The following is a 72,089-nucleotide window of genomic DNA, read 5'->3' on the forward strand; positions in this document are numbered from 1 at the left end:
AGATTTTAAATTTTAAAACTTTCCTTATTTGAATTAGGCCACATGTTTTAAAAGAAAGTTTAAAAGTTTTTAAAACTTTCCTTTTTTTAACCATCCTCATTGTTTAAGAAAAAAAAGAAGATAAGTTTTAAAATTTAAATTTTTCTATCACCATGTTAAAAACGGAAATTTTATAAGAGAAGTTTTAAATTTTAAAACATGGTTTTAATTTTTAGAACTTTCCTTTTTTAACTCCTACTTTCGGAAATTAGAAGAGAGCTTGTAAAATTTTATAAGAGGATTTCTTCTTGTAAAATTTTATAAAAAATTATTATATTTCTTTCCTCTTATAGGGGTCGACCAACCTTGCTTGGTGCCCAAGCAAGGTGGTCTGCCAAAAAGAAAAAAAAAATCATCATCCAAATTGATTTGGTGATTGATTCAATCAAGAGGAAAGAAAAGGAAAATAAAAAGGGAAAAAGGAAAAACTAGAGGAAGATTTTAATTTTTGTAAAAATTCTTCCCTTATTTGTCTTGGGCAAGTATTATAAAAGAAGGGGTGAGGAGGCTTCATGAGACACAATTCTTATTCTCTTGCTTGGAGGATCTCTTGGTGTGGCCGGCCCTCTCTCTTCTCCCTTTCCCTTTGCTCTCTTCTCCTTGGTGGTGGTGGTGGTCAGATTTTAGAGGAAGAGGAAGAAAGCTTTTGGTTGGTGTTTATCTTGGAGGATCGTCGCCCACACGACGTCCAAGGCGAGGTGAGGAACACGGCAGAAGATCTCGAGGTTATTAGTTTACAAAGAGAAGGTATAATTAGCAATTATTTTCTGCATCATGCTAGTTATTTCTTTTTATAAGAATTCCAAACACAAGAGGCATTAGATCTAGTATTTCAAATTTGTGTTTTCTTTGTTTTTGAATTTGTGATTCGAATGTTCTTTTTGGTTAGCCTAGAGTTATTTAAGGAAATTAAATATTAGCTTTCCTTAAAAGACTTTTCTAGGCGGTGGTGGTTGCTCCCATATCTAAGAAGGTCATGTGCCTCGCCATGCAGTCCTGAAAGCTAATTTTGGAAATTAATATTTAATGGAATTAATAACATAGGTAGATTTGAATCAATAGTGTTAAGTTGCACTTGCGATTCAAATCTAAACCATTAAGAACAGATAAGTTAAATTTATAATAAATGATGTTAAGGTCCGTATGCGATTCCTAATTTAACTTTTAAAGAACACAATAGGTTATTTAAGGAAAGGTTCGACACTTGTACAAAATTTTTGTACAGTGGAACCGGTACGTTTTCCTAAGACTAACCAACAATTGGTATCAGAGCTAGGGCTTGCCTGTGTGTGTTTTGGTTTTCAAATTAATTATGCACATGTCATACATAATTTAGGCAGGATAATAGTAGGATGTGCTAACTTTGTGGTTGCAGACTCCAACTATTATGACATTTAGATATTGTGTGTGATTGAACCCTTGGACATGTCAAGGACATTATTTTGTGTGCATGATTGTATGTATTAAATACAACAGGAGTTGTATTATTTTTAGAATTTTATTTTTGTTCGATCTAGAATACATGTACATTCCTTTATGGAATATAGGATCGATATATGTAAAATTCTATTTTTGTCACGGATCGGATGCTTGCAAGGCGTGGTACTTTTGGAGGACCAGAGGCGCAGCGGAATAAGAAGCAAGATAGATGCGACAACTCGACCCGATGGCGGTGGCTAAAAATGGCAGCAGCTAGAGTTGGAGCATACTGAAGACAGTGATGGAAAAGGCTATAATAGTTGGAAAATTAATTTCCAAATTTATTGCTTTTATTTACTGTGATGTTTATGTGCATGTGATGTATGCTAGCATAGGTTAAAATCCTTATTTTAAATAACTAAGTTGGAGAGGGATTTTAATAAATCTTATGACCTCTATTACTGGTTTGTAAGTGATGCAACAAGCTAGCGTGTTGGCTCTGAGTGCCTCCCTCCACAACGGATGGGTTTGTTGCGGATCACTAGATCAAACTTCCTTTATGGATGGTTATAGGAAATTATTTAGGAGCGTGTGATCTTCTCCAACTGAAGGGGCATAATCCTATTTAATAGACTTAGTATCAAATAATGGTATACGCTTAGACGCATTTAATAGTATCATCCCCAATGGAGTCACTGCTATTGTTTTCCGTGAGCAAAGTGAAACCAACTATTAGTTTTATTTGTCATAAAGTTAGGATGACAAGATAATAAAATTAATGGGTCACACCCTCCTCTTACAAATGTTGAATTTGTATACGTCCACACTAACGTGACATACAATATTCACGGTGATTTGAGGTGTTGGTTAATTTAAAATAGTATTGTTTGAGGAATCAATATTATTCTAAATTTAGAGGCTTGACCAAAGTTTATTTTTGTGATTCTTAGGATAACTTTCAACCCACTGGCCATTATACTGAAAGAGAACAAACTTACTGGTCCCAACTATATTGATTGGAAAAGGAACCTGGACATTGTTCTTACTGCTGAAAGCTATAAGTTTGTACTGACTGAGACTTGCCCTGATGCACCTGACGGTGACTCTACCCCAGAGGAGATTGAGTATCATAAGAAATGGGTAAAAGCTGATGAGATGGCGCGGTATTACATTTTGGCATCAATGTCAAATGTATTGCAACATCAACATCAAGATTTACCAACAGCTTATGATATAATGAACAATCTCAAAGAACTCTTTGGGCACCAGAGTCGGACTGCTAGGCAAGAGGCAATTAGAAAGTTAATGACAGCCACCATGTCTGAGGGAACACCCGTAAGGGATCATATCCTCAAAATGATGGCCTATCTGATCGAAATACAAGTTCTTGATGGAGAAATTGATGGGGAAACCCAAGTCGATATAATTCTCCAAATGCTACCCAGAAGTTTTGAGCAATTCCGCCTGAACTATAACATGAACAAAAGAGAGTATATGTTGGTGGAACTTCTAACATAACTACAGGCAGCAGAAGATATATTTTGTCAAAGTTCTCAGATTCACTATGCTGAAAATGGTTCTACTTCTAAGCCGAAAGGCAAGAAGAAGAAGAAACAGGTCTTTTCAGCAAAGAGAGTGAATAAACCTCAGGGACAAAAAGCTGGAATGAAGAAGCTGAAGGGTAAGTGCTTCATCTGCAAGCAGTCAGGACATTGAAAGGCGGACTGTCCTCATAGGAATCAGAACAATAAAGGTATATCTCATGCTCTAGTAATTGAAACATATTTAGCGGTGTTATCTACCAGTACCTGGTGTGTAGATACGGGAGCCACTGATCATGTCTGCAATTCTTTGCAGGGGTTCCAGGAAACCCGACGACTATTTGATGGAGAGATAACCGTCTACATGGGCAATGCTACTAAGGTGGCAGTTGTTGTAGTAGGAGACGTCTACTTATCTTTTGATAGGAATAGAAGTTTGATTTTAAGAAGTTGTCTTTATGTACTCAGTTTTAGAAAAAATTTAATTTCAGTTTCTAAACTGTATTTGGATGAATATTCTGTTTCCTTTAGCAACAATGTCATTATAAAGAGAAATAAGGTGATTATCTGTTCTGGTGCATTGGTTGACAATTTATATACTTTAAATCCAATTTCTCCCACAAAGCAAAATATGGAAATTAATAACACATCTTCTAACTCTAATAAGAGAAAAGACCTTCGGAAATGAACTAAACGTATCTTTGGCATCTAAGGTTTGGTCATATTAACTTAAGTATGATTTAAAGGCTTGTAGCCGATGGACTCTTGGGTTCATTAGAGTTGAAAAACTTTCCAACATATGAATCCTACTTGGAAGGTAAAATGACCAAGAGACCTTTTAAGGACAAGGGGTATGAGCCAAAGATGCGTTAGAACTGGTTCATTCTGATTTGTGTGGTCCTATGTCTATCCAGGAAAGAGGTGATTATGAATACTTTGTCTCCTTTATAGACGACTATTCAAGATACGGATACATTTACCTGATGCGCCGTAAGTCTGAATGTTTTGACAAGTTCAAAGAATATAGGGCTGATGTGGAGAAACGTCTTGGTAAAAGTATCAAGACACTACGGTCTGACCATGGTGGCGAATACCTCTTTGGAGAGTTTAGGAATTACTTATCAGAAGTTGGGATTCAATCCCAATTGTCTGCACTTGGTACATCCCAACAGAATGGTGTGGTAGAACGAAGGAATAGGACTCTTATGGAAATGGTTAGATCGATGATGAGTTATTCAGAATTACCAAATTCTCTGGAAACGGCAGTGTACATTCTAAATATGATACCTTCTAAAACAGTTCCTTCTACTCCCATGGAATTATGGAATGGGCGTAAGCCTAGTCTGAATCATATCTAGATATGGGGTAGTCCAGCACATGTGCTGAAGGGAGATACTGACAAGTTGGAATCACGCACATAAGTTTGTCTGTTTGTGGGATATCCTAAGGGAACGAAAGGTGGTTTATTTTATAATCCTAAAAATCAGAAGATCATTGTTAGCACCAATGCTCGATTTTTAGAAGAAGATTATGTAATGAACCATAAGCCCATGAGTGAAATAGTTCTAGAAGAAATAAGAGAGGGCACGTCTACTTTAATACCAACAGTACAAGATGAAGTATCATAAGAAACTGCAACACGTGTCACACATGATACACAATTAGAGACAGTGCCTCGTCGTAGTGGGAGGGTTGTAAGGCAACCTGAGAGATTCATGTTTTTGGGAGAGTCTTCGGACTTGATCCCGGGTAAACATGAACCTGATCCCCGTACATATGATGAAGCACTCCAAGATATAGATGCAGTATCTTGGCAAAAGGCAATGAATTCAGAAATAGAATCTATGTATTCTAATAAGGTCTGGGAGCTTGTAGAACCACCTGATGGTGTAAAAGCCGTTGGATGCAAGTGGATCTACAAAAGGAAAAGAGGGACAGACGGGAAGGTAGAAACCTTCAAAGCAAGGCTTGTAGCAAAAGGGTACACTCAGAAAGAGGGAATCGATTATGAGGAGACCTTTTCGCCGGTAGCCATGCTTAAGTCTATCCAGATACTCTTATCCATTGCTGCTCATATGGATTATAAGATTTGGCAATTGGATGTCAAGACAACATTCCTTAACGAAAGTCTTGAAGAAAACATCCATATGAAGCAACCAGAGGGATTCATTGAAAAAGGCAAAGAACATCTAGTGTGCAAGCTCAATCGGTCCATTTATGGACTGAAGCAAGCTTCAAGATCTTGGAACATCTGGTTTAATGAAGTAATCCAATCATATGGATTTATTCAGTGTCTGGATGAGTCTTGTGTAGACAAGAAGTGTAACGGAAACGTGGTGATATTTCTTGTACTATACGTAGATGATATTTTGTTAATTGGCAACAATGTCAAGGTATTATCGTACGTAAGGGTATGATTGTCCAAACAATTTGATATGAAGGACTTAGGAGAATGTGCACACATTCTTGGGATCAAAGTTATAAGGGATCGCAAGAAAAGAATGTTGTGTCTATCTCAAGCTTCATATATAGACACGATCCTTGCTCGTTTTAGCATGCAGAACTCCAAGAAAGGTTTCTTACCTTTTAGGCATGGAGTAGCCTTATCTAAAGAGATGTCTCCAAAGACATCAAAGGAGATGGAAGATATGAAGGTAGTTCCTTATGCTTCGGCTGTAGGAAGCCTTATGTATGCAATGCTGTGTATGAGAACTGATATCTGTTTTGTCGTGGGCATGGTTAGCAGATATCAGAGTAACCCTGGACAAGGACATTGGACTACTGTAAAGCATATATTGAAGTACCTAAAAAGGACTAGAGATTTTATGTTAGTCTACCAAGCAGATGATTTGCTCCCTGTGATTTACACGGATTCGGACTTCCAATCAGATAGGGACAATAGTAAGTCTACATCAGGCTATGTGTTTACTCTAGGAGGTGGATCCATTGCATGGAGGAGTGTTAAGTAGAAATGCGTCTTGGACTCAACCATGGAAGCTTAGTATGTGGCAGCCTCTGAGGCAGCCAAAGAAGCTATATAGCTCAGGAACTTCCTAATGGACTTAGATGTGATTCCTGGTTTGCCCAAAATCATCACAATTTATTGTGATAATAGCGGTACAGTTGCAAACTCGAAGGAACCACGAGCCCATAAGGCAAGTAAACATATAGAGCACAAGTACCACCTGATACGAGACATCGTCAAGAGAGGAGAAGTTATTGTCGCCAAGATTGCATCGGCAGATAACCTGGCAGATCCTTTCACTAAGGCTCTTCCAGCGAATGCTTTTGATCGGCATGTTGAGGGGATGTGAATCAGATGTATGACAACAGATATGGCAGCTTAGTCTTTTAGTATAAGTGGGAGATTGTTGGAGTGTATACTAAAAGCCTAGCTTTTGTAAACATTTATTTTTGAAATAAAAGAATCACATTGGTCAATATCTACATTTATTTGTTAAATATAATTGGTCAATTATTTTATATAAGTAGATAACATGGTGTGTGGTGTCACACTCAGAAGATCATGTTGTCGGTTCTTTATAAATTATAAGCAGTTGCTCACGACTAAGATAGAAAGGAACAAACCATCGAAATAGTTGTAGTGTAATTAAGTATTAGTTTATCTTGATTAATAAATTACACTGGTACACTGATAACCATGATTTTTTTGTATTATTTTGATTCATATATGCATGGTTTGATGTTGATTTCATAGGTTTAAATCATGGTTACATCACATTTTTGTGCATTGTCTTATTTTTGGACTTAATTGCAAATTATTATATTTTTGTGTTATTTGATGCTAATATTTGATTCTTATTTTGTAGGCATCAAAGGATCTTGGATTTGGATCTATTTGGACCAAATTTGTGCTCGAATCGGAGTTGAAACGAGAAGATCAAACCTTGGAGTTATTTGGACCGCTCATCTACAATCAAGCAGATTTGAGTCATCCATTGATGATCTGGCCCATCCAACCTAATGAAGAGGAGATCTCAGCCATAGATGAAGATCCAGAGGTTTTGATCCAGATCTGAGTTCATACAGCCATTGATCAAGCCCGAATTAATCTAGACTGTTCATCAAAGATTGGGAAGATCTGAACCATCCAGTGAATATCTGGTCGATCCGACCTAAGGGAGAGTAGATCCAAACCCTTGATGAAGATCAGTACCTTCGGATCAGAGTTTAGGCGATCTTTCACCGTTGATTTAGCCCCGATTCGCTCACAGCCGTCCGTTCAGATCTGGATCTAATTTAAAACACAAAAGCTACATTGCTTGAGCTTTGTCGATCTCCTCCGCTGTTCTTGGTGTCGCGCGTTCTTCTTCCGGTGGATTTCGACCCCGATTTCCCTCTCCGATCAATCTTTCAAGCTTCGACATCATTACAGAGCTTCAATGCATCGTCGTCCCGATCATCTGAAATCGTCGGAGGGTGTTCTCTCTGGTGTTATTCTTCTCCCGGCATCTCTTTGTTCACCTCAGATTTGAAGGTGTTCCTCCAAATCTGAGGCTCCGATTCCCATCAGCGACGTTCGGCGGTGGTCCTCCGACGTTACTGAGCTTCATCCGACGACCATCCGCAGTCCTCATCTTCCATCCAGATCCAGAGATCCGAGATTGCAGATTTCCAGCATTTTCGGCACTTGAGTGGGTTTAGGGTTGTTCTAGCTTACCGGAGGTGGTCCGCCGGTGTTCTTGAGCATTCCTTGAACTGAGACGTAACTGAGGTTCTTCATTGAGGTACAGAGTTGGGTGTTCTTGACTTTGGCATTCTTGTGTGACGACAAGAGTGTGAAGCTTGTATAGATTGGTTGTGAGTTGGTTCACTTAGGGTTAATTTCATTTTATACCTGTTTTGTAGCTTGATACAGATTTATCCGAGATTTATACTTATGGTTGTGAGGCAACGAGACGTGAACCGGGGTCTCTATTCGAAATAATAGTCAACGGGATACCACATGATCTGATAATCTCTCGGCAAAACAGATCTACCAATCGATCCAGGAAAACAGTCTTCTGGATCGCTAACGAGTGCGCGGATTTGGTTAATCGATCAACGATTACTCAAATCGCGTCATGGCCTCGTCGTGTCCTCGACAAACCTACCACAAAGTCCATAGTAATGTGTTCTCATTTCCACTCAGGATTAGGAATCTGCTGAAGTAAGCCGGCAGGTCTCTGGTGCTCGGCCTTCACTTGCTGACAGACAAGACATCTAGCTACAAAATCCACGATGTCTTCCTTCATGTCGTCCTTCATGTCGTTCCACCAATAGAAACACCTCAAATCTTGGTACATACGGGTACCGCCTGGGTGGACAGTAAATCATGAGCGATGAGCCTCCGGAAGTAACTCCTATAAGACTGGATGAGACTGAAGCATGCAAAATCTGCCTCGGTAGTGTATAACACCCTCCTCGTCTCGTGTGAACTCAGTCTGCTGCCCGGAAGCTATCTGGCTGTAAATAAACTGCAAATACTGATCAGCAGCCTATAGCTCTCGTATCCTCGTCCTGATCAACGACTGAGCAACCATGGTAACCAGAGTACCCTGCTCTGTCTGTCCTTACCCCTCAAGGTCTAAATCGGAGAAACCTTGAATCAAGTCTGTGACCACAACTCGGTGGCAAGCCAAAGTCCCTCTGGACTTCCTGCTAAGTGCATGGCAACCACATTAGCTCTCCCCGGGTGATAGCTAATGGTATAATCATAATCCTTCAGGAACTTCATCCATCTCCTCTGTCGGAGATTAAGTTCCTTCTAAGTAAACAGATTTTCGAGACTCTTATGGTCAGTGAGAATCTCAAATATAACGCCATATAAATAATGTCGCCAAATATTCATGGCAAAAATAATGGCGACTTGCTTCAGATCATGTACAGGGTATTTCTTCTCATGATCCTTCAACCAACGAGAAGCATAGGAGACTACCATATCGTGCTGCATCAGAACAACGCTCAAACCCTGAATAGATGCGTCGGTGTAGAGGACATATCCGTCCTCTCTAGAAGGTAAAACCAAAATCGGAGCCAACACTAGTCTCCGCTTCAGCTCCTAGAAGCTGGTCTTGTCATCCTCAGTCCAAGTGAACTTCACGCCTTTCCTGGTCAGGTGTGTAAGTAGCATAGCAATCCATGAGAAACCCTCAATGTATCTCCGGAAATATCGAGCCAAACAAAGGAAGTTGCGAGCCTCTTCTATAGACTCCGTCTACTCCCAACGGTAACGACCTTGATCTCCTGTGGAACCACGGTATACTCCTCCTGATGACCGTGTGTCTCAAACATCTCACAGAAGACAACCAAAATACACACTACTGATCTTCACATCTAGACGTTTCCATTGAAGCATCTCTAGAACTATGCAAAGATGAAGTGCGTAACTCACCGTGGATCCGAAATAGATCACAACACCGTCAACAAAGACAATGGAAACCGATCCAAACATCCTGGGAATACCAAAATCATCAAGTCTCTGAAAACCTCTAAGCCTTCCCAAACCCTAATGGTAAAATCATGACACATAATGTCCGTATCACAGACATTTCTAACCATAAGATCCCTGACAATAAGTCTGAAATATGATCACCAACGATATAAATCATTTAAGCATAGATCCTCCAGTGTAAGAAAATACCACATATGTGGGAGAAATGCTCTACCACAAGAAATCCTCAATATGTAGGAGTAATACTCCACTACAAATAATCCATAACATGTATCTGCAATAGATATGGGAGCAATGCTCCGCTACAAGCAATCCGAAATATGTATATGTGGGAGCTCCGCTCCACCACAAACGATCCATAAGTGTCCAAGGCACCTAACTATCCAACTAGAGGCTGCACGAGATTACTCAACCACATATCACTGTGGGCAGCCAAAGGTATAAACAACCTAGTAAACAAACCAAATCCATAGTCAACTCTATCATCATCCTAGTGGGTCACCCACTGATAAGAATATGGGTTAACAGGGTAATCCAACAATGACATAATGCAGACACTCCACATCCTGCATTCAACATAAGTAGAATTATCATGTTGCTACCAACAATACACCTGGCACACTTGCTCACACAACATATGTATGATCGACATAATCCTCTAATTTGTACACACCTCACATACTCACAACATAGGTATAATTCATCGTGATACCTCCAACAATGCATACCGAACCTGTGTACATATATCAACATAGGTATAATCAACAATACACCTCAACAACACTCACATGACATATATACAACTATGCCAAGAGTATAATCAACGTAATACTTCCAACAAATCATAATCGACACGAGTATACACTCAGAACAATCATATAATAAACAAGATACCTCAAATATTACACCGAACACATCTGCACATATCACAACTCAGATTAAATCGATAAGATACATCCAACAAAACACTCAAACATATGTGCACATTTCACAACATAGTTTTAATTGACAAAATACCTCCAATAATCAATCAGACATGTATGTCTAACCACCCGGGTATAATCTACTAGAAACCCACAATAATCATATGTATAAATGTGTACGACCCAAAAGACAAAGTCAAAATTCAAGAACATCAAGACACTCTCATTTTTATCCTCAAAAATCTCAGCCCACATAATATCAGATGAATCAGTCTCTACTCCCCATGAGAGTAAGTTAGCATTCAAAACCTCAATCATTATTTATCCACATAGTCCAATATCAGAGGAAACAAATATCAATTTTATCATCCTGTTAACTAACCACAACTAACCAGAATTATTAAAATCTCATAGACACACTCAACCGTAAACTCTCTAGCACCCGATTATAATCTGATCACCAACTATAATCATCAAACCTGTGAATATCATACATGACACTCACTATGTCACCATCAATGACAACTCAAATAATAGATCATCAAAATAGTTATCCACTAATAGATCATCAAAACAAATATCTAGTAATAGATCATCAGACAACCACATAACATTTACTCTCATAAATCATTAGAAATCAACACATCACAATATCTGATCTCACAATATTCCTCAACCTCAAATCATTCTCAACAATGATCAAACATGATAACTCCCCAAATGACCAATTTTCATCGTATCGGGTACCCTAATATCCAAAAGACAGGAGTATAAAAACTCTACTGGCTAAGTCAACAGGAATATGTAGGTATCATCCATTACCCAGCTAACAATAGCAGAGGCTGGTATGTGCCTCCATCTCCTACTAGTAGTAACAGAAGCTAAAACTACTGATGGTATGATATGAAAAATCTCCAGAGACTATAATCCTTGATCTCTATTAAGGTCAATCATGCTCAATGGCTAACCCATCACATGTAATATGTGTTACAACAACCAAACATGTACTAAATAAAGAATGCTAATACATGTCATAAACTATAAAATTAAACATCATACCTATATGCCGTCTGGAGATATTCCATCGCTGTCCAGTCCCCAACTTCTGACCTCAAAATTCCGAACATGAAAATCATCGGAAATCCATATAAATCCGAAACGGAAGTCCGAATTTAACCAAAACGAAAATCCGTACAAACCGAAATAGATATCTAATATCCAGAACACCAAAAGCAGATATCATAACCCGCTCTGATACCAATAAATTGGTATCAGATAAAGCTCGAAAATCTAACACACGGAAATCAAACAAGTATTGCCAACTTGGCGCTCTGATACCAAATAAATTGGTATCAGGTTATCCCAAATATCCAAAATACAAAAACAAAGATCGTAAAACCTAAGCTCTGATACCAAATAAATTGTCACGCCCCGGAGGAGTCCCTGTCTGAAGAAATTTCGGTAGCATCTCCCCTGTACGGCGGACAATCTGAACCTTTCTACAAACACTATATACCTCAGCCACATGCGGCTGGAATAATAACAAAAATAAAAATACAACACACAGACAACCACACAGTTTATATAAATTTCAGCCTCTAGCTGACACAACCACGTAGTTTAATAATAATCAAACTGAAACAGAAATAGGACTCAAAAACAACCCTACTCAACTACACTCGTAAAGCTCAAATCCGACAATAAGATCAACTCACCTCTTCTGTCGTCCGGGCAGGCAAGTAGTAAAACATATCCAAACACCAAAACCATCGACACGTACATTCATACCAGATCCATAGTATCAAAAATCCATAGTATCATAACCAGAATAAGTCGAACATAGACAAAACAATAAAACTAAAAGATCATCCAGCATTTTCGTGGTCTGCAGGGTACTAGCAACTGAAACTTTCTCCTAACAGCATCAACCTGAAAAATAACAACAATGGAGGCGGGGTGAATCCAACACTCAGCAGGTACAACTGATATACAAAGTAGGGAAATAACACCTAGCACTAATCATGCGTACAGTCTCCTGATATAAGAAAGATAAAAATGCAACTGAAGTAAACAGGAGAGAAACTGTACTAACCAGGACCTGGGTATAAGGACAAACAGTCCGAGTGGTATAGAAATCCTGTATGCATGTCAAACATTGGCATCCAAACAATATGCAGCATATAAATGCAGCAAACACAAACACAATCAATAAATGCATCATGCATATGATGCCAATGTCATGGTCACCCCTGACGTCAGTCAACCAACTCACAACAAAAGTGGGACCAAGTGGGTAGGGCTGTGACGACCGTGCACTCTGCATCACTACTCCTGATGAGTGACCGAGTGGACGGGATGTTGTCGGAGTACACACATACTCCTACCCCAAATCATAAATGGGGGAGCGCAATGCTCACATCTCCCGGTACACCATGACGGGGAGGGATCTCTGACGTGTTACCACGCTGCGTCACCCTACCCATGAGAGGACCAACGGGGCACCGAACAGAGCTCAACTGATGTGCTACCACGCTGCGTCACGCTACCCATGAGCGTCAACAACGGATGAAACTGGTGATGTGCTCGACAATAATGGAGTAATCTATCACACAGCATGCAATCATGCAAATGGTGCATGACACTAAGCATAGTAACATACTGAACCAGTCTATATACATATATGATGTGCATCATAGTCAATAAAACATATCGAGGGTACACAGATCAGATAAGGTATCACACCTAGGTCCTGAACATGGTGAAGCATGGTTATATCACTACCCCTAAGCATGTGTAATCAGGTAAGTAATAACATGAGATGTAAAACAAACAAACAACTAAACATGTAACAGGTATCGGGTAGTGACTAACCGAAACAATTAAGGAACATAATTGTTGCTATTTGTTAAGTTCACTACTATGCATATCAAAGACATAAAGTCAAAAGTACCCGCCTCCAATCGAAAAGTCCAAACTGGTCCAAATACGACATCGAGATACTCGTCTCGCGTCAAGGTCCTATGATATCAATATATACACTTTTATTTAGCTAAAATTCAAATGAATTGCTAAATAAAATCTTTAAAACTATTTAGGGCAAAACCCTAAATCACAAACATCAATCTACCTAATTCAACACGTATAATTTAGTTACTAACATATATCATATAACTAAATCAAACTCCTCATTCAATTAGGAAAAACCCTAAAATATTGATCAACCTTAACTGATCATCGATTAACTTATCCACATCAAGGCCTAAATCCACAAATGTTAAACAAGAACCTTACCTTTCACTGCTCTCTAGGTTTTGTCTGTATCGCCAACACCTGCAAGTATTCCAGCCAGCATAAGGATTCTAGTGAAGTTAAAATGATCACACAAGAGATCGAATCCACGCTTACCCCTAAGTGTCTACTGATGACTCTCAACAAACACAAACTTTCCGGCAGCCAGGACCAATGAACAGCAACACTCAGCTAGTGCTCACGGCAACCGGTGCTAGGGCTGAGGCTTCGTCGACAATGGCAGCAAATTTTCTGATGGCCGGGCTAGGTCAGGCAATGGCGGCGCTGGGTCGGCAGATTTAGGGCAAAGGAGCTTGGTCGGCTGCCTGCGCTCGGAAGAGGAGAAGGCTTGGTTCGAAGCTAGGGCACGATCAAGTGGAGGAGGTCGGCGCTGTGGTCGAAGACGGCGGCGTCGGCAGGCACAGTGGTGGTGGCAGCCGGCGCTAGGGCAGAAGGAAGGCCGGCGGTGTCTCGTCGGACTAGAGGAGGGGAGGGGAAATCGGGAGGCGGCGTTGGCGGAGATGCTAGGCTCGGCGTTGCTCGGCGTCGGGAGAAGGAAAGAAAGTGGCGTCGGCAGAAGAATGAAGAGAAAGAGAAGAAGTAGAAGGAGGAGATGAAACCGCCTCTGCGGTTAGGGCACAAGTGATTCGGGTGAGGAAGCGGCGCGCGCGGAGAAGAAGAAACGGCGAAGAAAAAGGAAGAAATAAGAAAAAGAAAAATAAAAGATAAGAAAATATAAAAATAAACATTTCCTCACTTAAATGGATAGCCCAAACAGGCTTTTCCCGGCCCCCGTTTTTATCCCTATTAACTCGTCCGTACGAGCTCCGAAAAATTTCCAAAAATTCCGGAAAATTTCCTTATTAATATTCGCCTATTTTCGGTATTTTACATGGTGACCAAGCAAGGGTCGGCCACATCCTCTTCTATAGGGGTCGGCCCTTTGCTTGGTGCCCAAGCATGTAGGGGCCGGCCACAATAATTCAAATAAGGAGGGGTGTTTTGAATTTTTAAAATCTTCTCTTTGTAGAAAACTACAAGTTTTAAAAGAGAGATTTTAAATTTTAAAACTTTCCTTATTTGAATTAGGCCACATGTTTTAAAAGAAAGTTTAAAAGTTTTTAAAACTTTTCTTTTTAACCATCCTCATGGTTTAAGAAAAAAAGGAAGATAAGTTTTAAAATTTAAATTTTCTATTACCATGTTAAAAAAGGAAATTTTATAAGAGAAGTTTTAAATTTTAAAACATGGTTTTAATTTTTAGAACTTTCCTTTTTTAACTCCTACTTTAGGAAATTAGAAGAGAGCTTGTAAAATTTTATAAGAGGATTTCTTCTAGTAAAATTTTATAAAAAAATATTATATTTCTTTCCTCTTATGGGGGCCGACCAACCTTGCTTGGTGCCCAAGCAAGGTGGTCGGCCAAAAAGAAAGAAAAATAAATCATCATCCAAATTGATTTGACGATTGATTCAATCAAGAGGAAAGAAAAGGAAAATAAAAAGAGAAAAGGAAAAACTATAGGAAGATTTTAATTTTTATAAAAATTCTTCCCTTATTTGCCTTGGGCAAGTATTATAAAGGAAGGGGTGAGGAGGCTTCATGAGACACAATTCTTATTCTCTTGCTTGGAGGATCTCTTGGTGTGCCTGACCCTCTCTGTTCTCCCTTTCCCTTTGCTCTCTTCTCCTTGGTGGTGGTGGTGGCCGGATTTTAGAGGAAGAGGAAGAAAACTTTTGGGTGGTGTTCATCTTGGAGGATCGTCGCCCACACGACGTCCAAGGCGAGGTGAGGAATATGGCAGAAGATCTCGAGGTCATTAGTTTATAAAGAGAAGGTATAATTAGCAATTGTTTTCCGCATCATGCTAGTTATTTCTTTTTGTAAGAATTCCAAACACAAGAGGCATTAGATCTAGTATTTCGAATTTGTGTTTTCTTTGTTTTCGAATTTGTGATTTGATTGTTCTTTTTGGTTAACCTAGAGTTATTTAAAGAAATTAAATATTAGCTTTTCTTAAAAGGCTTTGTCTAGGCGGTGGTGGTTGCTCCCATATCCAAGAAGGCACGTGCCTCGTCATACAGTCCTAGAAGACAATTTTGAAAATTAATATTTAATGGAATTAATAACATAGGTGGATTTGAATCAATAGTGTTAAGTTCCGCTTGCGATTCAAATCTAAACCATTAAGAACAGATAAGTTAAATTTGGAATCAATGATGTTAAGTTCCGTCTGTGATTCCTAATTTAACTTCTAAAGAACACAATAGGTTATTTAGGAAAAGGTTCGACACTTGTATAATTTTTTTGTACAGTGGAACCGGTATGTTTTCCTAGGACTAACCAATAGAGAAAGCTAATGTGGTTGTCGATGCACTTAGCCGGAAGTCCAGAGGGACTTTAGCATGTCACCGAGTTTTGGTCACGGACTTGATTAAGGGTTTCTTTGAGTTGGGCCTTGAGGAGCAGGGACAGACAGAGCAGGGTATTTTGGTTACCATGGTTGCTCAGTCGTCAATCAGGATGAGGATCTGAGAGGCCTAGGCCGGTGATCAGTGCTTACAGTTCATTGGAAGCCAGATAGCTTCCGAGCAGTAGATAGAGTTTACCCAAGATGATGAGGGTATTATTTATTTTTGAGGCAGGTTATGCGTACCTCAAGCTCACTCGATTATGGAGTTATTTCAGGAGGCTCATCGCTCCCGATTTGCTATCCACCCCAGCGGAACTTACATGTATCGAGATTTGAGACGTTTCGATTGGTGGAATGACATGAAGAAAGACATCACGGATTTTGTAGCTAGATGTCTAGTTTGTCAGCAGGTGAAGGCTAAGCACCATAGAACTGCCGGTTTATTTAAGAGAATTCTCATTCCAGAGTGGAAATAGGAGCATATCACTATGGGTTTTGTGGTGGGATTGCCTAGGACATGACGAGGCTATGGCATGATTTGTGTAATCGTTGATCAATTAACCAAATCAGCAGACTTCTTAGCGATCGAGAAGACTGATTCGCTGGATCGATTGGCAGAGCTGTATTGTCGGGAGATTATTAGATTGCATGGTGCTCCCTTGAGTATTATATCGGATAGAGACCCATGATTCACGTCCCAATTCTGGCAGAGTCTACAACAGGCCTTGGACACACAGCTTCGTTTCAGTACAGTATTCCATCCGCAGACAGATGGATAGTCAGAGTGGACCATCCAAACATTAGAGGACTTGCGTTGTAGATTTCAGAGGCAGCTGAGAGGACCACCTGCCATTAGTAGAGTTCACCTACAATAACAGTTAGCATTCGGCTATCCAGATGGCACCGTTTGAAGTGTTGTATGGTAGACCTTGTCGGATACCCACCCTCTGGGAGGAGGTTGGGGAGGCCTAGCTGCTAGGACCTCAGAGAGCTTAGCAGGAGGCAGAGTTGGTCCGTACTATCAGATCGAGGATGTCTGAGGCACAAGACCATCAGAAGAGTTATGCGGATCGGAGATGTAGACCCCTAGAGTTCTCTACCGGCGACCATGTATTTTTGAGAGTCTCACCCACGAAAGGGGTGAAGAGATTTGGTCTCCGAGGTAAGCTAGCTCCACGATACATTAGGCCTTTCCAGATCTTGGAGAGGATTGTAGTGGTAACTTATCGTCTGGCGCTACCACCGACTCTGGCAGGCGTTCACGATGTATTCCATGTGTCTATGCTAAGGAGATATGTATCTGACCTAGCATATATTCTGTCAGACATATCAGTTCCCATTCAGTCTGACGTTACCTACGAGAAGGTTCCGGTACGGATTCTGGACCACGAAGAGCGTTAGCTGCGGAAAAAGACTATTCGACTGGTTAAAGTTGGATGACAATATTATTCTGACGAGGAGGCTACCTGGGAGCTCGAGGATATGGTCCGAGCTCGATACCCCCACCTTTTTACTTGAGGTATGTGGGTTAGTTTTTCGTTCAGTATTTATACTGTTTATCTGTTGCTAGTACTTGCTGATGGTAAATAATAAAAATTTGGAGATCAAATTTTTATTAGTGGATGAGAATGTAAAATATGACAACAAAATAATAATTAATAATAAGATTTAATAGACGAATAACCTTAACAAAATTTTTAGAAATTTTTTGAGAATTATTTAGAGCTCGTATAAGGTATTTTGCGGGGATGCATTTATAGGCTTGGGAAATGCCTGTTTGGAATATCCACAAGTGGGATTTGATTGAGGAATTAACCTAGGATTTAATTAAAGATACCTAAGTTAATTTATTTTCTTTTTATTTTCCTTATTTCCTTTCATTTCTCTCCCTCACCATCTCATTCTTCCCCCAACCCGACGCCCCCTCTCCCTCTCGTTGCGCCGACCTCCTCTTCATCTCCCCCAACCCGACGCCTCGCGATGCCTTACCTCCCACGCATACAAAGCCATTGGCCAAGGGAAGCCTCACCCTCTCCCTTGCATCGTTGCCTCCCATTCTTCTCCAAATAGCGCTGACCGCTTTCCCCAGCCCTAGCCGCGGACACCAAGAACTCGTCGGGAGCCGAGGGCTCGATTCCATCTTTCTGGCAAAGCTCTCTTCGTAGATCCACCTCCCTCTTGATCCCGACGTCGTTGTTGTGCCGACACAAATTCTCCATCGCTGTGGCCTAGTTTTCGGGAGCCGAGTTTAACCTGGAAGGGTCGCCATCCTCCATTGCTTCGAGTCAGCGACCACCTTGGATCCCTTCATCACCAATCTCTACCATCGCTTGACCTAGGCTTGGTTGGAGAGAAACTGAGAACATTAAGAAAGGGTAAGTTGGATGGATTTGGATTCTCGATTTGTAGAGATCTGGGTTCCAGTGTTGGTATGGGATGTTATGCTAATTATGGGATGATTGTCTCTAGTTGTAGATTCATTGTAGCTTCAGCCATAAATTTTTGGCAGCGAGTACTTTTGGCTAGCAATTTCCAGTAGCTGATCTTCTTGGCGGTGCGTCAACAGGAGAAGGCCTGTAGTAGGGTAAGGGATCTTTGGTTTTGCATAAGAAAAGGCTTGGCATTAGATTTAGCATCAATCTAATTTCATCTTGCAGTTTGAGATTGGTGCTGGATTTCTTTCCTTGGCCTGACATGAAATTCTGGCTTGACCAGCACTATTCAGATAAGAAATCAGAGGTCGATAAGGGGCAAGTTGTTTGGTTTAGAGGTAGTGGATTGATGTTTGGGTTGATGCCTTGATGTGGATGTGTTAGTATGTGGGGTTGCGATTCTTTATGGATGCTTGGATTCCTTAGTTAATAATGGAATTAAATTTGGTTGGATTAATTATATGCACGTTGTTACATGACCTTGATTCACGACGAACCGCTTGACGTGGAGATAGTATTTTACACGTGCTATATTTGAGTCATGTTGTTACATGACCTTTGACTTATCTTTTTGATATTGTCATTCTGATATGCTTAGTGAGTTATAACTAGTAGTAATAGTTATACTTATATCTACTTGGTATGTCACTACTTGATACCGTAGTTTACCATATTGTTATCTGTTATGCATTTATACTTATGTCCTCTTGACTCTTGCATTGTGTACTTATGTAGTGATATACAATGTATTACTGGATACAGGTTTAGCTACTAGATATACTTAGCTTGTGTACCTAATTTTATTACCTGACATGTGTACCTAGGTTTATTTTTTGGCATGTGTACCTAGATCATTGTTTTGAACTTGGCTTCCTTTTTGATACACATTATGAGGAGGCTGGTATTTTTCAGGATTTACATGCTTAGTGTCATGCATCATCTTGCACGATTGCATGCTAAGCGATTGTCGGCTCTATTATTGTTGAGCACATTGCCAGTTACATGGATCTACACACACAACCATTCATGGGTTAATGGTATATCAGGCAGGGTGTGTTGCAACAGGTTACTCTGTCAGGGCTCCGCTAGTCCGCTCATAGGTAGTGTGATTGCAGCGTGGTAGGGGACAGAGATCTCTCCTCTTGACTATGACACAGGGAGATGAGAGCATTGAGCTCCCCCACTATGATTTGGGGTAGGAGGATAAGTGTACTCCGACAACATCCTATCCACTTAGCCACTCAGGAGTAGTGATGGCAGAGTGCATAGTTGTCATGACCCTACCCACTCGACCTCACCATAGTGTGTGAGATGGCTGACTGACGTTAGGGGTGACCATGTCATTTGCATAATATGCATGAATTGCATTTATTACTTGTGATTGCTGCATATTGGATGTTGCATTTTTTTTGCTGCATATGATTGATATGCATACAAGAGACATGAGGTATTTAGTCTGACGACCGTTATATCCGAATAGGAGGTCTTAGTGAGTACAACTTCTTTGCTTGTTCAGTTTTCGCATTTCCTATTTTTGATCAGGAGAGTGTACTCCATGATTATTACTAATAGCTATATCTTATTATGCATGTCAGCTTGATACCCGCTAAGTTCATTGAACTCACCCTGTTGCTTTATTTCTATTTCAGGTTGAGGTTGTCAGGAGGTTCCAGTCGCTAGTCCCCCACCTCGTGTAGATATGGTTTTCTACTTTCAGACTTTGTTTCCTTGTTTTGTGATCTACATGCATGTGATGTGTAGATCTCGTACTCGTGGATGTTATATCGAGTTTTGGTCTACTACCCTTGTGTTCCGCTACAATGGTTTTCCGTTGTGGGTTGTGTTTTCCTCGAGTAGTGGAGTAGGTTTGCGTGTTATGATTTGTTGTGTAGTCATCCGGAGGCTGATTTATTATAAACTGTGTGGATTATTTGTTTATATTATTGTATATGTTCTGGCTGTGTTGGTCGATGATTGTGAGGCCCTGTGGGCTATGTAGTCAAGTATTAGATTGTCACCCATACAAGGGAAATGCTATCAGAATTTCCTCTGGTAAAGACTCCCCCGGGGCGTGATGAATATTGGAATAATGTAATATTATCTTGGCATTAAGATAAAATAAAGTGATAATAGTATCTTTGTTTCTCAAAAAGGATATGTAAATAAAATATTGTAGGAATTTTGTATGGAAGATTGTCAATCTTGGCACCCTTGTTGAATGTGGAGTCAAGTTGTTTAGATTTAATGATGGTAAGAAAGTAAACCCAACATATATCAAAAGCTTGTTAGAAATTTGAGGTACTTGACATGTTCTAGACCTGATATTGTTTATGGAGTTGGACTTAATAGTCGTTATATGGAGTTCCCAACTCAATTTCATATGAAGGCTGCCAAAAGAATATTGAGGTATGTTAAGGGAACTTTGGATTATGGTTTAATTTATTCATTTTTCAAGAATTACAAGTTAGTTGGATATAGTGATAGTAATTGGGAAGGAGATATTGATGATAGCAAAAATACTTTTAGTTTTCTATTTTGCATTGGAGATACTACATTTACTTGGAGTTCAAAGAAGCAACTGATTGTGACGTTGTCAACTTGTGAAGTAGAATATGTAGCTATTGTTACTTGTGTTTGTCATGCTATATGGCTAAAAAAATTATTGAAGATAATGCATTTGCCACAAGAAGAAGATACTGAAAATTTTATTGATAATAAATTAGCTATTGTTTTGGGAAAGAATTCTATTTTTCATGACAAGAGCAAGTATAGAGATACAAGATATTATTTTATTAGAGAGAACATCATTAAAAATGAAGTTCAACTAAAGTATGTGAAGACATAAGATCAAATTGTTGATATTTTTATCAAAAACATTGAAGTTTGAAGATTTTGCAAGATTAAAAGCAAAGCTGGGAGTAACAAGAATTTAAGTTTAAAGGGATGTTGAAATAATAAACTTAATCTTTTATATATAAATGAATATTATTCATTAACTCGAGTATATTACCAGAGCATATCCTTAGCATCTAGAGTATATTCCTAACATTTAGTTATGAATAGAAGTGTCTATTTAAAAATCTATTTATATGTGTCTCTTAAAGAATTTCTTTATATGTATAATTATGTTCTTGTATTTGTCATTTGAATCAATGAAGAAGTTTAAAACAATTGTTATTGAGTTCTCCTTCATTCTCTTCCTCTCTATAGTTTCATCTTCTTTTGAGCATATCCGTCTTAGAAAATGACTGTGTTATTGTAGAATTATCCTCTGAATGCCCTCTTAAATTTTTTCCCTTCTAAGTATTCTGATTCTTGTTCTTAAATAGTTAGTTCCTTCATCTTTTCTCCCGTTACTTCCAACAATCATTACGTTTAAAATTAACGAATCTAAAAGTTTACGACATGCTCTTCATGTGAAATCACACAAAACAGAGAGATATCGACCTTAAAGATACGGCTCTGATTGAGTTTATATATGGCATGAGCTCACTGCACCCGAAATCTCTGACCGAAATGTCGAACCATGAATTGCAAAACTGAAGATTGATTAATCTTCTACCATATGTTTTTGTCTGTCTGAAGAGCAATCTAGTCAAGTTGGATTCACACATCTCAAACTTTTGAAACTTGTTTGTTTGATTGAGCAGACGCAGCAGCATCTGTTCTGTTTGCAAACATAGCAATGATTATTTTATTTTATTTTATTTTGCGAATTCTTGGTCGAGTAATGATACGCTGCGGGAATTAAAATCACGAAATGCTGCGGGAACGAGTCAGCCATTCCAACGTGGCTTAAAAAAAAGGCACGAACCCTTCTCATTCTTTCCACCTCATCTTGAATTTACTCTTTACTTTTGACTAAAACCCTAAACGAGATCCACTTCCCTCCCATTTCTCCTCCACGAAGCTGCGCCTCTCCTCCGAGTTTGGCTTCTCCGCCCTCTCCTCCGATTGCTCTTCCACGCAGAAGTTGCGCCACCTCCTCCTCCTATTTCTTTTCTGCGCCGCCCTCTCCTCCGACACAGAGACTACGCCGCCCTCTCCTCCTTTCTGTCCTCTGTGCCGCCCTCTCCTCCGACACAGAAGCGTCTGCGCCGCCCTCTCCTCCGACACAGAAGCGTCTGCGCCGCCCTCTCCTCCGACACAGAAGCGTCTGCGCCGCCCTCTCCTCCGATTGCAGGCTTCGTTTTTCCAGTGTCACCGCCCTCGTTTCCTAGGGTTTCCCCAACCCTAGGAAAGACTCGGCCAACCCGCGCCACAATCCATTTCCAAACGGTTTTGAGATCTCCTAGTGTTGATCTCCTCCTTGGAAGGACGTAAGTGATCCCAAATACTCACTACATCTTCTCTGTTTCACCCTTTTCGCCTTCTCTGTCTCAGCTAAGTTTGGTTTCTTTCAAAATATACCGTCCTCTTTGAAATTCTTGCAACATATTCTTCTTGCAGCATATCATTTCTTATAACTTATCATTTCTCTTCTTTGTGCACTGTATAAAAGTTTGTTAATAGCTATTTTATTTGAATTTAGGTTGTAAAATTGTTATGGAGCAAGAACTATTAATTGAGGGTGATTTCCAAGTGTTGGTTGATTCATCAAGCTCAAACGGAGTTGATACTCCACAAGTTGGGATGTGTTTTTCAGCTGAAGAAGAAGTTCGTGATTTTTACAAATCTTATGCCCAGAGTCTTGGTTTTGGTATTTCAAAGCTGGGTTCCAAAAAAGGAGATGATGGCCAGCTGAAGTATTTTTCGTTCGGATGCTCTAAAAATGGTAAGACTGCTCCTAGAGTGAAAAATTCTTTTTATCCTAGACCCTGTAGCAAAACGGATTGCAAAGCAAAGATTAATATTACAATTCAGAATGATGGATTATGTGTCATTACGAGTATTCAACTTGAACACAATCATGCATTAAGTCCAAGGAAGTCAAGACATTTTAGATGTAATAAAGTGTTAGATTCCCAAACTAAGAGGAAATTAGAGTTGAATGATCAAGCGGGAATAACTTTGAGTAAGAGTTTTCAATCATTTGTTGTTGAAGCTGGTGGCTATGAAAACTTATCGTTTGATGAGAGAAAGTGTAGAAATTATGTGGCTGAATCACGGAGATTAAGGCTTGGGAATGGTGATGCAGAAGCCTTGAATAATTACTTTTGTCGTATGCAAAGTAGAAATTCAAATTTCTTTTATGTGATTGACGTAGATGAAGATTCTCGCATAAGAAATATATTTTGGGCTGATGCAAGATCTAGGGCTGCATGTGATTCTTTTTCTGATGTCATTACATTTGATACTACATATCTTACCAATAGTTATGATATGCCATTTGCTCCGTTTGTTGGAGTAAATCATCATGGTGAATCCATATTACTTGGTTGTGGTTTGATATCTAAAGAAGATTCTGAAACTTTCATTTGGTTATTTAAATCATGGTTGACATGCATGAGAGGACGAGCTCCACAAGCTATTATTACAAATCAATGCAAAGCCATGGAAATTGCAATTGTTGAGGTATTTCCAGACTCTCATCATCGTTTATGTCTTTGGCATATTATGAAAAAACTTCCAGCCAAGTTTAGTAGTCATGCCAAATATAAGTTGATAAAGAAAAACTTGAAGAATATTGTTTACAATTCTATGACATCTGAAGAATGTGATAGCAACTGGAAAAAATTTATCGAAGAATTTAACTTGGAGAAAAATGATTGGTTGAATTCTTTATATGAAATTCGTCATAAGTGGATGCCTGTATATGTGAAAGATAAATTTTGGGCAGGAATGTCAACAAGTCAAAGAAGTGAAAGTATGAATGCATTTTTTGATGATTATGTTCATTCAAAAACAACTTTGAAGCAGTTTATTGAACAATATGACAATGCTTTGAAAAGCAAGATTGAAAAGGAAGATAATTCTGATTTTGCGTCTTTCAATTCAATCATTCCGGTTATCAGTGGCAATCCAATTGAAAAACAATTTCAAAGTGTTTACACTAACAAAATATTCAAGTTGTTTCAAGATGAATTGCGAGGTTTAATGTTTTGTAACACTACATTTGTAAAGCAAGAAGGATCAACACTCTTTTTTGAGGTGACAGAAACTATATATGGGAAAGAGGGAGCACCTCCAAAAAATGTTTCTTTTTGGGTACAATATAGTGAGTTACAATCTCAGATGAAGTGCTTGTGTCGTCTCTTTGAGTTTCGTGGAATTGTGTGTAGACATTTGATGTTAGTTATGGTGAAAAGAAATATCACTGTAATTCCAGAAAATTTTATATTGGAACGATGGCGCAAAGACATTAAACGTGGATATCAAGGAATCACCAATATTTATGATGATTTTTATCATCATGCAGAGGAACGACAAAGATATAATAATCTTCAACCATTGTTACAAGAAGTGGGGCAGCTTGGGTCAAAAAATGATGAGAGGTGCTTTGTTTTAACAGGGATATTGAAAGAAGCAAAAAAAAGGATTATGGATATAGATATTGGTGATTCATTGGATGGTTATCAGGACAGCAATAAAATATATGAAGAATCAAGAAATGAGATCAAACAGTTTCACAGTCCTCTAATAGTAAGATCTCGTGGACGTCCACCGATGAAACGAAAACAATCAAAATTTGAGCAAATTGTGAAAAAGACGAAGACAAAGTCTCAAAAAAAGGTTTGGTTGTATATTTGATACTTTTGGTGTTATGTTTTTAGTGATAATTGATTTTACTTTTGTTATTTGTTAATATTGAGCATAAGTACATCTATCTACAGGATGCTACAGTTGATAAAAATCAAAATGAGTTATCAAATATCAATTCTCGAAGTATGATCGATGATCAGTCCAGTAAAAATGTAAGTTAGATGCATGAAATTTTTTAATTTAGAATTTATCATTTTACATTTTATTTGTATATGTACTTAGAATTGGTAATTTTGGCAAGAAATGAATTCTCCAACTTGTTTTAAGTTGAATTTGTCATTTGTTTCAAGCTGCCAAAGATGTTTTAAAGAAAGCCTACTACAATATGATTGCGATCATTGATCAGTCTTTGCAAGATCTTGAAAGAAAGGTATGTAGTCTTTGCTTTAATTTATAGCAGCTTGTAACAATAGATGACATTGATTTCTTAAGATGTTTGTTAGCAATAACTTTTCTCAGATATGTTTAAAGCAATAACCTAGACAGGAAAATAGAAAAAGATGCATATCAGAAAAACCAAGACATTATGTTATTGATTTGGGAAGCATCTTTGATTTTTATTCATTGAGTCTCTTATTCATTTTGCAGGTTGTGTACTAAGGCCTGCACCGGGGAAATGGAGTTGATGACAAAAGAGAGATAATATGCTGGATTTATGTTCATGACATTAAGACTCTTTTTGTGTACTTGAGGGATTGAAAGGTTTATGTTAGTCCTATGTTGGGTTCTTTTTTAATTGAATATTGTAATGCAATTGAAGATTGTAATGTAATTAGATTTATGTTTCCAATTGAAGATTGTATGGGTTGAGAGATAATATGCTGGATTTATATTCACGTTTTTTGCATGCGTATTTCAGTTCATAGTTTCCAATTTGTAATTCCTTACTTGCTGCCCTAAGTCATATTCAACATTGTTAGCATACTTAGATTCTTCCATTAGCTTGTCTTTTACAATGTGTATCTCGGATGATAACTGGGAGGAATCTTGTTGCAGTTTTCTTATCACATTGCATGCATCCTATTTCTGTTTTGTTCTCAATAGCTGAGGTTTCACAACCCATTGTCCAGTGACCAAAGGCAAGTAACCTTCTTCTGTAGCCTGGAATGCCCTCAGTATATCAGCTGACATTGTATGTTCCTCCGATGCAAATCCTATGACATGTAATACAATAAACAAGAGCATACCAAAAAATTTGTATCGCAATAAACAAGAGCATACCAAAAAATCTCTATCACTAAAATGTCGACAATATGAAAAAAAGGATTAAATGACCACTACGAACCAGGACTTCAAGAATCCAGATTCAATAGTTCTAATCTCTTCCTCAAAAGAATTTAGTGCTTTCTTTAATGGATAAGCAGGCAAGTAACTTTAGTTTTCATACACTAATACTCAAATGTTACACATTTACAATGAAAAGAAAACATTTCATTCAAAATGAATACGAACTTCATAGCAAATTACATTTCATTACTTCAACAGTTATTTGCTTATAGCAAATTACACCAACCACCTCCAAATCATCACAATCCAAGTAAATACAACTACAACGATAGTAACTCTAACATTCTATTAAATGAACATATTTCATCACTCAACTTCATTGTGATAGAGTTGTTCACAGGCTCCAGGAGAACATTACAATCAACTGCACTTTCGGTGTACATATTAGATTTCTTCAATTCACTAATCTCCATCTGTAATTTTTTGTTATCCCTCTTCAGATCATTAATAATTCCCTTAGTTCTCTCTGACAATTCTGGATCATGCCATAGGAAGAAGCCACATCCCCTTTCCTGAATATCGAACAAACTTAATCAAAATCCAATAAGTAAAAAAGCATATAAAAATGGTTGGTTTTAAAACCATTTTATATAAACAAAACTTACTCTAAATTTTGGGCATGAAAAAAATCGTCTCCCTGGGTTGGTTTCCTTCCATGAAGTCCAGAGAGTAGCTCTTAACCCACAATAGCATAATATATGAGGTGTTTCACCTTGTTCATCATTCATGCGTCTTCGAGTAAAAGAATTTGATGATGAAGAACCGGCTGCCATGAATATGTGTTCCTTTGTCCTGCAATTTTTTTTCATATCAAAAGAACAAAAATCATCTGCTTTCTCTTTCATATCCTTACTCAACAACTACAATTTAGGTAATTTATGTTAGAGTAATACTTAGGAGGCCACACATAGTATAAGAGATATCCAGAGTATAAATTGTTGCAAATTTAAAATATCCTAAACATGACTTTCAATATCCTAATTGATTTCACTACTAGGAACCAAACAAAATTGGTTAATAATAGGACATGTCTCGGGTTTCATCAATGAGATGCTACAAAAATTATAATATGGCAAACATAATTATAATTACATTTGTTCAAGAAGAATAGTCATGAGAAGATTTTAATGTTCAATAATAAGGGGAAGATTCATCAAGTGCTAAAAAACAAACCCGTCAGTTCGCTGGTGGAGGAGGTTTATTTCCAAGGCCGTGGAGGAGCTTCGCGACTTCTCTGGGGGTGCACCTTTAGGGTTCGCTCGGCGATGGAGGAGCTTCGATGGTGGTAGATCTTTGCTTTGTGCACAGCTTCGATGGCGGCGCAGAAGCTTCTCTGTCGGAGGAGAGGGCGACGTAGAGGATAGAAAGGAGGAGAGGGCGGTGCAGAAGCTTCTGTGTCGGAGAAGAGGGCGGTGCAGAACCTTCTGTGTCGGAGGAGAGGGCGGCGCAGAGGACAGAAAGGAGGAGAGGGCGGCACAGCTTCGTGGAGGAGAGGGCGGCGCAGAAGCTTCTGTGTCGGAGGAGAGGGCGGCGCAGCCTCTTCTGTGTCGGAGGAGAGGGCGGCACAGAGGACAGAAAGGAGGAGAGGGCGGCGCAGCTTCGTGGAGGAGAAATGGGAGGGAAGTGGATCTCGTTTAGGGTTTTAGTCAAAAGTAAAGAGTAAATTCAAGATGAGGTGGAAAGAATGAGAAGGGTTCATGCCTTTTTTTTAAGCCACGTTGAAATGGCTGACTCGTTCCCGTAGCATTTCGTGATTTTAATTCCCGCAACGTATCATTACTCTTCTTGGTCGTTAGTTCCAGTCCAAACTCCAAACACAGTGATATATCCACCCGTTACATCTGCAATCTCCTTCAGTTGACCAAGGCAGCACATGCTAAGATAAGGCAAAAGGTCCATTTCATATATATATATATATAAAACAATCTATTGTGGGTAATTGTGAGCCCGTGAGGAGCGAGGTGAGAGGAAGAGTCCAAGGCTCCAAACAAAGCAAAATACAACAAAAGACGAGAGATTTCACGATGATAAGATATGAAAATTCCAAGCTTTGATTATGGAGAGAGGCAGGCAACCCATGTGCTCACATGGAAGCATAGGGAGGGGAGGGGAGACAAATACTAGGAGAATAGGAGAACAGAAACAAGAGAGGAAGCTGGAAAATATTGTGTTTTTTTTAAAGAAGGAAGAGAAGAGTGAGTAGAGGAAAAGGCGGAGGTTGTAAAGATACATCTTTCTTTTGGGAGAGAAAGAGAGAGAGAGAGAGAGAGAGATGAAGGAGGGAGGTGGCGATGGGTTCGTGAGGGCGGACCAGATCGATCTGAAGAACTTGGACGAGCAGCTGGAGCGGCACCTGAGCAGGGCATTGACGATGGAGAAGAGGAAGGAGGAAGAGAGGAGGGAGAGGCGGCGAGAAGAGTGGGAGATCGACCCCTCCAAGCTGGTCATCAAAGGAGTCATCGCCAGGGGTACCTTCGGCACCGTCCACCGCGGCGTCTACGACGGCCAGGACGTCGCCGGTGAGCCATGCCCTAAAATTCTGAGAAATAAATAGGGTTTTGTCCCTACATGATGCCACCCCGACTGCTTGAAATCTTCCTTTGTTTTTTCAAAGATTTTTGGTGAATTCAATTTCTTTAGAATGCTTGCTTCCCTTTTTCTCTGCACTAAAGAGTAGAATCACCAAGATCAGTGTTCAATCTGACTTTGAACTCTCATCATCTATCATCGTATCTTTTCCTAGTTAATCTATTCTTCTACAAAAGTATTTATTACTTTCAAATGGATCATCACTAAATCTACCGTTGTTCATTAACAAAAAAATTTTCATTGGTTTATTACATTTTGCATTAATGATACCATGAGATTGTTATGTGTCTCTACTTTCACTATGGTTTGGTATGCTCAAGTTGGTTACATATATAAAAAGTTGTTGATTGTGGTAATCAGAAAGCTCCAAGGGACTTCATTGGAGGTTGGTGTTTTTCCCGTGACATTTGTTGGATCAGTTGTTTTCTCACTTGTACTTTCATGTGAACCTGGCTAAAATAATGAGGTGTTGGTCTTGTGATATCTTTTGAAGGAAGAACAAAATGCAGTAATGAAACCGGAATGAGTTATAATTGGGCAATTGCGATGAGTTATAATTTTTTTTGTGGGGTTTGGAATATTCTTTATTTGCCTTTTTCTTTTCATATTTGCTTTACACTTTAACCATAATGTTTCTTATTACACAACTGTTCATCATCCTTCATTCTTCAGAAGGATACTCTGAACCAAAACATTATCCCAATTGTCGTCACTCTGATTTTTCTTAACCTTGTGCCAAAATAAAGTGTACACCCTCGATATACAATCCGCAGTTCTATTGTTAGTAATAATAAATCTCCCTTGTGCTATTTCCAGTGAAGTTGCTTGACTGGGGGGAGGAGGGAAACAAAACAGATTCTGAAGTGGCTGCAGTACGTGCAGCATTCTCTCAAGAAGTGTCAGTTTGGCATAAACTCGATCATCCAAATGTTACTAAGGTACAGATCATTGTGTATATACAGATCATTGATTAAGATCATTCTTGGATCCCATATGCTCCTATCTTTCTACTTGTATTTCTATTTATTGTTGACAGTTGCAATTGTATGTTCTCCTGTTCCTGTAGTTTATTGGGGCTGCAATTGGGGCAACAGACCTAAACATACAAACAGAAAACGGCCATCTTGGCATGGCCAGCAATGTATGCTGTGTCATTGTTGAATATCTCCCTGGTGGTGCACTGAAATCCTTTCTTATAAAGCACCATAGAAGAAAACTAGCTTTCAAGGTAGTAGTACAGATAGCTTTGGATCTTGCAAGAGGGTCAGCACTGATCTTTGAACTCTTCTAGTTGAGAGTCTTTAGCTTATAACATCTTGTTCTGATTTGTACTTACTCATTGCCTCCCCTCCAGTGGTCAGAGCAATATGCAAGCCAAATAACTTTTTGCAATTTGGATTTATATTTGTAGGTTAAGTTACCTTCATTCCCAAAAGATTGTGCATAGAGATGTTAAGACAGAAAACATGCTTCTTGATAGGACTGGAACAGTGAAAATAGCTGATTTCGGTGTTGCTCGTATTGAGGCCCAAAATCCCAATGACATGACGGGTGAGACCGGAACTCTTGGATACATGGCACCAGAGGTATGCCCATTTGTGACATTTCATTTGGGTAATTTCTATATTCGTTTTTCCAACTATGTTGCTTGAGCACCTTTCATGGCTGATGTAATTTTCATTATGATTTGGATATGGTAAGACAAACAGACAACCTACTTTTGTGACATTTTTTAGCTTGTGATTTCATTTCACAAGAGTGACTTCTCAATCTCCTCTGCAATTACGAATATTAGGTTAGCTCATATCTATCCATGCTTACTATTGTAAGAATTTTGATCAATCTTAACATGAGCGCCACAATCAGACCAAATCAGTTAGATGATCTTTCCTTTGGTATCCTCGTATATTGCAAGTAACTTAGTTTGCATTGTACTAGATAAAGATAAAGATGATTGGATGCTCAAATGTTACTAGATTATGAAAGCCTCTTCAAATGACAAATCTAACCTAGGATTATCTATACAAATTTTAGGATGATCCACAGATGATATGCATGCACATACATTATACAGGATGGTAATACGTTTGGTCCAGGAGATGCAATGGTGTTGACCTTAATAGATTTTCCCATTATGACATGTATAGAAAGCTAACTAGAGTTCACTAAGAGAAAAAAAATGTACTAGAAAGGCAATGGTTTAGAAGATCTTGATATGCAATGCGATAGTTCAATGCTATGGAGATGCCCTCTGTGTGATGGGCTAGCAAGCACACCAAATGCACAGAGACAGGTGGGCAACCAAGGTTGCCAAGAGGAAGGGATGGCGGAAGGATCTTGGCATTTGATCCGAAAGCCAATATCGTTGTAGGGTATGGTGGAGATAGTGCAGGGAAAGGAGCAAGGAGACTATCGACTTCGTCAGATGTGATAGAATAAATGGGGGAGAAAGGTTTGCTGAGGACTTTCAAGGATCAAAGGTCTGAATGACTGGGCAGCAAGATTGAGTTTGGCTGGAAGCCAAGGGATGGGGAGGAGGAAGCAACACAGGTGGCTGAAAGATGATTGAGATGGAAGGGCACGATCAGGTAGGAAGGTCAAAACTGCATATTAAGAAATAATCTCAGGCTAATTATGGATTCGGAATCAAATTGGAGCGAATTAGATAAACTTTACTTTAACATGGTCCGCTTATTTTCAACCAATTCTTTTTTCGCTTACTTTTGCTTTCATGTTTCAAGTTCTTCCTTTTCCCTCTTTTCTATCAAATAACTTGGATCATTAGAATCCTAGACCTTTTATGAAGAAGTTTTAGCAGAAGACTGAGGGACTTGCAGGTTTGTTGATTTAGAAAGATTCATACAAGCATCTACAGGCAAAATGATCATAGCAAAACATTAGTTAAATGCTTAAATGAGTGAAGCAAACACAAAGTAGAAAAGAAAAGATTCAAGTTCTGGCCGATGCTAACTTTAGCCCAAGATAAAGGAAAGAAAAGGATGCTCTAAGAAAGACAACAAGATCCATCAACTCATAAAAAGATATAAGTTCATTGTTTAAGCTTCTTGATTTCCCTTTTGCCCCTTCAATGTAAGCTCGTGGAGTATATTTCTAATCTGTACACTGATTAAGACGCAGATTCTCCAGGCCGGAATTAGAATCATTTGTCCTTGTACGCTTCAATATATCTTCTAAGCTTCCATTTTTTCCTGAACACCTATGCCATATGTTTCAATGTTTTCTTCAACTACTTGTTTAACTGTGAAATGACTGACATCACACCAACACACTTGCAGGTCCTTAATGGTAACCCTTATAATAGAAAATGTGACGTATATAGCTTTGGCATCTGCTTGTGGGAGGTATATTGCTGTGATATGCCATATCCTGACCTTAGCTTTTCTGAGATTACATCTGCGGTTGTGCGGCAGGTAGACGTTTTTCCTCGACCAATTTCTGGAATGCTTGTAGAACTGCATTTATAACTTACCCGTAAACACAGAACTTGAGGCCAGATATCCCGCGGTGCTGCCCCAGCTCTCTGGCAAATGTGATGAAAATCTGCTGGGATGCAAACCCCGACAAACGACCTGAGATGAATGAAGCGGTGACCATGTTGGAAGCTATTGATACATCCAAGGGAGGAGGTATGATCCCTCCTGATCAGCAACAAGGATGTTTTGGGTGTTTCCATAGCCACCGGGGTCCTTGAAAATGATAGTATATACATCGAACATCGGATGCAAAGCTGAGCTATTATGGCAATGCATCTAGAGTATATATGTTCGACATGCTTTGTCATTTATACGATGTAAAGTCATTCCGTGCGTATTCGTCGGCTGTTTTCGTGCATTCTCAACGTTGTTATGATTAATGATTACATCCTTCTTCTATATTCCAGACTTGAACTGGGACTGTGTTAACTTTGAATGATTAGTAGTTTCCTCCACTGTGCTATGAAGTAGCTTATTAGTGTTTGATGGTGCCTAAGAGGGGGAGAGAATTTTGGTATTCTTTGCAATTTATATGTAAAATGAAATGGCATTTTTTGTTTCTGTTGCCACACCATCGCAACCATATATGAATTCTCTCCTGTTGGACTGCTATCGTAAAAAGCCAGTGTACGTTTGTAACGAGGGAGGGGACCGATGACCTTGAATAGGTAGCACGACCTAAGATGGATTGATCTACTAAAGATGGATCGAGCGAGTTGGTTGGCCAAATGAGCTAGTCATGGTTGGACCGATCGAGGTAGATAGATTAGAGGAACTGATTATGGCGGATGGACTAATAAGGTTAGTAGAACCAAATGAGTAGTGAGCTAGAGTAGGGAATTGAATTGATTGGGGTGATTGGGATAGATAGACTAGGGCATTGTGTGCTTGGGCTAGATAGGCTAGGCCAACCATGTTGGACAAGTTGATTGGGATAATCAAGTCAAATGACTTGATTAGTTGGGCCAAATAGACAAACTTAGTTGGTAGAGAAAATTAGGAAAACTTGTAACAATATATCTTCTATTATTGTAAGTTGTGAAAGTCACTAATTTGATAATGAAAGATTGATTGTTCTAGATGGATTCATTTATGCTGAAGTGACAAATCACTCACGCTTGATAGATCAACTGACTTGATTGAGTAGAATGAGTTAATCAAGTTAAATAAATCAAACGTGCTAGTTGAACTCTTTAGGCCGTTTGGATGGTTAGAGGGATTAATTATACTAGATGAACTAGTACTTAAATCGAATTAGCTAGATAATTAGTTAGAAAAATTGATTCGGATGGTCAATCTAAACGAGCTAGGTGCTTATGCAATTAAGTTAGACAAACTAATTGAAATAGTCATCTAGCTTGTTGAGCTACATGAACCACTACAATCCATTGAGACAATTAGGATGGATGAGTCATAAAATAATCGAAATTGACTAATTTATAACAATCCCTTTCCCATTCCCCCAACCAAGCATCCAAGTGAAACAAATTATTTATATTAAATTTATTATTGAAATTATTTTAATTATATATATATATATATATATATAGGATTGATATGCTGCGCGCCTGCAAAGTGCGCGACTTGCCTCCCTGATCGGTCACCAGTCCGATCAGGGAACCTCCTGATCGGTCTGTGGACCGATCAGGGAACCTCCTGATCGGTCTGTAGACTGATCATAAAATGATCGGTTCCCTGATCGGTCCAGAGACCGATCAGGAGATTCAGGAAGGCAAGTCGCGCACAGTCGCACACTGAGCAGGCGCACAACATATCAATCTTGTATATATATATATATAACGTCTATCCATCAAATGTATAAAAAAATTTGTTTTATATTATTATATTACATAAATCAAATTAATAAAAATTCTTTATTTCCCCTTTACGTTTTCATGAAATAATTATTCTATTGATCAGAAGGATAATAGAGGGAATATTTTTCAATAATCCAACTGGCCGGGCATAAACCACGCAGCATGAAGAAGCCTCTCTTGGCAGCGCTGCGGTTCGAGTCAAAGTTTGTTCGTTTAATTTTTTTTTGAATTAAAATTAATTACATTGACTAAGTTTAATTGGATCAAATTTGAGTCTTGATTTTTAAATTTTAATATTTGACGGTATATAAAAATTATAGTTATAATTATTCATATATAAGATTGACGATCAAAGATTGATCAGAAGAGTCAAGTACATCAAGATTAATCAGATATTTAACTGGAAAATCCTAACTGAAGGTTAGGCAAAGACAAGTCCAACAGGAAGATTGGCAGAAGAAGAAAATCCAAGTGAGTCAGTATTAACTGAACACTTGGTATGGAAAGCCCTGGTGAGTGAAGCCAGGTAGAATGAAAAATCCTAGTGAGTGAAGTTAGGTGATGAAAAATCCTAGTGAGTGAAACTAGGTAGATATGGAAAGTCCTAGTGAGTGAAGCTAAGCAGATTAAAAAATCCTAATGAGTGAATCTAGGTAGATATAAAAAGTCCTGGTGAGTGAAATTAGGTGAAAAGCCTTAGTGAGTGAAGTTAAGCAGTGAGAAAGTCCTGGTGAGTGAAGTCAGGTAGATTGAAAAGTTCTAGTGAGCGAAGTCAGACAGTTGGAAATGTTAGAGCAATCTAGGTGTCCTATATTTTGATGTTTGGGCAAAATGTTTAAGTTAGGTTTATTATTGTATTTGATATGCATTGTGAGTGTGCATGATACAGGTACAACAAGAAAAGTCCAAATGTGATCTTGACAAAGGAGAAAAGTCTAAAAGGAGTCTTGGCGGTGTAAGTCCAAGTATGTAGTCTTGGCAACGTAAGTCCAAGTGTGACTTGACAATGGTTGAAGTCCTAGAGGTGAGGAGTCTCTCGGCAAAGGAAGATCCGACAACTAGGAAAAGGCCGAAGGAAGCTCCAGAAAGTAAAGCGTGAAGGATGGGGAGGCATCTGAGGGACGCTAGGCTGATGGAGGAGGCTAGAAGGCTAGGTCTAGGTTGGTCGGGCAAGGATGAGTGCTAAGTGAATGTACTCGGGGGGCAAAACCACTACAACAAAAATCCTCATAGACATCGGTTTTCCACCGATGTCTATTACATTTTCGACCGATGTCTATGAAGGTGATGTAAAAGGTCTGCCATTTTAGACATCGGGTTAAAACCGATGTAGTATCACTTAACGACATCGGGTGTAAAATCGATATAATATTATATGTTAATAACACCAGTTTTGACAGCGGTATACAACCGATGTAATATTAGTTAAGGACACCGGTTTTGCAGCGGTGGAAAATCGATGTAATATCAGTATTGTTTAACGACATAAATTCGATTTTCGAAATAGTGAAACACCAATATTATCACCAAGCAAATCATAAAATTAAGTTAATATTATTAATTCACTAAGAAAATCACAAATAAAAATGCACCGATGTATCTAAACACACTAAGTCAATATCCATATAACCAACACATAAATATTCTTCTTACAACATAAAAAGATAATAGATATTGTGCACATCAAGTCAGTATCCACAAATTACACATGACTATTCTTCTTACAACATCAAAAGGTAATAGATAGTACACAAATATTCTTCTTACTGGTGCCAACGTTATCCTTCTTGCTCTGTGCAAAGATTTAACTAAATATAATCTTCCCTAGTAGTTTTATTTGTTAATAGACAATTCTCTTTATCTATTACTAGATGGGCACCTCTGCTTGTTTGATGTCCTAAGGGTGACAACTGATTGGTGATTCTTTGTAAAGGAGGCCTCCATCTTAAAGGAGCCACTGGAGGCTTTGGGAACTTTGCAACATCCTTCTTGGTTGTCCTCTCACCATTTAATTGATTCTCTAGTTCTCTTATCTGAATAGAATAAAATAGTCAATATGGATATAAAGCAATTTGTTGCTTACATAAGGGAAATTAAAGATGTTGTAAATTCTACTCAAATAGAGATTGAAAATAAGATAAGTAACCTTTTGCTGGTAATTTTTACTTACTTGCTCAACTTCTTTGATCTGCACATTTGAAATAATCTGTTATAAGGCAACTGATTTGAAGAAGCTAAATATAGTGATGCATGGTGTATAGTAGATTATTATGATTTTTCTTGGAATATATAAAATAATTTATTCACACTATCTTCAAAAAGATTCTACTTATATTAACATAATAAATTTTCAAAAGAACAAAATGAAAGATTCTTCCTTCATTCTTAAACCTCATAAATCTAAGCAGCATGGAGGAGGCATGGTTATAATTAAACTTCCACATAATCAATAGATGTGAATTCACATTCTGTGATTAGGAATACTGAGAGAATGACCAAAATATAGAGAAAATATCAGTGAAATTTGTAAGGTAATCAAGTATAGTATTTCAAGTTCTCTCTGCAATCTATCTAAAACTTACAAAAATTATATTAGTAATTTCTTGTTATCAAAGAGGTTAAGACGAGACATGCATAAGACTTATAGAAAACTAGGTGTTATGCAACTTGTATTAGAATAATCTGCCAGCAATGTGTCATATTCTTCTACAAAACAAAAATGTTATTGTCTTCTCAGAAAATGGGATAATATGAAAGAGTACCAAAGAATTAACAAGAGATTAATAGAAGTGAACTGATAAGAGTTAAGACTACTGATTTACGAAGGAAAACATACTCATACAGAGGATCCAAATACAGAAAAATAGGAATAAGCATTACAATAGAATTCTTACAAACACAGGAAAATAGGAACAATAATTAAAATTGAATTGTTAATCACATCAAAAGGTCCAAAATTGAAATCAAATTGTCTTAATATTATAAAATTTGGATCAAATTGTTAATGCACATTTATAAAATTGCAGAATAGAATCAAATTGTGCAGTATATTATCAGGTGGAATTTGATATGACTTAGCAAAATAAGACTTACCTTGAGAGTCCTGAAAAGATCATTTAGGTAATTGACCTCTGAATCAAAATTAGAAATGTAAAGCAGGGCAACAACTCTCTTAAATGCATACGAGATACTAATCACTGACTTCAAGAAGCTTTCAACTGGACCAAGCTTCAGAGGTGGTTTCTCTTTATATTGTTTCAATTTGATCTCTTCATCTCTGCTTGGAATCATTTCCTTAAGCGCCTCCAAAACATTTTTCCCCAAACTATCAGCTTTACCTTTACAGATATAATGTTAATGAAAACATGATAGCATCTAATAAAGTTGGGTCATACTTGATGGTAGATGTACAAAAAAAAATTGGTTCTCAAAATTCAGAAAATACACTTAAGGCAGACAGAAGATAAGGTCATACACAATATACTTTAAAAGAAAAGATCTCTTGTAAAGTAATTAATAATGCCACCTACTAGATCATAAGATTTAAAGAGAAATTTATATTAAGAAATTCATCCCGAAATGAGCTAAAAAGGATGATATTATTCACCAACTATCTAGCCTTAGCATAAGTAGTAAGTAAAGTAGATCAGGCAAACAGATAGAACATAGACTTAACAGAATTTCCAGTTGCACATGCCAAAGGGTGGTTTGATACCTTGTAAGATAGCCTCATCGACATTTTCTTTCGTCAAATTAAAATCCTTTAGCAAATTTGAAATGTTCTGAGATTTGTTAGGATCAAGGATCCTGCTTTCTTAGGCCAAGGAAGGATCTAATGGACCACCAGCAATCCCCTTTGTGGCCATTGTTGTCTTTCTGCCAAACAAAGTATCAATCATCTCCTTGTTTAGTCTGGAAAGAATAAATTCAAGAGGATTCATGAGGATCTGATAAGCATATAAATGGTTTTCAAGATTTAACCAGGACTCATTGGAAATGGCCAGATTTTGGCTAATCCCAAACCAGCATCGAGCATACAGGTTATACAGTCCTATGTCATGCGAATGAGACTAGAAAATGCAATTAATAAATTGAAAATCAGAAAAGCAAGAGTTACATTTAGAAGCTAAGACATTATAACTTTGTCACATGCTCAAGAAAGACTCAATTCCAGATGCAGTCTATAAGATCCTGATGTATCTAAAACTAATACCAGAAAAGGGATGATATTTCAGAAAATCAACAAACGAAAGCATTAAGATATACAAAATTAGAGTAAAAAAATGCCAAGTTAGGCTAGAAACCCAAAGAGATAATACTATGGACCTGATTAAGAAATTCATCATGCCAATTATCAAGAGTGTCAAATGATCTTCGGACATTATCATAGACCAAGATGCAGCAGTCAACTCCTCTATAGAATGCAACACCAAGACTCTGGAATCTTTCTTGTCCTACAATATCCCAAATCTAGACCACAAAATGATGCATAATTCAAGCACTAAATGAAGGAACCAATAAGAAGCTTGCCAATGGTTCGTTCAATTTCAAACTCACCTGCAAGGTAACGAGTCTTTCATCAACTAGAATTTCCTTGGTGACAAAATCAGCGCCAATGGTGGCCTTATACTGCTGCGTGAACTTTTTGTGCACATATCTAATGGTGAGGTTTAAGAGACCACTAAATGCAGATAGAAGGCTACACAACAATTAGACCATGAAGAAATTGTTCCATAACGACCCATAAGCACCATAAATTTGAGATCAGAAACTCGCTTATATATCTATGGTTTGTAGTGAAATAACAAGGGGAGTGCAATTCTAGGTAATTGGCATTTCATGTTTATGAAAAAAAGACAAATAAAAGAAAAAAATAGTCCAGATCAGTAATTATCAAATGTAAAGGAAACCTCAGATTTACAGAGACGACAAACAAAGAGGATGATGAAGGATACTGGTTCATCAGCGACGTCTTTCCAACACTACACATCAAAACAAATAAACCAAATAAGAGTTAGTCAAAACCTAGGTAGCCAAACGGCGGGATCCAAGGTAACAAGGCAAGATCAGGACGGAGGGAACAAGGTGGAGGAATCCTCTAGCACTTATACTAATTTCACCTTTCTCTGTTAACAATGATATACTTTTCTCAATCAGTTAAAAGTTGCAGCGGAACTTGCTTGACATACTTACCTCGCAGCAACGACGACAACCGTTCCTGGTTTTACGCCTCGTAGATGGAAAATGGAACAGAAATCAAAATCTATCAAGGATAAATCTCTTAGTGTATTCCTAACGACGACACGAAGCCTGTCCTACAAGTTCCGATCGAAACCCTAAATCGAGATCAGTAGGGCAAATGAAACAATCTACCGAAAACATCATGATGAACAACGATAGGAGCATGGGGAAGGAAGATTTACACCGATGAACGAGTTCTCGACGCCGAAATAACAAGAGTTGAGGGTGAGACAACCAAAATCCGTGACGAGCGGTGGGCTGGAATTGGGATCGTTTATAATCAAACACAACAAAATAAGGCTGAGAGAAGGGGCATCGATCTAGGAAGGGGAAGAAGGAGATGAGGCTGAGAGAGATGGTCGGATGGCCAGCGGCAAGGAGGAAAGTGGTGGTGGCGTCGCGACGGTATACGGTGGACGATGCGATATAGGTTTAGGTTTGGAGGGAAGAGTGAAGTGTTCTAAATTTTGGCTAAGTATTGGTGGGAAAATTATATTATTTTATTTTGGTTCATAGACACCGGGTTTTAAAAATCGCTGTTAAAATCGGTGTCTATTAACGAAAAAAAGGCGCTCATAGACATCGCCTAAAAAATTGATGTCTATGAGCGAAAATCTGCACTCATAGACACCGATTTTTGGAAAAACCGGTATAAAATGCTTAAAGACATCGGTTTTTGCTTAAAACTATTGTTGTTCCACCGATGTCTATGAGGGTTTTCTTGTAGTGATCCCTAGTGTTAGGGTTTTACCAATCGACTGAAAACTGGACCAGTCGACTGGGCCAAGGCATAAAATATTTTTGTGTCTGACGACTATGAAAATAGTAAACTGGTATTGTAGCAGTTACTGTAGTAATTACTATATCAATTACTGTAACAGCCGACTGGTACTTCCATCTGTCGACTGGTACTTCCATCAGTTGACTGATATCGAGTCGTTGGCCTATTACAGTCGAATTTCATAGAGGACCAGTCGACTGATGATTTTATTAATCTACTGGTCACGAGAAACACAGCTAGATGTTTCCCCTTGAGCTATATTTAAGATAGCTCGAGGTGCTTGGCTATAGTTAACAAAATAGACTTGGTTAAAGTCTATTAAAGTTTACCAAGCCCTCATGTGATCAGTGTGCTTGTATTCAAGTGTTTGTGGTGAGGTTTCTCCACCGACAAGGAACTTGAGCTAGCTGGAGATTTTTCGGAGAGTTATCCATCGACGGATCAGGATTGTCCACCTTAGGGGTCGTCGTGGAATAGGAGCCCTAATCTCCGAACCATGTTAAACGCAACGTGTCGATTTGTTTTATAGTTTATTGTCTTCTAGGGTTTAGCTTTCTACTTGTTAGTCTTATTTTTGTATTTCACTGTGTGCTAACAAGTTGTAGGAAGTGAACATTGTGGGTGATCGGCTATTCACTCCCTCTAGCCAGACATCAAGGTCCCAACAAGAAAGCCCTAATGAGTGAAGCTAGGTAGGTGAGAAAGTCCTGGTGAGTGAAGCTAGGCAGATTGGAAAATCCTGATGAGTGAAGCCAAGCAGTTGGAAAGCCCTAGTGAGTGAAGCTAGATAGGTGAGAAAGTCCTAGTGAGTGAAGCAAGACAATGAAAAAGTCTTGGTGAGTGAAGCCAGACAGTTGAAGTCCAAGTGGGTCAAAGTTGACCGAATATCTAGTGAGTGAAAGTTTAAGTGGGTCATGGATGATAAGACACTTGGCATGAGATGAAAAGTTCAGGAGGATCAAAGGATTGACTAGACACTTGGCACGAGGAGAAAAGTCTAAGTGAGTTAAAGGAATGACTGGACACTTAATGAAAAAGTCTCAACGGGTCAAGGTTGACCCGATGCTAGGCAAAGAGGAGTCCTAACAGGTCACGGTTGACCGGATATTGGGTAAAGGAACTCTAGACTTAGGTTTGGAAATTAGGGTTTGGTAATCAATTAAGCTAATCGATTATCATAGCTTGAGCGATTAGGGTAATCACTTAAGCTCAATGTCACGAGAAATAAATAAAGTTGAATCGATTAGGGTAATCGATTCAGCAAGCCTTAATCGATTAGGCCCATCAATTAAGGCTGTTTTTATGGGAATTAGTAGTTACGGTAAACGATTAAGGAGGGAATCTTAATTGTTCACGAGTCATTCTCATGTAAATAGAAGTATGCCTAATCGATTAAGCTGCAAAAATATAGTTATTTGAAGTAGGTTGCTGACGTGGTAATCACTTAAGAGTAAGCTTAAGCGATTAAGGCGCTCGAAGAGCCCTAGAAAAGGGTTTTGACATGCACTGTTTCAAAAGAACTCTCTTGTCTACATTTCTCACTGACACACATATGCTCTTGGAGGCTTAGAGAGGAGTGTTGCTACACTTCCAAGCTAATCAAGAGGTATTTCCAAGCAAGAAGAGCAAGCTAGGATTTCATTGTGTAATCTTGTAAGATTTCATTTGTATTAGCTTCTCATTTCTTTCTTCTTGTATTACTTGGTGTGTGAGCTTGTACGACGCTTCTCCGCCTCCGGATTGTTTATAAGAATAAGTGTTTTCATAGTGGATGTATGAGAGAGAGTCGGATCCTTATATTAGTAATCTCATTTGAGGTAGACACTAAGTAAATCCATCTTGTTAGCATTAAAGGAGCTTACTTTGAGTTTATCCGTTGCAACATCATCTACGATGCGAGCGAGTGAGCGAGACGAGCTATTCAACCTCCCTCCACTACAACAAAAACTCTCATAGACATCGGTTTTCCACCGGTGTCTATTTCATTTTCGACCGATGTCTATGAAGCCGATGTTAAAAGTCTGCCATTTTAGACATCGGGTTAAAACCGGTGTAGTATCACTTAACGACACCGGTCTTCGAATCGGTTATTAACCGGTGTAGTATCACTTAACGACACCGTTTCATCAACGGTGTAAAATCTATGTAATATTGTATGTTAATAACACCAGTTTTGGCAGCGGTAAATGACCGATGTAATATTAGTTAATAACACCGGTTTTGCAGCGGTGGAAAACCGATGTAATATGTATATTTTTTAACAGGACAAATTTGATTTCCGAAACAATGAAAAACTGACAATAATAAAAAAAACACAAATATTCATAAATTATACAAATATTCTTCATTCAACAATATCCATAAAATACACAAATATTCACAAATTATATAAATAATCTTCTTACAACAGTATCCATAAAATACCCAAACAATCTTTTTACATCAAAAGCTAGCTAATAGATATCAAAATCAAGGTAGAACATTCTTTTAATAACACAACAAGGTAGAACCGCACTTCAAATGTAATCTAGCATGCATTCAGCCCACTCGAACCGCACTTCATCAATTTCAACTCTAGAGTACTTGAGATTTGTAAACTGTAAAAACACATAAATAATATATTAGTAAACCAAGACTAAAAATCATAGTTGAAAAAGTAGTAAGAGCACCAGGTAACAAGATGACTAATTGGAATGCTTAAAAAGAAAAACATTCATCATTTATCTCAACCACATCATATAGTGATAGATCTATCATTCCTGGGAACTTAATATAATCCAAACCAAAACTTTTAATCTAACTACATAAACAACAATTTAATCTTTCAAATTCAATTCATTAGTAGTCGGCCCAAATGGTATAACTATTTACCACTAAGAGTACATGAAAAGTAAATAAATTTACTTTTAGTTTGCAAATAATAAATTCACTTTTATCACTAAGAGTACATGGAAAGTAAATAAATTCCTCAGAGCAATAAAGATGAGTAACATCAATTCATTTATATGATTTCCAATGAGATATATATGTTGGTAGTTTTGAGAGCATGAAAACTAAAACAATACAAAGATAAAATAAAAACGATGCGGTAATTATAAACACTCACAGTGATCTCCCGAAGAACCGCAACCGAAGACGCCGGCGGTCGACGAAGAGGTTGCCGCTGTCGGAAGCACGATCACGGAGCAACCGGAAAGTGCTTCAACGTTCACGAACCAAATCCCAGCCGAATGCTCTCCCTTTGCTCTCCCACGATCTCTCGATGCTCCCTGATCACCTCGCTAAAAACTCTACCTCTCGATCTGCACTTGGACGCCTCTTATAAGAAGGCTAAGGAAGACGAAGGGGAAAGGACGCCCCTTCGTCTCCCTGGCATTTGCAGCAGCGAAAGGGACGAACCCTTTCGTCTGCCAAGTATAACGCCCAACATCTCCCACTCGTCCAAGTCAATCCATATGGTCACATAGACCATGTCTGTCACATAGACTACAAGGTGATCAAGTCACGAAGACCGGAGCGAAATTAGTCACAAAGACCAAATAAGTCACGAAGACTTTATGAGGATCAAGTCACGAAGACCAGAGCAAAATTTAGTCACAAAGACCAAATAAGTCACACAGACTTTATGAGGATCAAGTCACAAAGACCAGATCAGAACATCCATTCCATACATTAGGGAAAATGGTTCGTGCGACAGCAAGCACAGTGAGCATTCAATTGCTAAGAAGATTGTCACACCTTACTTAGCTGCTCCATAGAACAAGTCAGAGACATAAATGTCCATAGAACGAATCAAAGACATAAATGGCTTGCCTTTACCCCAGATTAAATTATTTACATCATCATGAACATCTCTAATCCCTCATATTGACCATATGTCAAGAGCATGTTCAACACCTCCAATCAAACAAATTATTCACAATTACATTTTATGTACTGAACTAAAAATGTAACCGGTACCAGTGAATAAATGTCGCAGATGTAAATAAATATTAATCTTCCTTTTTAGCTAGAATCCATTCACTCTAATCAGTTGCTTTCCTAGTTATGCTCCATAGACCGAATCATCCATAGCCAATAGGAAACATGCTAAAGTAGCAGACACTGATCAGAACTTCAAGTAGACAGCTAAATAGTCACTTAGGGTAAAATCGAGATTAACTTATAATCTCAAGGGTCTCACATAGTAGAGAAGCAGGGATCCATTCTCCTACAACCCTTCTTGTCGCCATAGCACATGTGGTATGAATCACATGCTACGATGTTATTCTCTTTACCAAAAAGAGCGCATGTTTATCCTAATTTTAACATCGTACAGATTATGATCTAGACATTCCCAATGTCTAATCCTGAATTCAACATATGAATTCTAATCTGGCTTCAAGCAGATTTAGTAAATGGTGGGTGCATTTACTCTAATCATTACACAAATGATCTCATCTTGACACAAATATCAAGGCGACCTTAACTTATGGGTATGTCTCTATTCACAGCTACAAAAACTGTCCCATAAGCAACGGTCTTACCTCTATTCGTACTCAACAAATAGAGATGATTGTCCATGTGAGTGGACCAATCCCAATCTGCCAACATGCTTATCGAGACTTTTATTCGAATGTAACCAAGACATATACACTGAATAGATCATGGAAATTTTTATTTATCAAAATGTCTTTACAATTGTTACATTCTCCGAAGTCCCAAAGACTTCATATGCCCATGAAATGACTCTTTAGTCAATGGCTTAGTAAAAGGATCAGCAAGCATATTCCGTGTAGGGATGTACTCAAGAATAATCTTTTTCTTGTCAACAATATCTCTTACAAAATTATACTTAATTTCTATATGCTTGCCTTTGCTGTGATATTTGGGATCCTTGGAAAAAGCTATCGCAGCTTGACTGTCACAGTACACTGTAACAGGACTCCCACTGTCCTCAGCAATTCTCAGATGCTTCAGGAACCTTCTTAGCCAGACAGCCTCTTGCACAGCCGCTGCACAAGCCACATACTCAGCTTCCATTGTCGACAAGGCTACACAAGCCTGCTTCTTGCTGTTCCATGAGATGGCGCCATCATTCAGTAAGAAGACATAGCCAGATGTGGATTTTCTGTCATCAAGGTCCCCTGCCCAATCTGCATCTGAGTAGCCACTTAGGCTCATATATGATCCTTGGAAACAGAGGCAATAATCAGCTGTTCCTTTAAGATATCTGAATATCCTCTTCACCGCTTTCCAGTGTCTCGATCTTGGGTTTGACTGGAAACGACTAACTAAGCCAACAGCATAGCTTATATCGGGACGTGTACACAACATAGTGTACATCAAACTACCAATAGCACTGGCATATGGTTTCTTCTTCATTTCGGCTATTTCCTCAGGAGTCTTGGGATACATACTTTTGCTCAAGACAGTACCTTTTGCAATAGGCGTCTGTTCAATATTACAATCTGACATATTGAAGTGTTGCAGTATCTTAGTGATATAAGCTTCTTGAGACAAACCCAAAAGCCTCTTTGATCGGTCTCTAACGATCTTCACTCCTAAGATGTACTCTGCTTCTCCCATATCTATTATGTCAAATTGTGATGAAAGCCAACTTTTAACTTCTATCACACTCTTTATGTCACTTCCAGCTATTAGCATAACATCAACATATAATGATAAAATGACAAGCTTTCCTTTTTCCTTTCTTAGGTAAACACAATGATCCTCATTGATCATTTCGAAACCATAAGATAATATTACTTCATTAAATCTTATGTTCCATTGTCTTGACGCTTGCTTCAGCCCATATATAGACTTCCGAAGTCTATATACTCTTTTCTCTTGGCCTTCAGCAACATAACCTTCTGGTTGTACCATATAGATTTCTTCGTCAAGATTACCATTAAGGAAAGCCGTTTTTACATCCATCTGATGTAATTCCATGTCATAGTGTGCTACTATAGCTAGGATGACACGTATTGACACAAACTTCACAACTGGGGAGAATGTCTCTTCAAAGTCAATACCCTCCATTTGGGTATATCCTTTTGCAACCAATCGAGCTTTGTATCGATTAATCGATCCATCTGCTTTCCTCTTTACTTTGAGAATCCACTTATTCCCAATAGCCCTTCGGCTCGGAGGAAGATCGACTAAATCCCAAACTTGATTCTTTCTCATTGACTCCATTTCTTCATCCATTGCAACTTTCCATTCTTTTCTGACTGAGCTGCTCATAGATTCCTCAACTGTTCGAGGTTCCTCATCGTCAACTAGGAGAACCATTAATGCCTCATTCTCAATATCAAACCTTCTCCGAGGAATAATCTGATGATTACTTCTTCGAAGGTTTGACTGTTGAGAAACTGACTCATTCAGTGGCAAATTACTCCCACTTGGTTGACTAGATTCAGGCATCTCCTGATTTGTTGATAAAGGAACATTATCCTCCTCCTCTATCTCATATAAAGGAATTGTCTTATCAACTTCACCTCGTGTTGGGAACTCAGTTTCTAGAAAAGTAGCATCTCTTGACTCTATCTCAGAGATGGTTCCATCTTGTCGCTCACCAATAAAAACATAACCCTTAGAGGTCTCAGAGTACCTTATAAAAATACACTTCTTACCCCTGGGTCCTAGTTTTCCATATTCGTGAGTCTTATCATGAACGTAGGCAGCTGACCCCCAAGGTCTCAGATTACTCAGATCCGACTTTTTGCCTGTCCAACGTTCATGTGGGGTAGATGGAACTGACTTTGAAGGCACTTTGTTAAGTATATAGGTCGCTACTAATAATGCATATCCCCAATAGGAGATTGGCAAATTAGCCTGCGCCATCATAGACCTAACCATTTCAAGAAGAGTCCTATTTCTTCTTTCAGCAACCACATTTTGCTGTGGAGTTCCAGGGATAGTAAGCTGTCTAATAATCCCTTTCTCATTACACATTGTCTTGAACTGATCAGACAAATATTCTCCTCCACGGTCAGTGCGCAAGGTTTTAACCTTACGTTCCAATTGATTCTCAACTTCATTCAAGTAACGAATAAAGCAATCCAATGTTTCAGATTTGTGAGAAATCAAATACACATGACCAAAACGTGTGAAGTCATCGATAAATGTAATGAAATAAGAACTCCCATTTCTAGCCTTCACATTCATTGGACCACAAATATCCGAATGAATTAATTGCAATGGTGATTCAACCCTAATAGCCTTACCAAACGGTTTCCTAGTCGTCTTTCCAGCAAGACAATGCTCACATACAGACAAGTTAATCTTAGCATGAGTGCCTAATAGGCTCTCCTTAGCTAATCTATTCATTCGTTCTTGTCCTATATGTCCCAATCTAGCATGCCAAATTTCATCATTAACATCAGCATTACTAGTAAGAGCAATGTTTGAAAAACAACTATTATTATTTGGTTCTACATCAAGAACCATAAAACTATTTGTTACATAGCCATATCCAATTAACACAGAGTTAATTCGAAGTTCCACACAACGGCTATAAAAATTTACATTGTAACCTAAATCAAGAAGACAAATAACGGAAACCAGATTCCGTCGAATCTCAGGAGCGTACAAGACATCATGTAGAAACAAGGTGCCTCCACCACGTAGGTTGAGCTTGCAAGTGTCAATTCCTTTGACTTCTATTCTTGCATTGTTTCCTACATATATCCATTTGTTGCCAGCTGGTACCTGACGGTACTCCACATATGTAGCTCGATCACGAGCTACGTGGTTCGTTGCTCCTGAATCTACAATCCACAAAGGATACGAATCAGCTAACAACACTGTACTTGCAACATATTGCTCGTGGAAAGAAGACAAAATTGTTTTTACCTTTTTAGGCTCAGTACAATCCCGAGCAAAATGGCCCTTCTTGCCACAGTTGAAGCAGGTCAACTTGCTCCTAGGTTTTTGTCCATTTTTCTTTCCTTTCTTCTTGATTTGGTTTTTTACAGCAACAGCATTAATCTCCTTTCCTTTCCCCTTTCCTTTCTTGAACCACTTGTTCTTATTCTTGGAACCAGAACCTTCAGCTACAAAAGCTTGACCCGAAATCCTTGCGGATTCAATCCTCTCCGCCTCAAGTTCCACATGGCGTGAGACATCAGTGAAAGTCTTGATACTCTCACTATGGGTCAGGTTCTGTTTCATCGTTTCCCAAGAATCAGGAAGGGAACGGATAACTGCCTGAACCTGCTGTTCATCGGTCAACGTATAACCTGCAGTCTTCAGCTCTCGAATCATGTTACCCATCTCCCTGAGATGTTGGGCCATGGTAACATTCGAGCGCTTCTTACAACTATCAAACTTGATAGTCAACTGACGGAGCTTACTCAGACTGACTCCACTGTACTTCTCTCTAAGGGCTACCCAGACAGCATGAGCCGATGGTAATGGCTCATACTCAAATACCAGGTCATCCACCATTGAACTAATCAATATACCCTTAGCAATGGAGTCCTTCCTTTTCCATGCCTTATAGGCATCAAGGTCACGTCTATGCTGTGCTGTGGAACCATCAACCGGTTCCTCCATGATTTGGTTTACAGCCTCCAGAACTTCTTGTTCCTCAAGAACATATTGTATCTTGAGGTGCCAGATTTTGTAGTTATCCCCATATAATTTCTCACCCTTATTGAGTTCAGCTATGATGGTTTTAGTTGCCATGATCTACATAAATAAATAAATTATTTATTATTTCAGTGTAATTCATATATGTGCAACTATTTATTGACTCAGTGTAAATTAGAGTTAGTTTACAAAATCAAGTGATAACATCGTTTCCACTCATCATTTGTATGTTCTAATCTAATCAACACTGATCAATTATATTACACATATCCCAACTAATGAACAAATCATTTTATATGAACGAATCATATTTATATGAACTAATCATATCATGAAATGAACTAATTATTTCCAAGTTAGTTAACATATAACATAACTTTTATTATATAATTCTGTTCGTACAAAACAACAGAAATTATTACATGACTCAAAAAACTAGATGAGCTAACACTGTTCGTACATAACGACAGTAAACAGAACACTAATAAACTAGATAGGTCAGCACTGCTCCCAGTAGGACAAACACTAGTATAGCAGCCAACATTATCCCTATTAACCTGGACTCATTTGGGATAATCTCAGATGGGGTAGCTTCAGGATTCTCCATTAGATCCATTTCTGGATCTTCCTCGAGCATCTCCTGGTCCTCTTCAGACTCTTCAGGCTCTTCTTCACCCATATGGTGAAGTAGTTCCTCACACAGTACTGAATATGTGACACGCCCTTGATGACGCCCCCATACATAGTCTGCTATTATCCTGGGATACTGTGGCAATGAATGCATCAATGCCCAGATCCTATAACTGTCCAGGACTGGAAACTCTTCTTGCTCAAGTTTCCAAAATAGTCTATCCAGCCGTCTAACATGTCCGTCAACTCCATAAGCAGACTTATACTCTATCTCCTGAATCTCCTCTTGGAGCTGGTTTCACCGCACTTCGCGACGAGTCAATGTGGTAATCGTCCGTGCCATCTGAAAAATTGAATTTAAATAAGTCAGTACAAAACCGACTAACCAGTACAAAACCAGTTTAATTCAATTTATACAGGCATACCATCATTATAAATCAAGAAAAACAAATCTTCTCGATTTTTAGGAGTTTAAGTCGACTGATCCATTAGACCGGTCAATCAGGAGTCTGGATGTTAAACTTAGTTTATTGTCCTCATTAGAACTAATCTAATTGGACCTATGTTCTGTTCTTATTTAAGCCCATTTGAGTCAATCACAGACTTATTAATCAAACTCAGGTTCGTTTGACTCGTCCAATTGCCCATTGGATTAAATCTTACTCATTAGAACAAATCCAATGTTTCAGATCAAATTTTGACACAACGGAACTAATCCGGTCACATTTGATCAGTCCAACTTCTGTAATCAATATTACCCTATTAATTCAATAATAAACCAGACTGGTTAAACCAACAAATGATTTAAACCTACTTTAAGTATCATTGAATCAAATTGGTCTGCTTAAATTAACTAATAATTTAAACCATACCGGGGTTTGATTAAACAAGTTGGTCTGATTTCATTTTTGATAAATTGGACCATAAATTAATTAAATATATTTATTTATTAATCAATAATACATTTCTTATGTATTTATTTAATTAATAAATATATTTAATTAATCTCTACTGTGCATGTACGTGAAGAAGAAAGAAAAAAAAAACATGCATGCATTTGTTTTTTCACTTTCCTTCACTGTGCTTCGAAAAAAAAAAAAATGAAAGCACTGTACATTACGATTTTGAATCGATTGAAATTTATTTCAATCGATTCAATTAAATCAAATCGATTAATGAATCGATTCATGCACAGTGTTGAATCGATTCAGCACTTCTTCTTTTTATTTGTCACGATTTTGAATCGATTGGAATGAAAATTCAATCGATTCAATTTACTGTTCATCTTCTTCTTCGTAATAGAAGAAGAAAAAACACGAGCTTTTTGGCGTCGTTTTTCATACTTTCAAAACTATACATGCTCTGATACCATTGTTGGTAGTTTTGAGAGCATGAAAACTAAAACAATACAAAGATAAAATAAAAACGATGCGGTAATTATAAACACTCACAGTGATCTCCCGAAGAACCGCGACCGAAGACGCCGGCGGTCGACGAAGAGGTTGCCGCTGTCGGAAGCACGATCACGGAGCAACCGGAAAGTGCTTCAACGTTCACGAACCAAATCCCAGCCGAATGCTCTCCCTTTGCTCTCCCACGATCTCTCGATGCTCCCTGATCACCTCGCTAAAAACTCTACCTCTCGATCTGCACTTGGACGCCTCTTATAAGAAGGCTAAGGAAGACGAAGGGGAAAGGACGCCCCTTCGTCTCCCTGGCGTTTGCAGCAGCGAAAGGGACGAACCCTTTCGTCTGCCAAGTATAACGCCCAACAATATATATGCACCTTAGATGATAATTTATGTTTCAGAAGTGAAGCAACAGAGCATAAAGCAACAATAGTCAATAACCACACCGCATCGCCAATGTCATTCATGTAAAGATTCAGCCGTAGCAAGGACTTAGTTTTCTTAACAAACTCAGCGATGCTAAAGGCGCCTTTGGGACCAATCTCATTGTTGCCAATATCTAGAAGTGTTATTTTTCCTAAACAAGAAGAAATATAGTTTTACATAATTGCTGAGAAGTAGTACAATCACTAAATACTGGAAAGCCAACAGATCTGATGAAGAAATTAAATCTGCAAGAAAGAACTGCATGGATAGAAAATCTAAGTGTGTGTAAGTCTTATTAGCTTGAGATGTATAGATCGAATTGCCTTATTCTCAACTAGTGCTCCAGCAAGACTTGCAAAACCCTATAAAATTTCACATGGAAATAAGGTGTAAGGAGTAAGGACACCAGAAACAAAGTGTAAAAGATCTAGGAATTTCATAAAAAAAACATGAAAGATTGCCCAAGAATAAGGTCATACAGAATATTCAATCATATTATTGTTAAGTTCCAGTACATGTAAAGTTTGATTTTCTTTCAGCATATCTACAATAACCCTTGCACCCTACATAACATATTTAGCATTCATACTTTACCAGAATCAAGAATCATTTTCTTCCTCAAGACATCGGGCAATGATTGAAAACCGATGTCTATGAGGGTTTACATAACAATGATTGGACACTGCGTTCAAAAATTAATCAGTACTTTAGAGCCTTCAAAAATTCCCACTGCGTTCTTCACAGACTCAACATCAATGTCTATTAGCTTTCCTGTGCTTGATGCAATGATTGAACACCTCTTTTCTCGGGCATTAGGAACAAAGGTGTTTGCTTTTTCTTCAGAAGAAAACAATGCAATTCACGGCTAATTGTTAATTGTTATTATTGACACTCGAACGAAATTCTAATATAAGAAACACTGTTGACAATATGATGCAAACACACATCCAAGAAAAAATAGAACCATACTTGCTAGATTAAAGAAAAATCGGAAAGTGATTTACCAATTTCATAGAATATATCGTTGACATTGACTGCTGTTTTAGCAGAAGTTTCCATGAAAAAAAGACCATTCTCCTGAGCATAGCTCTGGGCTTCCTGCAGTATCACAAATGCATTACTAGTTATGCACCTTATAAAACAAAATGGTAATGCATATATCCATATTTCCATCTTGGCACCTACTTAATGACATACGTATATTGTTGAAACTCAATATCATCAGCCAACAACTGACATGGATAATATACTAATCCAGATGCGACGTTCCATGATGAAACTAGGATTTTCAAAGAGGTGACCCGAGCACAAAAATCCAACTACTATACTTTTAACACCACAAAGACATGGGAACAATGATATCCACTGTGTTAGCTAAAACCAAAAATGCGTTAGTCTGAAGAACGAGTAGGAAAAGACAAACAGTGGACTTGCTCCATTATGGCCAGGGAAAACTAGGATTTAATGAACACCATAGCAACCTCCTGCCGGTTGTGAATTTTCACCACTCAAGATAAATTCAGACGAAACTAAAAATATATTAAACAGTCAATTTGGCAATCATGGGATGCCCATTTTCTTGGCTAAAAAGTAAAGTTACAACTTTGACTAGTCTACCATGTATTTATAACGACCACTTCCTCAATTAGAGTAGGTGGAAATGAACTTGGTTTAGTCACAAACAAGTAGCAAAAATGTAGGCCAATCACGGAATAGACGAGTATAAAATAGGGAAGCCTCTTTGCATAAGCCACTTGAGAATTCAATAGATCAACTTATAAGCCCAGAGATGAGCAAGAGGCGAGTGTTTTTTTTTTTCAAACAGTTGGAAACAATAAATGACCAAATAAAGAGATGATAAAGGACCAATAACGATCTATGTTGATCAGAAGGCAATTGAATGAAAATGAGACAAATTCATGGTATGAATTACCACCTAGGTGATTTGACTATCTTGAGGTTTTTCAAGTTAAACAACAGAACTAGTGAATCTAAGCAGAATAATCATTTGATATAATCCTGCTGGCCACTCTTGACTCTCAAGCTTGATTTATTTAGTATATACAGCAGCAGAAAAACCAATTAATCTGGAGATAAGCTTAAAGTTGCAAAATATAAACTATCAAATATATGATTTTAGGTTAACTTCTTTCCTCCTAATCAGAATCATATTTCCTTTACTGCTATAGGTTCAGCTTTAGATAAGATGGCAGTAGCCCGCCTCAAAGAACAAGGCCTCAAAACATATTATTAGCAAAATGTGTTACAATATGATATGAAATAGAAGTGATGATGGAATAAACTTGCCTCAGCAGAAACCTGTCTAGATTCCAACAGGTCAGCTTTGTTACCAGCAAGTGCAATTATAGTGTTTGCGCTACCTAACACAGTATGTGGCACCGTCAACATTCCATAGATTAAATAAGTGAGAATCGTGTAACACATAAAATTTAGAAATTAACAAATTCTGATGAGAAAATAACTTGGCCAATTGTAAATGCTAGTTGCTTCTGTAAAAAAGATTGCAGATGGCTCAGTATTACAATCAGTACTGAAAACAGCAACATCATGTTCATGCATTTGTGTTAATATTACTAGTGTTTCTATTACCAATCGTTCATTATTTGAGGTATTATGTCTTGCAACAAAATATTATTGCTTATGTAGATCTCTGAAATGTGTCAAAACAATCTGAATTGCTTGTCAGACACACAATAAGGACTTAGTGGAGCAATTTCTTTCCCACTAGTAAAGATGCAAGGCTTTGTTAGTACTGCAACTTTAGCTAACCTCAGAAAAGCTTAGGAAAGCTGAGTTGACCTCATAACTGCATATCTTAAATTTCTAATGCCATCGTGGAAAGAATTCGGTCAAACCAATCTAGCCAGAAAAGTGATGCTTCATTACTACTGGTCATACCAATATCTAATTGTGAGTATTTACCTGGTCACCAAGTATGTATCTCCAAATAAGACTTGGAAATTCACATATCATCCATTTCTTCATTAGTTTATCAATAAGTTGGGAGTACGTGATGTTGCCAGACCATGCCAAAGGAAAAAAAATGCCATACAACTTATATGGCAGCATAACAATTCAACTCAATCAAAACAATATTTAAATTATGACATACCAAATTTTAGGGCATATACTGAATGGATCTAGAAATTTTACTAGTAGTTTCAAAAATAAATATTAACTTTGAGAACTTTAGTCCCAATTCCAATTGAGCTAGCCTTAAGAGAAAGGTCGAAAATTTCAGATTCGTAGACGATAGACACAGCAACAATCTACAGATTATATATTTCACAAACAAAAGGAAAAAAAAAATAGAAAGGACTACCTGCGCGTTATTCGTAAGAAAGTTAAAGACTTAAAGTGTACCTTTTAGCCAAAACTACGTTCGAACGGCTGAAATCTCCCCCGAGATCGCCGTGCAGACGCTCTTTGATAGATCTCTTGCTCCCCGATGATATCTGATCAGCATACATCGAGATGAGATAAATCAGATGATTCAATAACAATTAGGGGAGATTTGACCCTCCGGGACGAGCTAGGGTTTGCGGCGAGGGAGGAGACGAGCCGCGGTGCCGTGCCCGAGGAAATAAAAAAATAATAATAACCCTCGTTCACTTATCTAGTGTTAATCTTACGAGTACTGAAAACAGCAACATCATGTTCATGCATTTGTGTTAATCTTACTAGTGGCCGCGGCCTCTGCAACGGCGAGCGAGGCATCCGCCACAAGCTCCAGCAGACCACCATGGAACAGCCGCCTTCGCCTCCTCTCGCCTCCCCACCTGCTCCTGCCCCGCCTTCTGCCGTCGGCGTGGACGAAGGCACTTTCAAAAAGGAGCTCTTCGGCCTCACCGGAGGCTTCCCAGGCGGCGAAAAGGGCCTTAAAGACTTCATCTAGCGGAACCCCTCTCCTTTCGAGGCAAAGGCAAGGGCGGGCGGCGAGGAGAGCATCGCGGTGTTGCTGGCGCGGGCGAAGCCGAAGCTCCCCGAGCTTCCCCTTTTCCTGCCCGAGATGATCGTGATTGTGAAGAACCCCAAGAACCCTTTCCACATGTGCAGTGGGATCGTGGAGGAGGAAGCGAGTCAGACGAGGTGGCAGAATGGAACGATTTATGCTGCGATTTTGCTTAGGACCGAAGCAGGTGGTTTTGATCCTGATCGGGAGAGGCAGGTACGCTAGAAGGAGAAGAGGGAGATGAGGGGCTGAGAGAGATGACCGGAGGGAAGTGGTGGTGCCGTAGCAACGATATAGGTTTAGGGCTAAGTATGGGTAGATGGCGCGATATAAGTTTAGGTTTAGAGGGAAGAGTAAAGTGTTACAAATTTCGGCTAAGTATTGGTGGGAAAATTATATTATTTTATTTTATCATAGACACCGGGTTTTAAAAACCGTTGTTAAAATCGGTGTCTATTAATGAAAAAAAAGGCGCTCATAGACATCGGCTTAAAAACCGATGTCTATGAGCAAAAATCAGCCCTTATAGACACTGGTTTTTGGAAAAATCGGTGTAAAATACTCAAAGACATCGAATTTTGCTTAAAATCGTTGTTATTCCACCGATGTTTATGAGGGTTTTTCTTGTAGTGCTCTAGCTCCAAAGTGTCTTAACGGAGTTTTGGTGTGTTCAAGCTTATTTAATAAGGTAACCGTGCGAAGCCAAGCCGAGTTTAAAATGAACCAAGTTTTTGAAATGATTGTTCAAGCTTGACTTAGTTTATTTTTTTTTATGAGCTTGAGCCTGTTTCAAGCTTGACTTGAGCTTAATTTGTTTAGATGTTATCAAACTCTCAATTCAAACTTAGCCTGAGCTTGGTTCGTTTAGATGTTACTGATCTCTCAATTCAAAGTTCTTTGATTGTTTGAAATCTTTAGTTGTTTGATTGATTATTGAGCTTGATAATTCCAACTTATTTGTTTATTTTATTTTATTTTTATTTAGTATATTGATAAGAGTTTTATTAAGAAATATAGTTTATCAATATTGTTTACGACCATTGTTCACGAACATTACTTACGAATGTTGTTCATGAATATTATTCACAAATATTGTTCACGAACATTGTTCATGAACATTGTTCATAAATGTTAACGAGCTGAATGTATATGTATTCAAGTTTGTTTGTTTAGTTTAACGAATTATTCAATCTTATTTGTTTAATTAATCTTGTGTATATTGAATAAATATAAATAAATTTTTACTAAGTTGAATACTAAATTTATTCACGAATATTTAGTCCATTTACCGCTCCAGCTGACACTATACATTTCCCATTTCTTAATTCAGTGCCAGTTAGGTAGGTAGATAGTTACATCTTCATAACAATGCATTAAATACATTCTTCTTCACCTACTTATTTATTAACATTCAACTAAATTCGAACCCTAGTTTATTGTATTTTATTTATTTATTTATTTTTATGTAATGCATATAAGAAGAATTCTTCTGAGAAAAGAATAATAAGAAAATCTTAAAATCTCTTCTTATTATATATAATGCAAGGTTTGATATGCGTGCCAACTCCACCAACAAGATGGTTACATTTGATCTTAAGTGCATCAAAATGAAGAATAATATTTGTAAGCCACAATGGCACATGTTGTTTTTTTTTTTCCAGTGATATTTTCTCTTTAACTGTTACGCTTAAATTTTTATACTCGTGCAGTAGCAGAATATGCACTCAACTAATTACGTGCACTACTACTGCAAATAGATTTAAGAAATAATTGTTTGAGTGCCCAAACAATGACATATATGTTAAAATTGCTATGTTTGTGGAATGGATAAAAAATATATTGCGTGGAGTGAAATAATAGTTTGATCACAAGTGACGACATCTCTTAGTAAGGCAATAAAATAAGAATCAATTCATTATCACGTTGAAGTTTTAAAACTCCTCTGGAGGGGTTTGAACTTACTTTATCTTTTAACAAAATAATGGGAATAGAGAAAAAAAATGTCGATCAATAAGAAAACATCATACTTCATTTTTGTAATGAATACAAATGAAAAAATTGACAAACATTTATTTAATTTTACATAGATAACATTGGAAGCCAAGTTAAGGATGTTTCACCTCTTGAGTGATAGTTTCTTTGGTAACAATGTTCTTGTAACTTTCTCCATGAATAATAGTATCACAGATTGAAATTTTCCTAAATTCTAAGAGTTGAATTAAGATTTGTTATAAATTACTCGAGGGTGACAACTAAAATAATTATTTTTGCTTACCAAAAATGCAATTCTTGTAAAAGATGAAGCTCATCTAATTACTACAATAAATGTAACTTTCCACAGCTCACAATTATTCTATCTGTAACGCGCATTGACATGCTCCACAACTGTTAGTTGTTGAAAGTCTTATGACATCGAAAGTGTATTCTAGCACGCTACGGTTAACTCACTTTATAGTACGCAATTACGCACTGTGGTTAACAGTGTCCACAACTCACGGTGCACATTATGGTTAACAGCATCCACAGCTAGGTGCGTGTTGTGGTTAACAACATCCATTGCTCATGGTGCGTGCTGAGGACTATGGTTAATAGCATCCGTAGCTGGCAACACATGTTGTGGTTAATAGAATCCGTAACTTACGGTGTGCATTGCGGCTAACAGTATCCATAGCTCACGGTGCATGCTATAATTAGAGTGTAATGTCAACTACATATAATACACATATTTATAATGCCACATACAAATATCAATACAATTATAATACCACATATAGATACTGTACATAATTATATAATATCATGTACACATAATTATAAATCAAAATTCAAATAATTATAATACTACATGTCATCATTAACATCATACTTAAGCAAAACAATATGTTTCTTAGTAAGTGAAAACAATCCAAACTAGTAACATGACTTTTCTTACAAACAGTATATATGACTTTAAAATCAGTAGAATCTATATCACTCAAATAAAACTATAAATTTAAATAACCAAGTGGCTGTGCTTCCTTTTACATTTTCGAGAAAAAATATTTCATCATTTGGGTGAATTAGGTTCACCTTCTCCATAAAAACTCTATCAATCCTGACTTTTCAATAAAATCCATCAAGAGGAATGTGACACACTTTTACTTTTGGATCTACGGATACAATTCAACTTTCTGTACAACTTCATCAACACACCAATAAAGCATCTTACATTTAGTATTATCATCAATATCTCCATGACTCACATTTTTCAATTTTGACTGTATAACAATACAAATTATTAATTCTACCATGCATATTTTTATTACAAATATGTAGTTTGAAAACACACAAGTTCAAGATAGTTACTTGAGTTGTAACTTGATGTTTGTTAACATTAGTAATATTGCCACTTTTTTTTTTGGCATCAATTGTATGATAGAAAAGTGTGCTAGAGGGGGAGGGGGAGTTGAATAGCACTCATAGTTGTTTCATGTTTTTTTAATAAAACAATAGAGAAATCACAGTGGAAATAAAGAAGTAAAAGAAGAATAACAAAAACCAAACTGACACGTTATTTTTAATTGGTTCGGAACTTGTGATGACTTTTACTCCAAGACTCATACTCGTTGAGTGTTTACTTTGAGTAGTCCACTAAAATTTTGAACATTTACACAATTAGTTTGAAATGAAAGTACAAGTGCACTAAAATTAATTATATTGACAACTTTGAAATGGAAGTTCATGTGTAGTCATTGTCGAGGCAGTGTTAGGTGTGTGGAGAGATTTTCATATAGTGTATAAGAATGGAAGATGTAGAGAGTTGTTGTTGCTTGTATTGAAGTTCTATTAAAAGGGCTGGTCGAACAAGGTTTTTATAGAGCATTGAAGACGCCTCTAGCCATGTTTGAGGCACTTCCACCCTACAAAACAGAGTCAGCACAGTAAAAATATAGTATTTTGATAGTCTCAGGACTATCTGATTTTGACTTTCAGATTTCCAGTGAAACCCTAGGTCGAACCGATAAGTTACACGGATTGCGGCCTCTATCTGCCTGAGGGCACCTTCCAAGCACTTTGAGGCACCTCCGCTGCGCTCCAAGGCGCCTTCCATGCGCTCTAGGGTGCCTTCCATGCGCTTCAGGGTGCCTCCCCACAATGAGAACTTTATCCTCAAAGTTCATCAACTCAGGGATGCCTCTGCCCTATCTAGGGCACTTTCACACAACTTTAAGGCATCTTCGAGTAGATCTGAGACGCCTCGAACACTGTTCACCCAACGCTAACTTATGCATTTTTACTCCTACAAAATATGTTAGTCCAAATATAAAAAAATACTTTGCAAAACAAAGTTAGTACAATAAAAATATAGTATTTTAACAGTCTCAGAACTATCCAATTTTGACTTTTGGATTTTTAGTGAAACCCTAGGCTGAATCGATGCCAACTGTTCTCTTAACAGAGAATGCGTCATCACCTGCTCCTCTAAGGAGAATTACCTTTTACCAAACACCCATTTGGAATTTTTCTTAACATCTGATCTTGACCTCTAGGACTTCCTTTATATGTCCGATCTTTGACTCGCCTAGACTTCTGCCTGGTGTACGCGACCTCCAAGACTTTTGCCCGATATCTTCGATCTGCCAAGTCTTCGACCCAGTCTACCTGACCAGGAATTCATGTCCAATCTGTTAGTTAGAGCCCTACAGCCAATCATATGATGATTGTTATATGGACTCGTTGTATCATATTCTTGTATATAAATAAAGACATTTCTTTATAGTTATTATACTTATTTGTATTGGTGCCACATAACTAAGTATAATAGCGTCCTTGAGTAGAAGGTTCTTATCTATATCAATCGATTGGTTGAATCGATAGTGAGATGATATAGAGAACACTACTCTTAATCATTCCTAGTCAAGTATTAACATTCAGGGATAATGTTAATGCGACGAGACTAGCATGTAGGTCAACTTGATGACTTGATCTCATAAGTCATGGATATAGAGATATCAAGTTGACACATGGGTATGCATTGGAGAATGTATACTGAATGACCCGCCATGAGAAAGTATCATGGATCGTTATATGAGTGCATATACTTTCTCATGTGACTATTAGTATGACTATTAGTCCTTTGGCCTGAAGTCACCATGGTTCCCTACATAAGGAGTTGCATACTTTGGCTTTGTCAAACGTCACCCGTAACTGGGTGGACTATAAAGGCGATTACTGGGTATGTAACAAATTATGTGGAGGGATGTGAATGATGTAGATGAGATCTATCCCTCCTATATAACGGAAGTGACATCGTTATTTTTGATAGAGTGAGACCACTAAGTGCATGACCATGCCCAAATGAGTCAATATGAGATATTGAGCTCATTTGATTATAGTGAATCTACTTGGAGTTCAAGATTTAGATTGATCAGAGGATGACACCGTCTATGCCTCAAATTGATCAATCTAGATGTCAAGGATAGAAGGACATTGTCATATATTGTGAAGGGTCACAATTAGTAGTCACAAGGTGATGTTGGATCTCAACATTCTTGTAATTTGGGTAGCAATGATATATTACTAGATGCCGCTCATTGTTTATGTTTCTAAATAAGATTTAGAAACATTGCCAACGTAATAAGAACCTATTGGGTCACACACAAAGAACAAGTGGATGGAGATTAGGTTAATATGGTGAACCAATTGGATGAAGTTCATATGATGAACCAAAATTGGATTAAGAGTAATCCAAATTAGACTTATTGAGTTAAACTCAATTGGATTCAATTGTTGAATGAGTCTAATTTAGAGTTGATTCATTGAGTCAATTTATATTAATGAATTGAGATTCATTAAATTGAAATTGACTTGAATCAAAGGTTGGATTTAACTCAACAATGAAGAGAAGTGGTCAATTTTGACTTGACCAAATTGGAAGTTGAAACATCAAGTTTAACTTGATGAAATGCCACTTGGTGAAGTTTGACTCATCCTACATGGCATGACTAACCAATACATCCTTGCCACATCATCTCCACATCATCAAGGGAGAGCTAGAGGCATGGAATGCCAAGAGCCAAAGACCCTTGGCATTCCATGTGTGGCCGACCAAATGAATATGGGATTCATTGGCATTGAATTGTGATTATTGGTTGTTGTCTTCTTCCTTCTTAACTCCTTCTTGTTCTCATTCTCCTCTTGGCCGAGAGTTCCAAGAAAGAAGGGTGAAGGTGAGTGAGTTTAATCCAAGAAGAAAGGGTAAGTAGAGAGTTTAGAGAAGTGTATGAGAATCCTCTTCTTCTTTTTCTCTCCTTTCTTCTTCCAATCCCATCCAAGAGCCCTTGGGAGTGCTAGCACACTTGTGGTGCTCCCTTCTCCATATAGATTGGTTTGAGAATCACTTCTTGTTCATGTGGATACTACTAGAGGTGTGTACACTTGAACACACTCGAGATCTGACAACATTTGGACGAGCGGGATTTGCGAAGGGCTTCGCTTCAAAGGTATACTCATTTTCTTGTAGATCTAGTGTAGATCTAGGATAGGAAACATGTACATGTAAATTTTATATATCTTCGCACGGATCCGTGGCAAGACTTCGGGGTTTCCGCAACGTAAAAAGCAGTTTTTGCGGCCCGAAAGTCCCAACAGCGGTATCAGAGCCACGTGCGAAGCATGTACTTGTTTCATTTTAATTTTTATGAAAAATTATAGATCTATAAGTTTCTGTGATTTTTTTATTTTTATGGATTTTATGGGTATTTTTCTCATAGAAGCGAAGCAATAAGTGTTTGAACACTTGTAGGCTTCGACTACTGAGAAACACCTTCCGTAACGGCAAGGACTCGCCCAAAATGTTTTGGGGCAGTGGCTAAAGGAACTGTAAGATCGTTGTGGGACACTCGTGAGACTTATTTTGTGAGAAGGGGTGCTGCTCCTAACCCCGCAAGTGTTGGAGTGTATACTTAAAAGTTTAGCTTTTGTACACATTTATTTTGAAATAAAGGATCACATTGGTCAAATGTTTACATTTATTTGTTAAATGTAATTGTTCAATTAATTTATATAGTAGATAACATGGAGTGTGGAGTCACACTTAGAAGATCATGTTGTCGGTTCTCTATAAATTATAAACAGTTGCTCACGACTAAGATGGAAAGGAACAAACCATCAGAATAGACGTAGTGTAATTAAGTATTAGTTTATCTTGACTAATAAATTACACTGATACACTTTAAGTGTATTGAGTAGGATCATTTAGGTAAGTTCTTTTTGTACTGACTTAGTAAAAGAACTAGACCTTAGTTATTATGGAAGTGTGTGCTCTTAATCCTAATATAATAACAAGCATGTATATTTAATATTTATTTCTTTGACTTATCAAAGGGTGAGGTTTAGCTCGATAAATCAATATGCCCGATAAGTTAGGAAATGATATTACTTATAGTATGTGTTGTTGATTATAGAAGAAATCTGTGTCCTAGTTATCTAGGTTGAGAATGTCCCCAAGAGGAGCTCATAAGGATTGCCATGTTAAACCCTGTAGGTGGACCTAGTCTAACATGATAATAAAGTTGGGTGATACTACTCTTGGAGCTAGATATTAATTAAATGAGTTGTCAGTAACTCACTTAATTAGTGGACATTCGTAATCTTAAACACAGGGAGACTAACACACTCATGATAAGAAGGAGCCCATAATGTAATTTGGGATTGGTGCGGTAGTGCGGTAATAACTCTCTAGTGGAATGAGTTATTATCGATGAACTTGAGTTGTGTGTTCGGGGCGAGCACGGGATACTCAAGCTCATCGGAAGGCCAAAACTAATTTCTCCTCTAGGTCCCTGTTGTAGTCTCAATAAAGCCTCAAGTCCATCCAAAGAAAAGCCTATCTTAGTGTCCAAGAGGGGGTCAGTTCATTGCTTGGTGACCAAGCAATGGCCGGCCACATATTCTCTAGAAGTGGCCGGCCCTTGCCTTGGGCAAGGGGGTCGGCCGCAATATTTAAATTAGGAAGGTTGTTTTTGAATTTTTAAATTTCCTCAGATATTTACAATTTGTAAAAAGAGAGATTTTAAAAATTTATAAAATTTTCCTAATTTAAATTAGGCCACAAGGTTTTAAAAGAGAGTTGTAAAATTTATAAAACTTTCTTTTAAAAAGAAATATTATTAGAGATGTTTTAAATTTTAAAACTTGGTTTTAAATTTTAAAACTTTCCTTTTAATATCCACATTAGAAAAAAAAGAGAGTTTGTAAAATTTTATTAGAAGTTTTCTTCTTTTAAAAATTTATAAAAAAATTTTTCTTTCTTTCCCTTTTAATAAGTGGCCGGCCACCTTGCTTGGTGCCCAAGCAAGGGGTCGGTCAAATAATTAAACATCAACAAATAGTTGTTTAATTAATAAATCAATCTAAGATTGATTAATTATAAGGAAAGAAAAATAAAAAATTAAAAGGAAATAGGAATGAGTCTAATTTTTTATAAAACTCTTTCCATAATTTTCCATTGGGAAACTAATATAAAAAGGGGGGAAGGGGAGTCCTTGAAAAACATAACAATTGATATTGTGTTGTTGGAGATCATCAAGTGGCCGACCCCTCTCCCTCTCTTTCCTTTGCTCTCTTTTGTTCCTTTGTGGTGGTGGTGGCCGAATTCTAGAGAAGGAGGAGAAGCTTTCCGGGTGGTGTTCGTCTTGGAGGATCGTCGCCCACACGACGTCTAAAAGGAGGCGAGGGATATGACAGAAGATCTCGAGGTTTTTAGCATACAAGGAAGAGGTATAACTAGTATTTAATTTCCGCATCATACTAGTTAATTTTTCTTTGTATAAATACCAAATACAAGAGGCATTCGATTCTTGTTTTTCGAATTTAATTTCGATGTTGTGTTCTTTTTCTTTTTTCCTTGCGATTTGATTGTTCCTTTTGGTTAACCTAGAGTTATATAAGGAAATTAAATATTAACTTTCCTTAAAAGGCATTGTCTAGTCGGTGGTGGTTGCTCCTATATCCAAGAAGGCCAAGTGCCTTGCCATGCAGTACTGGAAGGCAATTTTGGAAAACGTGTTAAGTTCTGCAGGAGATCCAAATCTAAACCTAAAAGAACATATAAGTTAAACTTGGAATCAAACGTGTTAAGTTCCGCAGGAGATACAAGTTTAACTTAAAAGAACACATGGTAGCTAGGAAAGGTTCAGATCACGTACAAAATTTTTGTACAGTGGAGCCATTGGGTTTTCCGAGTAGCAACCAACAGCAAGGGGCATTGTCCTGCGATCACGCCCGAAAACGTTAAACGGGACCGCCGGGAAGTTGTGACTCATAAAATCATAAAAACAGTAATAAAATCACAGAAATTTATATAAATTACATAATTTAGAATTATGTATGATTTGTGATGGTCATGGCCCAAAAAACCCCAATTGGATTTGTTACATGTGTTGTAATTCATAATATGGCATGCGCGCCATTTTTGTGTGATTGTGCGTGTTATATATGTGATACGCGACCTGCGCGTCATGCCTTTCTATTTTATTTCTTGTTGTAAAATAGTTTAGACTCGAATGTAACTCGAGTTTCATCTTTGTAATGTACAAAATGGAGCTGTGGAAGGTCCACTCGAGGAGGAGTTACGAGGAAGGTGCGAGCAACACGTGGCGGCCAAAGGGAGGAGCTTGGAGAAGTTGTTGACCCTAGGTTGACCGTCCGATCTTCTCATTGGCTTGAGAAGATCGTAGTAGAGCCATGACCTAATCACAGTTTAATTAATTGCTTGTGTGTGTATATGTGATGCATGCTAGAGTAGAGTAATTAATTAGTGCCTTGTCGATTAGATTAGATCTTAATCACGTATATGATACATGTCAACGATTAGATTAGATCTTAATCACGTATATGATACATGTCAACGATTAGATTAGATCTTAATCGTGTCAACTCAAAATACCTACCATGTCGTGATACCTATTACTACCTCTATCACATGTTGTTGTTGAATCTGCTAAAGCAGAGCAAAGCATATTATCTTGGTAGGGTGCGGAGGGACAATCTTGGTCCTGCCTATCAACGCCTGGGTGAGTACAAATTCAATCAGATTGAGTAAAACTAGTTAAACTCAATTGGATCGGGTTTAACTATAGGTATTTTCCAATAGTTGGTAGATAGGTCAAAATCACATTTATATTAACTCTTGGGTGATTTAGCCAAAGCTAACTCAAGTTTTAATATACATGCGTATCTTGATCCTATAAACAAGAATTGCATAGAGATGTAATTGGTAATTAGTTACCTATCGATCATACTAAGTCTTGGGCGATTTAACCAAAACTAACTCAAGGCGTAGTATGATGTGGATCTTGTCCCGCAAGAATTATAGCTAGTTGGTTAGAATCTAGTAGGTGTGGTTTGACCACATCCATGACTTGATTCTACAAAAGTTCTATAATTCAGTGGAAGTATCATTTAGTTAAAGGCCTAATTAAATGATTAGTAGAGTATGATATTTATTTTTTGTATTTTCTGTTGTAGATTGTCATGTTGTCAAACACGAATACCATCTCCCTGCGTTCTGTCCTTAATAAGGACAAGCTCAATGGAGCTTGTTGGAGTAATCCCAATGGTCCGCGGGACCATGTGTTTTGGTGTTTGCGCAAAGGGTTTAAGTTAGGATTACCCTCGTTATTTGATATGTGTACTTGAGTTGTGCAGGACTGCAGGTGACACATGTGACTCAGGTTGACGGCTTCGGGTCCGGTGAAGGATGGAGCATCCGAGGGACCGTGGACAAGGCAGCGAGGACAAGGGCCGAGGGAAGCGACTTCGAGGCATACGCGAAGGATGGCATTGGAGACGAGCCACGGGCTTGGATGCATCCGAGGGACGAGAGCCAAAGGAAGTAGGCTTGAAGGCAAGAGGTCAAGGCTGCAAAGAAGAGTCAAATGAGTCGTGAGGGTACGAGTGCATGAGAGATTGTACTCGGAGTAAAATCCTAGCTTTAGGGTTTTACTGTAGCGGCACTGTAGCAGTTAATGTAGCGGACTGTAGCAGTTACTATAGCGTACTGTAGCAGTCGACTGGTGTATGGACCAGTCGACTGATGCACTGTAGCAGAGAGCCGTTGAGATAGCCTTTGGGCTGGCATCAGTCGACTAGTGCAAGGACCAGTCGACTGGTAACGGGCAAATCAGGTTCTGATTTGTTCCAAGCTCTATAAGAAGAAGCTTGGTATGGCCGGCCAAGGCGACGAAATTAGACTTGGTTAAAGCCTAATTTGTAGTCACCAAAGTGCTCAAAGTTCCCTTGTGTCCAAGTGTTGTTGGTGAGTGTTGTGGTGAGGTTTCTCCACCCACAAGGAGGTTGAGCTAGCCGGAGTTTGCCGGGGACTAATCCACCGACGGATTGAGGGATCGTCCACCTTACGGACACTCCGTGGAGTAGGAGCAAGTTATCTCCGAACCACATAAACGAACGTGTTAGCGGTTTGGTTTGCATTTCCTTTCTTTGTCTTGTATTTAGTTTAGCTTGTTTGTTTTTATTTGTATTCCGCTGCGCAAGCTAACAATAGTGTAGGAAGCTAACGATTTGGGGGTGCCGTCTATCCAACCCCCCTTCAAGCCGGCCACCGATCCTCCAACAAGTGGTATCAGAGCGAAGACGCTCTCCGTTGGACTAACCGCCAAGGAAGCACAAGATGGTCGGGTTTATTGTCCCTCCAAAATTTGAAGGAGGAAGCCTTGGGGACATCACGTATTGGATGATGAGGATGGAGGTTTTCTTCAACACGGATTGGGACACCATGATGGTGGTAAATGAACCATTCGAAGTCCCTAAAGACAAGAAAGGGAAGAAGCTACGACCACGATATTGGAAGGAGGAGCAAACCACACGGTCAAAGGCAAACGATAAGGTAATATCTATTTTGATTGATATTTTGCCTAATAACTTGATGAGTCGTGTAGGTGACTATGAGAACACCCACGATTTGTGGAGCAAGGTGAAGATGGTTCTACGGGAAGAACCTAAACCTACACAAGAAGAAGAAGAACCCAAGGAGATGGATTTAATTGCTCAAGTTAAGGAGGAGCAAACGGAAGTTGAGCCATGCTCAACATCCGAGGAGGAGAAGGAAGATGAGACATCATCTACATCCTCAATAATTGAAGAAAATTCCAAGGCAAGTGAAGAAGAAGAAGAGGTCTTGGAAGTGGTTAATCTAGCAAGCACCTCCACCGAAGCAAAGTTAAAGGACCATATTGTGTGCTTCGGTTGCAATGAGAAGGGACACTACAAGAGTAGGTGTCCAATGAGTAAGAAGAAGGTATCTCCTAAACTCAATTCAATTCCTTTAGAATCTAATTTGAGTTGTAGGAAGAAGAAGGAGAAGAAGCACATTAGATGCTTCACGTGTGGAGAACTTGGACACTACCACACAAGATGCTCGAGGAAGGAAGAGTTCAAGAAGTTGGAGCATCTAAAGAAGTGGGAGAAGAAGAAGAGGAGCTCAAGTCAAGGGGGAGCTTCAAGGGTAAGGGAGGTATACCCTAATTTGAAATGCAATGCAAATTCTTATGTTCCCATGCATGCTAGGAAAAATAATGATTATCATTATGTAGCAATGCAAAATTTTGGATTTAAGTATCATGATAGGAATAGGGTTAATGTAGATCAAAACCCTAGGAGGCCAATTCATGAAAAACCTAGGAATGGTAGACCTAAGGAGGCCCAAGGCATTAATCCTAAGAAGGGGAGACATATGCTTAGAAAGGGTAGGTCTAGGAATGTCCAAGGTGGACATGTTGACTCTAGGTTTAGGAACCTAGAAAGGGAGAATCAAGCTTTGAAGGCAAAGCTTGATGGTTTAGAGAAATTCCTTAAGAGATTCACTATTGGATATAAGGGATTAAGTATGGTGTTGGGTAGTCAAAGACCCAACAATGATAGATCGGGCTTGGGATATCGATCTAGTCCCTCCAAGGTCAAAAGGAGACCATGTGCCAGGGTGGCACATGATAAGGGCAAGGGAGAATCATCTAAAGCCAATGAGAAGAAATATGCTAGGGTTGCATATGATTATGGCAAGGATGATGTGTCTAAGGTGCACCATTGTGGCCTAGCCATTGTGGATGAGTCACCTAGGGAGGTGGCTAAGGCAAAGAGCTCTAGGGGGAGCTCTAAGAGTCAATTTGGGACCCATGGCAAATGGATCTCAGGTGGGTACTACTTGGGAGTCTAGAGGAGCCATGGAGTGTGCCAAAAGGTTTGGAGATGAATTTGAGTCTTAAACCTAGGGATTTGGCACACATGGATTATGTTTCATGCAAGGAAATATGACATTGGGGTCATTTTGCATGATAATTGGTTTTGGATGTATAGATGCCATATAAACCAATGCTAGGGATGCATTGTGGATTGGTATGGGCAAATACATCAAGAGGAAGCCAAAACTAGGACTTTAGGTCAAGGTTCAATTGAACCATTTAGCTAGTTTTGGATTTTATTTCAATCTTGGGATTGGTGATAGATATATTTTTCCCAGGTAGACAAGGGTATAATAGACCTCTCCATAAAATTTGGGAATTTTTGGAAGTCTAAGGAATTTCTGGTGCATTTCTGAAGTTGGCCTGAAAAGGCTGATTTTTTCAGAAATAGGGTACCAGTCGACTGGTACAGATACCAGTCGACTGGTAACAGCATTTTTGAGCACAGAATGTCTCTGTAAGCTCATTTTTATTGGGGCAGTCGACTGGTGCCAAGACCAGTCGACTGGTAACAGTAGATTTCGACTACAGAATGTTTCTGTAAGGTTCTGTCGAAGAGGGCAGTCGAATGACACTTAGGGCAGTCGACTGATACCAGTCTGAAATTGTTTTCAGCATTGGTTTATGACCATGTCAACTCTCTTAGATGTATGGGATCCAAGGGGGATTAATACATGAGTTTAGGGTCAATTTAGATGACAAGTTTTCAACAATTGGGATATTGTTGGAGAACTTTTTGGATGTTAGGCAAAGGGGGAGAAGTAAGGTTTAGTTGGGAAAACCTGAAAGTGCCTTTGAGTAGGGGGAGCCTTGGGATAGGTTCTTAAAAAGCCTTGTGGGAAAATCCTAGCTCATTGGGGAGCATAGGTGTAGGGGGAGCCTTGGGATAGGTTCTAATACATGATACATTGATTCGGCGATTGCCAAGTGTGTAGCCTTGGCAATGTAAGTCCATTCGGCGGTTGCCAAGTGTGTAGCCTTGGCAATGTAAGTCCATTTGGCGGTGTAAGTCCAAGTGTGTAGCCTTGGCATTGTAAGTCCATTCGGCGGAGTAAGTCCAAGTGTGTAGCCTTGGCATCGTAAGTCCATTGTTTTAGCATGTTTATTTGCTATTTGTTTTCCCTAACTTAAACGTATTGCCAAACACCAAAAAGGGGGAGATTGTTGGAGCAATCCCAATGGTCCGCGGGACCATGTATTTTGGTGTTTGGGCAAAGGGTTTAAGTTAGGATTACCCTCATTATTTGATATGTGTACTTGAGTTGTGCAGGACTGCAGGTGACACATGTGACTCAGGTTGACGGCTTCGGGTCCGGTGAAGGATGGAGCATCCGAGGGACCGTGGACAAGGCAGCGAGGACAAGGGCCGAGGGAAGCAACTTCGAGGCATACGCGAAGGATGATATTGGAGACGAGCCGCGGGCTTGGATGCATCCGAGGGACGAGAGCCAAAGGAAGTAGGCTTGAAGGCAAGAGGTCAAGGCTGCAAAGAAGAGTCAAATGAGTCGTGAGGGTACGAGTGCATGAGAGATTGTACTCGGAGTAAAATCCTAGTTTTAGGGTTTTACTGTAGCGGTACTGTAGCAGTTACTGTAGCGTACTGTAGCAGTCGACTGGTGTATGGACCAGTCGACTGATGCACTGTAGCAGAGAGCCGTTGAGATAGCCGTTGGGCTGGCATCAGTCGACTGGTGCAAGGACCAGTCGACTGGTAACGGGCAAATCAGGTTCTGATTTGTTCCAAGCTCTATAAGAAGGAGCTTGGTATGGCCGGCCAAGGCGACGAAATTAGACTTGGTTAAAGCCTAATTAGTAGTCACCAAAGTGCTCAAAGTTCCCTTGTGTCCAAGTGTTGTTGGTGAGTGTTGTGGTGAGGTTTCTCCACCCACAAGGAGGTTGAGCTAGCCGGAGTTTGCCGGGGACTAATCCACCGACGGATTGAGGGATCGTCCACCTTACGGACACGCCGTGGAGTAGGAGCAAGTTATCTCCGAACCACGTAAACGAACGTGTTAGCGGTTTGGTTTGCATTTCCTTTCTTTGTCTTGTATTTAGTTTAGCTTGTTTGTTTTTATTTGTATTCCGCTGCGCAAGCTAACAATAGTGTAGGAAGCTAACGATTTGGGGGTGTCGTCTATCCAACCCCCCTTCAAGCCGGCCACCGATCCTCCTACAGAGCTAACTTCCTAGGCTGGCACAGGAACCTAAGAATTGTTCTCACACAGGAATAAAAACTGTACGTCCTGGAGCATCCCATTCCCGAGGCACCTCCTGCCACTGCCACACGAGCAGACAAAGATGCTTACAAGAAGCATCAAGATGGCGCATTAGATGTGTCATGTCTCATGCTCGCAACCATGAACTCTGAGCTTCAGAAGCAACACGAGTTGATGATTACTTATGACATGGTTGAACATCTTCGTCAACTATATCAAGGACAAGCAGGGCACTGGAAGAGGAACTGCAAAGGATACTTGGAAGATCTTAAGAAGAAGATAAATAAGATTTCTACTTCAGGTATACATGTTATAGAAGTCAATCTCTCTATTTCTGCATCGTGGGTATTAGATACCAGATGTGCTTCTCACATTTGTACTAATGTACAGACGTTGAGAAATAGCAGGGTATTGACGAAGGGCGAGATAGACCTACGAGTAGGCAATGGAGCAGGGGTTGCTGCTATTGTTGTAGGAACTTACTATCTATCTCTGCCCTCTGGGCTTGTACTAGAATTAGATGAATGTTGTTATGTGCCTACTCTTACTAAGAACATAATTTTAGTTTCTTGTTTGGACAAGAAAGGCTTTTCGTTTATCATAAAAAACAAATGTTGTTCCGTCTATTTAAACGATATGTTCTATTGTAGTGCACCTCTGATGAGCGGACTCTATATTCTAGACTTAGAAAACCCCATCTATATCATAAATACGAAAAAGTTCAAATCAAATGAAATGAACCAAACCTATCTCTAGCACTGTCTCTTAGGTCATATAAATGACAAACGCTTATCCTAGCTCCATAAAAATAGTTTACTGGACTTATTTGATTTCGAATCATATGAGACATGCGAGTCATGCCTACTAGGCAAGATGACCAAGACTCCCTTGAGTGGACACAGTGAAAGAGTGACTGACTTGTTAGGACTTATACATAGTGATGTATGTGACCCTTTCAATGTTGCTGCCAGGGGTTGTTATAGGTACTTCATTATATTTACTGATGATTTCAGTAGGTATGGTTATGTGTATCTGATGACACATAAGTCAGAATCCTTTGAAAAGTTCAAAGAATTCAAGAATAAAGTACAAAACCAGCTTGGCAAGAGTATTAAGATACTTCGATCAGATCGAGGTGGTGAATACCTTAGCCATGAGTTTCGTGACTATCTAGCTGAGTGTGAGATTCTATCCCAACTCACT

General features: G+C 38.5%; 2 protein-coding genes and 1 long non-coding RNA gene across 3 annotated transcripts; 2 read left to right on the top strand and 1 right to left on the bottom strand.

Moving 5' to 3' along the window:
• Positions 1-18,771: 18,771 nt before the first annotated feature.
• On the top strand, positions 18,772-25,811 carry LOC121999356 (protein FAR1-RELATED SEQUENCE 6-like). Its single transcript, XM_042554047.1, has 6 exons — positions 18,772-18,847; positions 22,388-22,720; positions 23,041-25,181; positions 25,283-25,334; positions 25,502-25,581; positions 25,800-25,811. The coding sequence occupies exons 1-6, from the start codon at positions 18,772-18,774 to the stop codon at positions 25,809-25,811; spliced, it is 2,694 nt and encodes an 897-aa protein (XP_042409981.1).
• A 2,622-nt stretch (positions 25,812-28,433) lies between these two features.
• Positions 28,434-33,059, top strand: LOC122001352 (serine/threonine-protein kinase STY13-like). The gene is made up of 6 exons (XM_042556060.1): positions 28,434-29,017; positions 29,904-30,025; positions 30,154-30,350; positions 30,499-30,673; positions 32,384-32,518; positions 32,590-33,059. Exons 1-6 carry the CDS (start codon positions 28,771-28,773, stop codon positions 32,797-32,799), a joined length of 1,086 nt encoding a protein of 361 aa, XP_042411994.1. The 5' UTR covers positions 28,434-28,770; the 3' UTR covers positions 32,800-33,059.
• A 13,902-nt stretch (positions 33,060-46,961) lies between these two features.
• On the bottom strand, positions 46,962-55,080 carry LOC122000074. Its single transcript, XR_006116923.1, has 3 exons — positions 54,844-55,080; positions 53,763-53,766; positions 46,962-46,972 (listed from the first exon to the last, which is right to left on the bottom strand). It is a non-coding gene; the product is annotated as an uncharacterized LOC122000074 (long non-coding RNA).
• Between the last annotated feature and the right edge of the window lie 17,009 nt (positions 55,081-72,089).

The sequence above is a fragment of the Zingiber officinale genome, chromosome 7A, assembly GCF_018446385.1.
Source record: "Zingiber officinale cultivar Zhangliang chromosome 7A, Zo_v1.1, whole genome shotgun sequence".
NCBI lineage: Eukaryota > Viridiplantae > Streptophyta > Magnoliopsida > Zingiberales > Zingiberaceae > Zingiber > Zingiber officinale.

Bases quoted from the DNA above. Each gene is read 5' to 3' on its own strand.
- LOC121999356 (XM_042554047.1), top strand. From the start codon at position 18,772: ATGAAATTCTGGCTTGACCAGCACTATTCAGATAAGAAATCAGAGGTC. The intron at 18,848-22,387 runs GTAGTGGATTGA...ACCCTAAACGAG, and splicing joins GCAAGTTGTTTGGTTTAGAG to ATCCACTTCCCTCCCATTTC. The intron at 22,721-23,040 runs GTTTCCTAGGGT...ATTTGAATTTAG, and splicing joins TTTCCAGTGTCACCGCCCTC to GTTGTAAAATTGTTATGGAG.
- LOC122001352 (XM_042556060.1), top strand. From the start codon at position 28,771: ATGAAGGAGGGAGGTGGCGATGGGTTCGTGAGGGCGGACCAGATCGAT. The intron at 30,674-32,383 runs GTATGCCCATTT...ACACACTTGCAG, and splicing joins TTGGATACATGGCACCAGAG to GTCCTTAATGGTAACCCTTA. The intron at 32,519-32,589 runs GTAGACGTTTTT...CCGTAAACACAG, and splicing joins CATCTGCGGTTGTGCGGCAG to AACTTGAGGCCAGATATCCC.